The sequence below is a fragment of the Ptychodera flava genome, chromosome 17 (assembly GCF_041260155.1).
Source record: "Ptychodera flava strain L36383 chromosome 17, AS_Pfla_20210202, whole genome shotgun sequence".
Taxonomy (NCBI): Eukaryota; Metazoa; Hemichordata; class Enteropneusta; family Ptychoderidae; genus Ptychodera; species Ptychodera flava.
This window is the reverse complement of record NC_091944.1, coordinates 8,998,111-9,064,092: the sequence shown is the minus strand read 5'-3', so window position 1 is coordinate 9,064,092 and position 65,982 is coordinate 8,998,111. Positions and strand designations below refer to the sequence as shown.

The 65,982-nt window shown below is 39.5% G+C and overlaps 4 protein-coding genes and 1 pseudogene across 5 annotated transcripts; all 5 read left to right on the top strand.

Moving 5' to 3' along the window:
* Positions 1-7,637: 7,637 nt before the first annotated feature.
* On the top strand, positions 7,638-12,357 carry LOC139115333 (alpha-tocopherol transfer protein-like; annotated as a pseudogene).
* Positions 12,358-14,839: 2,482 nt separating this feature from the next.
* Positions 14,840-28,209, top strand: LOC139115332 (alpha-tocopherol transfer protein-like). Of its 2 annotated transcripts, XR_011548100.1 has the most exons (5): positions 14,845-15,331; positions 16,395-16,588; positions 17,085-17,195; positions 19,117-19,800; positions 27,580-28,209. XR_011548100.1 is itself a non-coding variant. In XM_070677359.1 (4 exons), exons 1-4 carry the CDS (start codon positions 14,962-14,964, stop codon positions 19,369-19,371), a joined length of 930 nt encoding a protein of 309 aa, XP_070533460.1. In that variant the 5' UTR covers positions 14,840-14,961; the 3' UTR covers positions 19,372-20,508. The 2 variants fall into 2 exon arrangements, 1 of the variants encoding a protein (XP_070533460.1); XM_070677359.1 differs by lacking the exon at positions 27,580-28,209 and having other exon boundaries at positions 14,840-15,331; positions 19,117-20,508.
* On the top strand, positions 23,261-28,209 carry LOC139115331 (alpha-tocopherol transfer protein-like). Its single transcript, XM_070677357.1, has 4 exons — positions 23,261-23,974; positions 25,643-25,836; positions 26,312-26,422; positions 26,892-28,209. The coding sequence occupies exons 1-4, from the start codon at positions 23,605-23,607 to the stop codon at positions 27,144-27,146; spliced, it is 930 nt and encodes a 309-aa protein (XP_070533458.1). The 5' UTR covers positions 23,261-23,604; the 3' UTR covers positions 27,147-28,209.
* Positions 28,210-29,594: 1,385 nt separating this feature from the next.
* LOC139115330 (ubiquinol-cytochrome c reductase complex assembly factor 2-like) lies at positions 29,595-38,323 on the top strand. Its single transcript, XM_070677356.1, has 4 exons — positions 29,595-29,759; positions 33,323-33,397; positions 35,346-35,415; positions 36,233-38,323. The coding sequence occupies exons 1-4, from the start codon at positions 29,619-29,621 to the stop codon at positions 36,316-36,318; spliced, it is 372 nt and encodes a 123-aa protein (XP_070533457.1). The 5' UTR covers positions 29,595-29,618; the 3' UTR covers positions 36,319-38,323.
* Positions 38,324-64,171: 25,848 nt separating this feature from the next.
* On the top strand, positions 64,172-64,516 carry LOC139116609 (uncharacterized). Its single transcript, XM_070679206.1, has one exon. The coding sequence runs from the start codon at positions 64,172-64,174 to the stop codon at positions 64,514-64,516; it is 345 nt and encodes a 114-aa protein (XP_070535307.1).
* Positions 64,517-65,982: the final 1,466 nt, after the last annotated feature.

Here is a 65,982-nt window from a genome sequence, read left to right as displayed (position 1 = left end):
TTATGATGAAATTGCAATGATGAAAGAGGAATAAGTTATAAGCGATATAATTTTATTAAGGAAAATGATAAAAATTGTCTGATTATATTTAAGACTAAATTTGTGAGCAGAAACCAAAACTGAAGGAGACAATAAAACAACTGTCGTGTTGACATTATGACATAAATGAAAAGGTAAGCCCCTCCCCAATGTTAAATAAGCAAATTTCGTGATGATTTGAACCAGTAAGAATGAAATCATCACCAAAAACAAGAAAAACCCAAAAAACCAACTTACAAGTGAAATTTGAAAGCTATCGGATAGGCGGATGGATTTTAATTTGTGGTGAACACGATTGGAACTAATTTTGGATATTTGGGTGGTGAAGTGATGTCGATTTAATAAGCAAATGTAATCTCATCTGTTTTTCTTTTTACGTTACACACTTGCTTTTATGAGTAATTTGTAAATTGCAACATTCAGCTATAGGTCACCTAACATTTTTGAGAAATTTGATAAACATGAAGATCCAATTATCACAAATTAGTTCCAATCGTGTCGGCGCCGAATGTTAAATGCCAGTTTTATTTACCATACCACTGACGTGACAATTCACTGAGGCAAATCATATTTCTTGGTACTCGTAAATATCTAAAACCAGAACTAGTTCCGTGTCGCTGATCATGTTCTGCCAGTGTCTGTCGCTAAATGTATGTATGTATGTATGTATGTATGTATGTATGTATGTATGTATGTATGTATGTATGTATGTATGTATGTATGTATGTATGTATGTATGTATGTATGTATGTCTGTCTGTCTGTCTGTCTGTCTGTCTGTCTGTCTGTTCTGTCTGTCTGCCTGTCTGTCTGTCTGTCTGTCTGTCTGTTGTATGTATGTATGTATGTATGTATGTATGTATGTATGTATGTATGTATGTATGTATGTATGTATGTATGTATGTATGTATGTATGTATGTATGTATGTATGTATGTATGTATGTATGTATGATTATCCAGATACAGTACAATACGAGTGTCACACCTTGATACATACATACACACATCCTTGCGTATATGAGTACATTGTACATACAGCCATAAACCTTATGACCGACCGACCGACCGACCGACAGACAGACAGACAGACAAATTTACATATGTAGACGGTTAAAATAAAGAAATGAATTATAAGAGAACACGACAAGTGGATATTGGATAAGAATGCTTCACTGAAAGAGTCTGACCACCGTACTGCTGTGCTCACAATCTCTACGGCAAAATAACAGTTCAAAAGATCGTCTTCACAGCTGTTATTTGCCAAATATTGCAATGGAGACTTTGCTCCTTCGAAAAAATCAACATAATTGGATTTTTGTTTCAATGAAACTACTAATGAACAAATACTAGGTGCTTAAATGCTGAGTTCTCGAATGAAAAGAAAATTCCACTTTTTTGAGATCAAAGCTGCGGCGCTTCCGTTTTAACGCATGTGCGGGTTTGTATTGAGATAAAAAAAAGATTGTTCTGTGCACGAAATGAGGCAGCGTAAACACGGCAGCTGTGGTTCTCGTCCACAAACAACAAAATGTGAAACGTCCATATTAGCGTTTGATTTGTTGCCTTCAGAGTTCGTTCACTTTGCACTATGCCACTTTAAGTACCCTCATATGATGGAGGGACTCAACAACCTACACGAGTATCAGTTCCGTGTCGTTTATCATGAACAACCTCATCTGAGCTCGCTACCATGCAGTCCTCGCTTATTTCAATGGATTCTCATTTCAACGGGGCAAGTTTCGTCTAGTAATTATTAACATTTTATGACTCATATCTTATATTTGCTCAAAAAATTACACACAGTTACATTTTAATCGAAATCAAATACGTTGTACATGTCAGGTACTCTGAAATTTTTGTTTCGAATTTGATATGCTTGTTTGTTGTCACGGTCAAAGTCTTACCTCGACTGACATTTAGCCTCTCACAAATTTAAGATATCTCGAAATCTGGCGTACAGCAGTTGGGGAGAATTCAAGGTTTACTGCATTTGAGGAGGCCACATTTTGTATGATGCATAATCTAAAAGAAGGGGGCACTCTGTCGGATATGATATATCATGAAACGTGAGAGTAGCATGAGAAAAGAATAACGGTGGTTTATATTCTGCCATATAAACGGAACAATGTATGTCGTGCCAGCGCAATATACAGCTTGACATTTCAACATTCATTGCGGTTTACAGCTTGACAACACACATTTCATCCGACCCGGTCCGGGTAATCTGACGACAGAAATAGGTGACACATGGCGAGGGCGTTCAGGATTAATTGCAATATCGTAGGAAACGCTGTGAATGTATCAGATCAGGCTGCAGTAAATATGAAATTCCATATCTGATAAGGATATAATTTATGAATAGCTTTGATACTACGGACTTTTCACTCCCTGCCGCATTGACCCAGATCACTGTTTGTCCGTGCATCTAGTTGTCAAGACAACGACAACATGCCGTACAACTTTGGAAAAATATCAATGTTGTAGGCAATATCGAGCTTATGTTAGAGTGGGCCATTTAATCCAACGGAAGCGCTATAAGAATGATAGTAATGCAATTTTCGTTGAATATAAAGATTCTGCATACTTTTTAAAGAGTTGACAGAGAATTCAAACTTTTTTTCAATTTCAATTTTTTTTTCAATAAATCTATACTTTTCTCTTTCCAATTGTTTCAAGCATCGACCAGTAGATATTGACTCTCATAGGGAAGTTATCAAATACAGGGGAAGGGCCGTAAAAATTGCAGACTACAACAATTTTTACAACATGCCAGACACTTGTCTGTGACTGACAGCATTGGAATTCTATGACGCAATATTCATACATTGCTAACTCCTGTAAAATATGTCAAATCCTATAGAGTGCATAAAATTTCTGTCCTCATTCACACCATCCTACCAAAACTGTAATGGTCCATCCCTGAGTGTGGATGAAAACCTCAACCTCCAAAATTCTATCGGCCCATCCCTGAGCGAAGGCGAAAAACTGAAAGTCCAAAAATCTAACGAGACCTCTCTGACAGAAAGCGAAAGTTTGACCTGATTACGAATGAAAATATGACGGTGCAACCTTGAATCAAAAGCTGTGATTTGCCCGTTTTTCTGTGTAGACACCCCCAAGAGTTGAGAACAGCAGATAACGTTGATAACGTTCATATAAAGTCAACAGAAAGGACAATGATTGAAATAAGCTGGCTTGAAAAGTCTAACCACTTGTCGTGACGTAAGAGCAGATGTTGCAATTCTCCGGTCTCAGTGTGTGCGTGTGTGATGTAGGCAGTCCAGTGGGGAAGTGCCATCGAAGCAATTATATTAAGCCTCTGTTTGAAATTTATGATTCCGTCCTCCAAAAATAGTTTGTATGTTTACATTGTAACCGCCTGTGCTTCTTTCAATGTATGTCTACAACTAGTGGAATAAATTTATAATGTTTCAAATGAAGTGAATATTCTTTGGGTTTTACATTTTAACAGCTTTTAAATTTGGTGAACAGCTTGCCGTTATTTAATACATGAACCTAGGAACTCTGCCATATTGGGAAAAAAAACGTTACAGTCGGAAACTAGGTTAATGTGTACCGGGGTAGTGCTGATAATCAACACACTTATTAAATTGACACATTGTCTGTTTCTGATGTTTTGCGATCATCTATATCTGTCCTGATCAACGACGCTCTTTACTGACCTTATCAACGCTGTACCTTAGCCGAAACTTGCGTAAATATGCAAGCCCATAAAGTGGATTATTGCAAGAAATGCAATAAAAACATAGTTTCGTAAACCCCCATCTTCCGTATTGTTTGTTTACACTGCGCCGCCTGACAACCGAAACAACATCCAGCACGTGCAGTCATTGTGAAATGTACCAAAGTGCACGCCAGACAACATCAATATGCAGTGACACATCGTGAAATATGACAAAATGCGCGGACATGATTGTAAAATTCTCCCCGCAAACTTTCGAAGAGAGAAATTCTCTGAACGTTATACTGAACACGGATTTTTGTATATCTACGCCAAACAAATTACAGCTATATCACAGGGAAGTGTAAAACGAGTAAAACCCCAGTATAGGGTGTCAATGTCTGCAATCACATGACTTAAACGTTATTAGCGATGGACAATAACGACATGCAAATTTTTTTCCGCGTCCAAAGTTTGTCAATTTTACGGATTTTATTCGCCATCTTACACTTCTGCTTCCCTCCATACTTTTCACAGTTTTGTGATACTGACCTTTGAACCCTGCACCATATTATTGCTGGGGGCGAACGTTTACAGCACAAATAGAGATTTTAGACTTGCTATAACATGCAGTCTGTAGATATCTATCATATAAAGCAATGCCCTTTGACACGTTTGTATATAAGCTTAAACAGGTGATAAATGATTACAAACCTTGTGTCGAAAGCGCCTCGGGGACAGATATTCTGACTCTCACACTTTTACAATAATCTTTTGGCCTACAACCTGTTGGGGCTCATTTTGAAAGCTTATGGAGTAAGTAGAGTTTTCATAGTCTTAGTTTCAAGAAAATCTGAAATTTTATTACCCCTCCCCCATAGCGGTAACACAGAGATGGCGGCCATTTTGAACTGCAAATATCGCAAACTATTGGATAGTTTGTTTCACTAGCTATAGTATCAAATTTGCATGCGACCCCCGATTTTTATTCTTCATTTTGAAAGAGAATGGTTGGAAGTTTGTTTGAAGAAAGATTAAGCAAAAGTTTGGGTCTTTCATTTATCGAGGCGCGATCTACCTTAAATTATGAGGAACCGCTGAGCAGCTGTTTTAGGTACTCCGTGTGTGCTGATGGGTTGACGTTATCGGCCAAGTCAGACACGGATGGAGGCCTGTCATAAAACTGGAGAAGCAAACATGGATATCAAACTCCATTATCTTTGATGTAGTACAATAAAATTCAACGAATCGTCTGTCCAACTGAAATAGAACGGAAGGCATTGCATATATAACGACGCTAACCCCTATCAAAACATGTTTGGTGAACCTTCAAAATTTCAATTTGTAAAGTGAATTCTTCAAAATGCCTGACCGTGACGATAGGGAACTTGGTAATCTGGTTGTTGCTGTTTGTGTCGTCATTTGCTGATAAAACTGAACAACACTAATTTTTCTTGCTATTGTCAATATTTATCCTTCCCTGGGCGTAAAGTACCATCGGGATATGAAGTCGTATTTTCCAATATACTTGCGGCAACTTCCAAGTGATTAAAACAAGCAAGAAAACAACGAATTAGTGCCCCTGAATTTTATTGGCAATTAAGAACATATCATAAACAATAATATATATCATATATAATAGTAGACTCCCTGTGTTGTGATAGGTACTGTAAGATTTGTTACAAAAAAGTTGTCCGATGTTGCTAGGCTGCTGACGTCTTGTTTCGGAACTGAGCGACAGTACTACCACATATGTTTTATTTTATTGAAGAGTTAATAAGTTTTTTATTGCTGGTCAGAGCCTAATGATGGTGCTTACTGACCTCGGCTTGGTACGTTTATGGCGGCGTGGAAAGTATACACGACCCCGTCGTTATGGAAACGTCTAAACAATGGTTAAATATTTTTATCGTTACCATGGGCTGGCCTAATTTTTTGTTTAGTTAGTCGAGTGAACACTGCTTCCGCAAGAACAATGCCCTCATTTGAATCTTTTCTGTCTGTCTCTGTCTCTCGTGGTCGGTCAGTACGTGGACTCATGGAGCTCTCTTTCTAGCCATATGGCCTCTTTCTAGCCATATTGCCAGTATGCCTATATGTCCGTCCGTCTGTCTGTCTGTCTGTCTGTCTGTCTGTCTGTCTGTTTGTTTGATCGTTTGTCTCTGTATATATATGTCTGTGACGTCTGCCCATCACCCTACCTCTCTCCTTTTTCGACATAGATATGATTCACTTCGGGTAGCTTTGACATTGATGAAATGAGTACAGACGTAGCAATCGCAATTGTCTGCAAGCATATTATGGGATTTAATGAAAATGTAGTGGGTTTGTTAGATTCAGTAAGCTGGCCAATGCGATATAGAATTTTCTCTCGAATTGACAAGTTCATACAGTCTAGTTCACTAGTCGCACTCACGTTCTTTTGCCTCTCAGCTGAAACCATGATAGGCCTATATAAAGTAGTTCTGCTATTTATAAACAGTTTCCCTTCTTTAAAAGAGCCATGTCTTATTTGTAATATGTCTCTCTGAGACGTACAATACTTATATATGTGTGACTGACGGTTCGGGCCTGTGGCTGCTGTGGGCCCGTTCACTGAGGGAGATTACTAACTCATTCTGTTTAGATAATATTTAGATTGAAGCTGAAGTTCATTTTTCTCGATCAATAACTCCCATCCTCCGCCAGGTTGGTATAATTGCGCAGTCGACGTGACTAGCTATCATGCATCGTGACTAGCAATCATGCAAGCGCACGAGGTCAGCAAAGGACAACGTCCCTTTCTCTTATCACCGGGGTCAAAGGTCAGACGGTAGCCATTTTGTTAACACGTAGTGGTCAGCCGCAGGCGGCAGAAGTTGCAACTGAAAAATGACCTTAGGGCAGCGCTGCCCTTAGGGCAGTTCAGAGCGGAGTAAACATGTGCACAACATCCAATGACGTCACTGAGGAACTGTATGTCTGCCCTGAGGGCAGCTCAGATATTGCTGCCCTCAGGGCAGATTGGTAGATAGGATAGGAAATGTATTTCTGCCCTAAGGGCAGCTCTAATAAATTGCTGCCCTCAGGGCAGATCGGTAGATATACACTATGTTATACTTTAAGGACAGAAAGTGTATGTCTGCCCTAAGGGCAGCTCTAATATATTGCTGCCCTCAGGGCAGATAGGTAGATATACACTATGCAAAACTTATTGCTGCTGTAAGTCCAGATTGGTAGATTACACTATGCAATACTTTAAGGATAGGATATATAAATATGTCTGCCCTGAGGGCAGCAATATGTCTGAGCTGCCCTCAGGGCAGACATACATTTCCTATCCCGAAAGTATTGCATAGGGTATATCTACCAATCTGCCCTGAGGGCAGCAATATATCTGAGCTGCCCTCAGGGCAGACATACATTTCCTATGCTCACACATCATTGCATAATTGTATATCTATCAATCTGCCCTGAGGGCAGACATACATTTCCTATACTATCTACCAATCTGCCCCGAGGGCAGCAATATATCTGAGCTGCCCTCAGGGCAGACACACATTTGTTATGCTCACACATCATTGCATAATTGTATATCTATTAATCTGCCCTGAGGGCAGCAATATATCTGAGCTGCCCTCAGGGCAGACACACATTTCCTATGCTCACACATCATTGCATAATTGTATATCTATTAATCTGCCCTGAGGGCAGCAACATATCTGAGCTGTCCTCAGGGCAGACATACATTTCCTATCCTATCTGCCAATCTGCCCTGAGGGCAGCAATATATCTGAGCTGCCTCAGGGCAGATATACAGTTCATCAGTGACGTCATTGAATGTTGTGCACATGTTTCCTCCACTCTGCTGAGTTGCCCTTAGGGCAGCGCTGCCCTCAGGTCATTTTCAGTTGCAACTTCTGCCGCCTGCGTGGTCAGCCTCGCCACTGGTTTTACGCGATACCATCGCGAGCTGGGGTATGTCCAATGTGAAAATTAGAACGCCGCAAATTATAAACTGCAATGAGCGACCCTAAGGGATACCAAAGTTCTCTTAGCCCCGAGCTGCTAGAGAAGGCTAAAAAAGAGCTAAATGAAGACCCAAGCAAAAACGGAACAAAAACTGCACGAGTTGCGGCAAATGTTCAAAAAGCGACCAGACATAAAGTTTCGCACGGACGACGCCTTTCTCTTGCGGTACCTCCGAGTTCGTAAATTCAACGTAGAGAGGGCCTACAAGACACTGGTACACTACTACGAAGTGAGGGACCAATTCAAGGAGCTTTACGCTGACTACACTCCGTCCAAAGTTGTTCAGCAACTGAAAGATCAGATTCACTGGATACTTCCGAGCAGGGACAAGGATGGGAGGCGGGTCTTTATTGTCAGGCCAGGTAAGTGAGTGTACAAGTCACCGGGGATGAAAATACATATCCCTTGACCCATTGGCGGAACCTGGGACGGGTTGTTTTGCACTCGAACGCTTCATGCCCTGCCCAAAACCGCAGAAAAATACCGTTTCAGTCGATTCTTATATGAAATCTGGTTGATGAATCAGTTTTGCAGGCTATAGCTGGCTATTAGAGTTACAGCTGTTGCGCTTGAAAGCGCAAACACCATGCGCTCACCAGAATATATTTCTGTAGGTCGTATCAGATGCCATGGCGGTGGTGGGAAAAGCATGAAGCCTTCGAGTTAAATCAGTCCGCCACACGTTCCCCAATAGGGACAGAGGTATAAAGAAGGTATGATCTCTCAGAACCTACTTGACTGTAGGCCTTCATTTGAAACGCTAAGGAAGGCCTCGGGGCGGGGATTACGACTTTGGAGTGTCACTTGCACGGGGCTGTCAGTTCAGTGACTCAAAAAATCAGCCATTAGGCTGAACAATTGGAAAGAGTTCTTCTGCCGTTAATAGGTGCATGCTCTAAGGCATGTTTTGCCAACCCTGGGATATTGGGCTTGTCTAGGTGTAGATATCGTTTTTTTCTATTGAAATATGGGATAAGTGTATGAAGTTGCCCATATATATATATATATATATATATATATATATATATATATATATATATATATATATATATATATATATATATATTATATATATATATATATATATATATAAATCCAATGAAGACTTGCTGACAAGAGCAACACCAGCAGTATTCTAATGATCGTGTAACAGCGTGAAACTCTGAGTAACAACTGAACGAGTTCATCATTATTACTTGACTACAACTTCTCTCTCTCTCTCTCTCTCTCTCTCTCTCTCTCTCTCTCTCTCTCTCTCTCTCTCTCTCTCTCTCTCTCTCTCTCTCTCTCTCTCTCTCTCTCTCTCCATCCAATACCATACCATATCATCCGTACAAAACAATACAATACAATACAATACAATACAATACAATACAATACATACAATACAATACAATACAAAACAATACAATACAATACAATACAAACAATACAATACAATACAATAAAATACAATACAATACAATACAATACATACAATACAATACAATACAATACAATACAATACAATACAATACGGATAAAAAAATACAAAACGAAAGCGTCACCCCAAAATCATACCTGCAAAAAATAGCGAATGACAGTGTACGAATTTAATACTATATTCCTTTACTTAACGTTAGCTCTTTATACATACGTTTCGGGTAGAATGCGCCTCGAGGACAGATATTCAGACTCTCAAACTTTTACCATTCTTCTCTGATCTACCACTTGTAGTGGCTCATTTTGAAGGCATTTGAATAAGAAAAACTTTCACCGTCTTAGTTTTATTAAAATCGAAAATTTTATTTTTCCCCAAAGAGTTAACACAGGGATGAAGGCCATTTTGAATTTCAAATATCTGCAAATCTAGGGTATTTTGTTTTACTAGGACCAAAATTTGCACGGTGACCCCGATTTTTTTCTAGATTTTGAAAGTGAACGGTTGCAAGATTACTTGAGGAAATATTGAGCAAAAGTTTGCCTTTCACGTTCGAGGCGCGTACTAACTTAACTAAGCTCTGTTTACATGTAAGATTGTTGACGATCAATCATTTGTTTGCCGTGTCCCGTAATAAGGTTGGTATTCTTTATTTTGACTGGAAGGAGAGTGTCCATGACACTCGTTATCCTATTCTGATAAGTGCGGTTTTTTTTGGTTTCTTCAGGAAATTGGGATCCGGAGAAGTATTCTCTCATCCCGTGTTTGAAAACAACTGTGATGTTGATAGAACTCATGTGTGAGGAAGAAGAGACACAGATAAACGGAGTTGTGGTTATAGCCGACTACTCGGGAATGAATATGAAACACGTCAAACAGATTAATCCGATCGTCATCAGAAGAATGGCTGATACTATCCAGGTAAGATATTTGTAAGACTGGAGAACACCAAGCCAACAGTGCGATGCGATTTAGCATTAGTTAAGGGGTCTGTTTGTATTCAGTGAGTATAAATGGCATCCTCAGGCAAGCACGGAATTAGACCATCAGGATATTAGTGCTTAATATTCATCAAGTAAGTCGATGATGATGATGATGATGATGATGATGATGATGATAATGATGATGGTGGTGGTGATGATGATGATGATGATGATGATGATGATGATGATGATGATGATGATGATGATGATGATGATGATGATGATGATGATGATGATGGCGACGACGATGACGAGAGTGACACACAAGATGACGATCATTCCGATGGTGACGGAGTAATAGTGAGTACCAGTGGGAGTCGTGATGAAGGCGGTGAGGGCGCAATCACAAAAATGTTCAAAAGATTTATTGGAAAGAAGTGTCACTGAAAGCATAGACTGTCTATGCATAAAGTGGATATTTAAGATCACTAAAGTGAACATTTAAAATCATAAACGAATTCTTGTGGAAAAGTTCCCTTTCGTACGTTGAACAACAATAGTGACATTTCTTGGCATTCTGACCTTTATTCTTTATTCCGCAGAACGCTCTACCACTACGCCTAAAAGCTGTCCACTACGTCAATCAGCCGAAGATATTTGACATACTGTTTGGTCTTTTTAAACCATTTTTCAGTGAAAAAATGCTCAAAAGGGTAAGTCACGAAGTTACATGAGTTAATTTTAGGTTTGTGTTCACGACTACTTCAAAGTCTTTAGAGTAAAACAACACTAAGTAATCATATGTGTAGACTAAATATGCATATGCATAATGTCTTTTTCGACTTCATTTTGGCCTGTATTTTGGTCCCTATTAAAAACTATCTAATTTTTTCCTGCTCTGTAATATTCTGAGGCCACTCAGCCCCTAATTGAGAGTCCATATGCGCAGTTTTAACCCTATAATCATCTTTAAATGGGGTGTCACTCACGCATGGTCCTATAGAGAGGGGCAACTTATGCCTCATTCATCAAATTTAGTTTAGGCGCTTACAATCAACGACATCAAAGCAGACTAGTGACAGGCAATTTCCGAGAGAAGTCAAAGTTTATTGATAACATATTTTTATCAATGGTTGTACCCTCAGAACACAAACCATCGTGCGGGTGGGGGCTAACTCCAATGAGAAACTCGATTCCGAACCAATATCATATCCGTACTGTACTAATATGATACTTGCGTTCAATCTCATACACGATTTATTGCTGTTGTTATCTGCCAACTTCACATGCGCTGATGGAGCTTGAGGTAACATGTTGCTATCTTTTTATGTCTATATCTGAAAAGTAGTCAAGCAAAGCAATGCTGAAAGTGATCGGACATTTTGCACAAAACATGTACATTAAATTCAAAGTGACAAAATTGTGGTGTGTCAGGTGTCTTTAAGTTGCGATTTGAAACTATAGATTTCTCAAAATCTCAGTGGAAACACACGATTCTATGGACAGGTTGAGGTAATTGTTGAATAGGTGACGTATTCTGACCGTACGGTTTCCAAAGTGTCCTTCCCGGGTGGTTTCAAAATGCAACTGTTCGGCCGACTGTATAAATGCAACCGAGGGGTTGTACTTTGTCAGAGAAGCACGAGTCTCAAGGACTCGATAAGCTGCATTAAATCATGCTAACCGTATCTTAGTGTAGCTTATATCATAGTCCCTACACCACATCCAGGGACTGTACTTACGTGCAATTACACCCCACCCCACTCCCAGTTCGCTAGTTTCGATTGTTCAAACATGCGCTATATTATTCATTCGATTACCGGCTGGCTTCATGTAAAATAAGTACCGAACATGTCTTGCCGACCAAGTCGGGTACATGTATTTGTTCAAAACGTAGCAAAACGTAATGTTTTATGACTACGTTTCGTCTCCTCTTTTCTTGCAGCTTCATTTCCATGGTGACGAGTACGGGACACTCCACGAACACATAGCATCGTCCCTCTTGCCCGCGGAGTATGGTGGCGCACTTCTGAACGTGACCAACCAAGAGTGGGCGGACAAGCTGGTTCCCAGGAAGACGCCATCATTGAAAACAACAAATACAGGCCTAGGTAAGAAATATTAGCAAAGCGTACGGTCCATATCGTCAGGATGGAATTCTAGATAGCTAAGCTACGAAGTCCCACCTATGAGATGTAAAACACAGATAGTTGATGACAAAATCTAGGTTGTCAAGACGCAATTTTGACGATTTTTCCCGTCATACATGCCGTTTCAACATGGCGGCCTAGATAACGTCGATGCGAAGGCAGCAGTCGTGGTAAGTTTTTACCGTTATTTTTATGTTTTGAAGTGAGAAATCGTGAAAAAATGTATCGCCTTCCGGGTCAAATATCATGGAAATGCCCTCGTGAAGTATTTTGTCGAACGTTTGGTATTTTTAGAGAAGATAGATGTTAATTGCGGACTGCTGTGGGTCTACCAGCAGATCTGTGCGATTTTGCAAATACTAATAGGAAATAGAGCAAACTTTGCATGAGTACCATTTAATAAGCTAGACCCTGCACATACGGTAATCTCAAAGATCAGATGGTAGAAGTCGCATGTTGTATACGACCAAGTCAACGAGTTGAGATCTTAAATTGCACTGCACTGCACCATAACCGTGTACCATACTTGTACTGATACGCACGTGGTTTTCTATGGATATCGCACAGATCTGCTTAGCAGACCCACAGCAGTCCGCAATTAACATCTATCTTATCTAAAAATACCAAACGTTCGACAAAAATACTTCACGAGGGCATTTTCCATGATATTTGACCCGGAAGGCGATACATTTTTTCACGATTTCTCACTTCAAAACTAAAAATAACGGTAAAAACTTACCACGACTGCTGCCTTCGCATCGACGTTATCTTAGGCCGCCATGTTGAAACGGCATGTATGACGGGAAAATCGTCAAAATTGCGTCTTGACAACCTAGATTTTGTCATCAACTATCTGTGTTTTACATCTCATAGGTGGGACTTCGTAGCTTAGCTATCTAGAATTCCATCCTGACGATATGGACCGTACGCTTTGCTAATATTTCTTACCTAGGCCTGAAATACGGCTTTCCGAAGTCGAGCGAAGTACTTGGGGCACAGAAACAAGGCAAAGACGCCGCTGGGGGCCTTGTTGGCTCGTTCAAGAAATTGGATATTTAGCCTTGGAAAATCGTAGACATTTTACTTCAAGTTTGATTGAAGAGGGTGTTTTCTGAAAGTACTATAGGAGCAATTTAATACTAACATTACTGGACAATTCAGACATAGAGAAGGTATAAGGTGTACTAAATACAACACAAAGAGGCTTCATAGGGTTCTATGCAGATTTTTCTAGCATTTTTTGTTTAAGGACTACAATTATCAGGTCCCTTAACTGGCCGGATTGTTCGGGGGGCAAGTTTCGCTGAGAAACGAGGTTGACAAGTAATGGTGCTTCGGATATACAAACAGGCGTGACTGCAAGTGCCCCGGTTATGATTCTCCAGATTCTGATTCTCGAAATTTTCCAGAGGGAACTCGCAATGTCACCCTGCTCATGATAACAATACTGAGAGCTTGGGATCTGTCCATGTACAGGCCTGTCCTACGCATTTTTAGGTGTTCTCAACTGAAGTTGAATTTATCAAAACTTTGCAATATTTATTTGAGTCTTTTATTATCATTTATTTTTCTACATATCCCTTATATTTTCGTGAAAAGTCGTTGTTCTTACTATTTATTGGGATTTTATAGATTGTTGTGAAAATTTATTTATAACTGTAAGGGGTAAAGCTAATAAGGAACATGTATGTAAGAAAATTTTGGCATGGGCATTTATTTGTCAGTTTGGACTAAAATGGTTACGTCATGTATGCAAATTTTGTGAAATTTAATTTTTAAACTTCAGAGTGATCACAAGTCAGCATAGTTTGGTAAACATAACAGCAGTTATCTTTGTGATGTGTTTCATCGTTCTGTATCTTGATCAAGATAAAATAACACATTTTTCTGTGCGGAAAACGATGTACGGTCAAAATCTGCCTGGTTTTGACCTTTAACAATTAAAAATTCCGTTGATATTCATATTTTTGTCTGTGGTATGCAGTGTTAGACTAGTACATTCGTGGACGTGTTCAACCACAGGGACTGGGAGTTTCCTCCTCGGGGGACTGGTCAAAATTGTCTTGTTAAATTGGTCAAGGACAACGTTAGCTTTCCAGTAAACACAGAGATTTTTCCGATAACCTGGTGTACCTTTTAATAGGCCTTCCAATTCCGTTAACCAAAACTTCCAACTGTAATGTTTCCATTTTCAGCAGATTTGTGCGAAAGTTTGCAGTTTGTTCAAGGCTGACACACTCAGAATAATGTCCGATTGTAAGCTATTTCCGGAAAAACGCACATTTTAAAAAAACTCACTCACAAATTTACAGCTGCCTGGTTTTTTATGTAATGTGCCTCGTTCGGACATACACATGTTAATATTTGTGACTCGCCGCGAATCGAATCTGTGATCCAACGCGAAAACTCAATGAGGTAGATATACTCATTCTGTTTGAATAACATTTAGATATACCAGGTAAGCTTAAGTACATTTTTCTCGATGATTACTCTCCACCCTCCGCGAGTTAGATATAATGGCGGAGTGGACATGAATTGCGATGATCGACATCCGTCCCAGCGCACGAGGTCAGCGAAGGACAACGTCCCTTTCTCTTTTCATCGGGGCCAAAGGTCAGCCGGCGGCCATTTTGTTGACACGTATAGTGCTCTGACTCGCTACTGGTTTTACGCGATACGAGCTGGGATGTGTATGTTTGAGTGTGAAAATTAGAACGCCGCGAGTTACAAACTGCAATGAGCGACCCTAAGGGATACCAAAGTTCTCTTAGCCACGAGCTGCTAGAGAAGGCTAAAAAAGAGCTAAATGAAGACCCAAGCAAAACGGAACAAAAACTGCACGACTTGCGGCAAATGTTCAAAAAGCGACCAGACATAAAGTTTCGCACGGACGACACCTTTCTCTTGCGGTACCTCCGAGTTCGTAAATTCAACGTAGAGAGGGCCTACAAGACACTGGTGCACTACTACGAAGTGAGGGACCAATTCAAGGAGCTTTACGCTGACTACACTCCGTCCGACGTTGTTCAGCAACTGAAAGACCAGATTCACTGGATACTTCGGAGCAGGGACAAGGATGGGAGGCGGGTCTTTATTGTCAGGCCAGGTAAGTGTTGCAGTCTACCGCTGCATGCCATCGGATGTGAAAATATCAATCGGTGGAACGTGGGCCGGGCCGTTTTTACACTCGGACCCTTCATGTCCTGCAAGACGCTGCCGTAAATACCCTTTTCACTCGATTGTTATTTGTAATCGGTGATGCGCCAGTTTTGCAGGTTTTAGCTGATTTGCAGCTGGTGCGCGCACCAGTATTTTTGCAGGTCGTGCCAGATGCCATGGTCGTGGTTGGGAGAGCATGAAACGTTCGAGTGTAAAAACAACTCGCCCCACGTTCCGCTGATTGGGGCCAGTACATAAAAGAAGGTATAATCTTTCAAAGCCTGCTTGACTGTAGGCCTTAATTTGAAAACGCTAAGGAAGGCCTCGGGCGGAGATTAAGGTTTTTGGGTGTCACTTGCAAGGGGGTGTCAGTTCAGTGACTCAAAAAAATCAGCAATTATATTGATACAAAGACAAACACTTGGAGAGAATTCCGCTACCGTTTAATATGCAGGTGCCTGAACTAAGTCATGGTTTGCAATTAACACGATTTGAACTAATGATTCTGGAGAATAGGATCTTTAAATTTTCCAAATTTATCAAAAGTGTTAGGTACCTCATGGCTGAGAGTTGTAATACTACAACCTACCCAATAAAACCAAGTTAATTGCAAAAAAAAAAGAAAAGTACGTGAGCTTAAATTTGCTGTTTGAACCAACATTACAACGCTAACAATTTCAAAACCAGTTCAAACCGTGTTAATTCCTGGGATTGATTTTGTCTTGCATGGTGTAGATGTCGTTTAAACAGAACAGAACAGAGCAAAAAACACAAAACAGGAGCAAAAACCAGATGTCATGCCTGCAAGAATAGTGAATAGCGATGTATGAATTCAATACTGCATTCCTTTGTTTCATATATTCATAAATTGAACTAGGTTCTTTTAAGATTGTGTTTGCTGTATCCCGTAATAATTGTTTGTATTATCTATTTTGACTGGAATGTGAGTGTTCATGGCACTTTCTGTTATCCTATATTCTGATATCAAGTACTTTTTTATGTTTCTTCAGGGAACTGGGATCTCGAGAAGTACTCCATCACCCCGTGTTTGAAAACTGCTATGATGTTGATGGAACTCATTTGCGAGGAAGAAGAGACACAGATAAATGGAGTTGTGGTTATAGCCGACTACTCGGGAATGAGTATGAAACACGTCAAACAATTAAATCCCATCGTCGTCAGAAAATTGGCTGATACTATCCAGGTAAGATATTTGTAAGACTGGAGAACACTTGGCCATCGCTAAGCTGCGATGCAATTGAGCATTAGCTAAGGGGTATGTTTGTATCTATTGAATATAAAAGGCATCCTCAGGCAAACACAGAATTATAGCATGGGGAGCTTAGTGCTTAGTATCCATTAAGTGTGTAAATGATGATGATGATGATGACGACGATGATGAAGACGACGATAGTGACAAACAAGATGACGATCATTCTGATGGTGATGGCGTAACAGTTATTGCCAGTGAGAGTAGTGATGGCGGCGATGAGGGCGCAATCACAGAAATGTTAAAAAGGTTTATATGAAAGATGTTCTAAAACATAGACTGTCTATGCATAAAGCGAACCACTAAAATCACGAAAGTGAACATTTAAAATTACAAAAGAAATCTTGGGGATAAAAAAAGTTCCCATTCGCACGTTGAATCACAATACTGACATGTCATGGCATTCTGAACTTTATTCTTTATTCCGCAGAACGCTCTACCACTACGCCTAAAAGCTATCCACTACGTCAATCAGCCGAAGATATTTGACATAATATTCGGTCTTTTTAAACCATTTTTCAGTGAAAAAATGCTCAAAAGGGTAAGTCACGAAACCGTATGAGTTTATTGTAGGCTTGTGTCCGCGACTACCTCCAAGTCCTTGAGTAAAGCAACACTAAGCAATCAGATATGTAGATTATATGTCTCTTTCGATACCAATTTTGTATGCCTTGTGCTTTCAAAGCAAGACAATGTATGGGATCGTTTGTGAAGCAGGAACTATTGACTTCAAGTGATGGAGGTAGAGACGGCGGCTCAATTTTTTCAAACTTTATTGCTACAGCTGCGTTGTACTACTGCCACAATAACATAATGTATCAGTGGGTGAATGATTAACGACCAGTTCCAGCGGTGAGCTACGCGCTCTGATTGTATACGCATACACTATACATGTACATATATAAATCATTATATACCAATATGTAATGTGGCGTGGTCGAGTGGTAGTTAGGTCATGATCGTTCGGTGCCCATATTGTTGGTAGTGCTTGGTGTCATTCGGGTTGCTCGCATAATACGCGCATACAGGCATGTGGTACACCATGATTCGATACTTCTACATGGTTACAATATCTATAATTCGGCTGTCTATAAAGAGTGGTCCACCACAGTCAGACAGACTTGGCTTCTTACTGAAGTCAGTACGCCAAAGTGTCAGAGCGTCTACATCTAAGTATCTAGTCAAATAATATATATTGCTGTTCTGCTCGTAATATTCCCAGGTCACTCAGTCCCCAAATGACAGTTCATATGGAAAATACAGACTCTATAATCTATTTTAATGGGAGTTGTCGATCATGCATGGTCCTATAGAAAGGGTAACTTGTACCCCATTCATCAATTAATTTAGTTTAGGCGCGTACAACGGCAAATACGTTCCCAAAGCAGAGTGACTGACGATTTCTGGGAGAAGTCAAAGTTTATTGATAACATAATTTTATCAATGGATGTACCCTCAGACCATAAAACAATCGTGCGGCTGGGGGCTAACTCCAATGAGAAACTCAACTCCGAACCAATAACATATCCATACTGGAATACATGTACTAAAGCTGCATTCTCAAATATTGGTGAGGGGGTGGGGGATTTGAAAATTCTTGGACTACTAGAGGGAGGTAGACCTCGTTAAAAGGATAGAAGCTGCAACTGTTGATAACATTTTCAATATTTTATGCAATGTATTAAATATACTTTCTTGCTTTCTCCCTACAGCATCTAGGCTGTCCCCAGCTCCACTCCCCCAGTCACTTCACTTTTCTCGACATCAGTTAAGGGCTGGCCAAGCCAACGCGATGATCACGATCTACGCAACATCCTATCACTGACCCGACAGTCTGCAGAAGTTTTTCCCTTCTATTTATTCTGCTTTGATATTTATATGCCTACAGACTTGCAGAAAGTATATACAGAGTGCTCAAACACATAATATCCAGGTTGTCAGCAAAGCTTGTACGACAAAACACTATTGTTGATAATCGAATTAGAGTAGAGACTGAAAGTCATTTGTGAATGGTGTAAATGCACGGTACACATACACAGGTTGTGTGGGCAAGTTGAATACTGTACATTTCAACATGCTTTATGAGTAGAACAAGAACACAGTAAGCTGTTGATAATCTGAACAAAAATATTGTCAAAATTAACAAAGTCAATACATGTACTGTGCCTTTACTTTTAATCTTTAGCTGCAACTGTTGATAATGTTTTCAATATCTTTATCATTGGATATCAAATACGGTTTCTTGCTGTCTCCCTTTTCTACTCTCCACCACATGTAGGGACTGTACTTACACGCAGTCACACTCCCTTCAATTGTGACCTTTCACGAGTTTCAACTGGGTCGATGTAAAATATGTACTGAACAATCTCACCGAGCAAGTTGGGCATTTGTTCAAAAAGGACATTTAAACCTAGCAAAACGCAACGTTTTATAAGTACATATCATCTCCTCTTTTCTTGCAGCTTCATTTCCATGGTGACGAGTACGGGACACTCCACGAACACATACCATCATCCATCTTACCGGCGGAGTATGGTGGCGCACTTCAAAACATGACCAACCAAGAGTGGGCAGACAAGCTGTTCTCCCAGGAAGACGCGATCATTGAAAACAACAAATACGGCTTTCCGAAGTCGAGCGAAGTACTTGGGGCACAGAAACAAGGCGAAGACGCCGCCGGGGGCCTTGTTGGCTCGTTCAAGAAATTGGATATTTAGTCAGGGAAAATCATCGATATTTTTACTTCACAGATTCATTGTACAGGGTGTTTTTGAAAGTTTGATAAGAGCATTTACTACCTTACGGGACCATCCAGACGCTAAAGAAGGTACAGGGTTTACTAGATACAACACAAAGAGGCTTTCACGCGGTTCTATTCAAATTTATCCTAGCTTTCTTTGTTTATGTACGACAATATCGTGATCCATGAACTGTCCGGATTGTTTGGGAGGCTGAGTTTCGATGAGAAACGAGGTTGACAAGCAAAGGTGCTACGGGTATATGAATAACGTGTGTAACTGCAAGTGCCCAATTTATGAAGTCGAAAATTCTAAGTTTTAGACGGCACCCGTAATGTCAATCTGTCCGTTATAACAGTACTGAGCTCTGAATCTGTCCATGTATAAGCCTGTCCTACGCATTTTTAGGTGCTCTCAACTGAAGTTGAATTTATCAACACTTTGCAACGTTTATTTGCGTCTTGTGTTATTATTAGTCCCCACGGACACCGTCCGGGGGGACTTTGGTCATGTCCGTGCGTGCGTCTGTGCGTGCGTCCGTGCGTCTGTGTGTCCGTCCGTTCACGCAGATATCTCAGACATGCCCTGGTCAATTTCTTTCAAACTTTGCACAAGGATAGTACCCTACCCCATACAGATGCACGTCGATTTGTTTCACAATGCGATCAAATTTGGCCGTGTTAGAGGACTTTTTAGTTTACACCTCCATAGACTCCCATGTATAAATCACTTCTCCATAGACTCCCATGTATAAGGCCAAGAAAAATAAAAATTTAGTTTCTCATCGTATTCATATTGCAAAAAGGATGCAGTGACACAGTTTTTAGTCCCCACGGATGAAGTCCAGGGGGCTTATAGATAGGGTCATGTCCGTCCGTTCGTCCATCCGTTCGTCCATCAGTTCACGCAGATATCTCAGATATTTTGACATGTCACGTGACCTTGGTGACCTTTGACCTCAAATATACATATTTGTCCATAACTCAGTAACCACAAGTGCTACACCCTTCATATATGGTATGATGGGACACCTTATGACGCCACATATTGTACCTCATTAATTATGCGCATATCTAATTTTGAGCGAGCCAATAGAGCTAGAGGTCTGATTTTTGGTATATAGGGACAACTTAGCAATACAATTTTTTTGACAAAATGTCACGTGACCTTGGTGACCTTTGACCTCAAATATAAATATTTGTCCATTACTCAGTAACCACAAGTGTATGGTATGATGGGACACCTTATGAAGCCACATATTGCACCTCATTAATTATGCGCATATCTAATTTTGAGCGAGCCAATAGAGCTAGAGGTCTGATTTTTGGTATATAGGGATAACTTAGCAATACAATTTTTTTTACAAAATGTCACGTGACCTTGGTGACCTTTGACCTGAAATATACATATTTGTCCATAACTCAGTAACCACAAGTGGTACACCCTTCATATTTGGTATGATGGGAGACCTTATGACGCCACATACTGTACCTCATTAATTATGCGCATATCTAATTCTGAGCAAGCCAATAGAGCTGGATGTCTGATTTTTGGTATATAGGGATAACTATAGGAGAATTTTTTGACAAAATGTCATGTGACCTCGATGACCTTTTACCTTAAATATACGTTTATGTCAATAAATAAGTAACCACAAGTGCTATGTCCTTTATATTTAGTAGGATGGGAGACCTTATGACAACACACGCTTTACCTCATTAATTATGCACATATCTAATTCTGGGCAAGCGAATAGAGCTAGAGGTCTGATTTTTGGCATATATGGATTAATTAGCAATACACTTTGTTTTTTCAAAATGTCATGTGACCTCGATGACCTTTGACCTTGATTATACATATATATATGCATAACTCAGTAACCACAAGTTCTATACCCTCCAATTTTGATAGGATATTAGACCTTAAGATGTCACATCTTGTACCTCATTTATTATGCGCAAATGTATTTCATGTGAGTTTGTTTTTAGAACTGGTGTCAGTCCAACTACAGTAGCAGGTACTAGGTGGCAATGAAACTTGGTCTTGAGAGTAGTATTGAGCGGATGAAAAACAAGACTCTGTCGTATTTCATGGCTGGCCAATACAGCTAGAGGTCTGATCTTTTTTCCCGATTTAGAACCATAACTTAGACATGCCTCATGTGTTTCAAATTGGGAACAACGACATAGACCTATGTGCCCATAGATCTCAACATATACACTCCAGTGATACTTCTTAATGACCACATTTCCCTGCCCCATCAAGACTAATACTCCTATTACAAGTGGGGACTATGTCATTGTCAATGACTTGTTCATTATACTACATATCCTTTATATTTTCGTTAAAGTCGTTCTAACTATTTATCGGAATTTTATTTTCGTTAGGCTTTATTTATAACGGGTAAAGGTAAGGTATATATGTATATAAGAAAACCTTTGCATGGGCATTCATTTGACAGCTGGGCCTATTAAAGATAGCTTGCGTCGTGTTAGCAGCTTTAAAGTGTGAAATTTTAACTTTCGAACTTCAGAGTGATCACAAGTCAGCATATGTGGTAAACATAGCAACAAATATCTTTGTCATGTGTTTCATATTTTTGTCTGTGGTGTGCCAAGTGAGAAAAAGTACATTCAGGGGGTGTTGAAACACAAGGACTTTCGTTTCCTCCTCAGGGAATTCGTCATAAGTATGGGCGACGTTAACTTCCCAGTAAACACATCGAAACTGTTTCCTTTAACCTGGCGTACCTTAAGCATTTCGTCAACCAAAACTTCCAACTGTAATGTTTCCACTTTCAGCAGATTTGTGCCAAATTTTGCAGTTTGCTCAAAGTTGAGACCCTCAGAATAAAGTAAAAAAGGTGTTGAAGACTTATTATTTATGCCCGATTAGAAACTATTTCAGGAGAAAAGCACATTTTTAAAAATTGTGACTGACAAATTTATCAAAAAGTTGTCCGTGATATAAGAAAAGGACAAATAGAGGAATAAAACTGTATTTTTTTCTCATACTCTCTTAGTATAACCTTGAATTCAAATCATGCATTCACAAAGTTGTCTGATACGACGGCTGTGACCGCGACGTTTCAGGAGATCTTTTATAACGATCAAGTCCAGAACTGACGATAGAATTGGAGAGAACGTCTTTCCAAGTCAAGCTAAAAATGAGAGTTTAATGGGTCACAAGACGGCATGGTGAAATATGAGATACGTTCAATGTTAACGTTGGTACATATTCCTTTTGTTTTCGTAAAGATTCGTTGTTCTTACTATTTATTGGGATTTCATATGGCATTTATTTGACAGTTTGGACTAAAGTGGTTCACGTCACGTATGCAAATTTTGTGAAATTTAATTTTCGAACTTCAGAGTGATCACAAGTCAGCATAGTTTGGTAAACATAATAATAACTATCTTTGTGATTGATTTAAAAAATTCTGTTCATATTCATATTTTTGTCTGTGGTATGATGCAATATTAGACTAGTACATTCGTGGGCCTGTTCAACCACAGGGACTGGGAGTTTCCTCCTCGGGGGACTGGTCACAAGTGTCTTGTTAAATTGGTCAAGGACAACGTTAGCTTTCCAGTAAACACGGATATTTTTCCGATAACTTGGTGTACAATATCCGTCAAACCCACAAGACTTCCAACTGTAATGTTTCCATTTTCAGCAGATTTGTGCGAAATTTTGCAGTTTGTTCAAGGCTGACACCCTCAGAATAATGTCCGATTATAAGCTATTTCAGGAGAAAAACACATTTAAAAAAGATTGACTCAGAAATTTAAACCTGCCTGGTATTTTTATATAATGTGCCTCGTTCGGACATACACGTGTTAATGTTTGTGATTCGCCGAGAATCGAACCTGTGGGCCAACGCGAAAGCTCAATAGGGTAGATATACTCATTCTGTTTGAATAACATTTAGATATACCAGGTAAGCTGGAGTATATTTTTCTTGATGATTACCCTCCATCCTCCGCGAGTTAGATATAATGGCGGAGTCGAGGTGACTTGCAATGATCGACAACTGTCCCCGTGCACGAGGTCAGCGAAGGACAACGTCCCTTTGTCTCATCACCGGGGTCAAAGGTGAGCCGGCGGCCATTTTGTTAACACGTAGTGCTCTGACTTGCCACTGGTTTTACGCGATAAGAGCTAAGGTATGTTGGCGTGTGAAAATTAGAAGCCCGCGAATTACAAACTGCAATGAGCAACCCTAAGGGATATCAAAGTTCTCTTAGCCCCGAGCTGCTAGAGAAGGCTAAAAAAGAGCTAAATGAAGACCCAAGCAAAACGGAACAAAAACTGCACGAGTTGCGGCAAATGTTCAAAAAGCGACCAGACATAAAGTTTCGCACGGACGACGCCTTTCTCTTGAGGTACCTCCGAGTTCGTAAATTCAACGTAGAGAGGGCCTACAAGACACTGGTGCACTACTACGAAATGAGGGACCAATTCAAGGAGCTTTACGCTGACTACACTCCGTCCGACGTTGTTCAGCAACTGAAAGACCAGATTCACTGGATACTTCCGAGCAGGGACAAGGATGGGAGGCGTGTTTTAATTCTCAGGCCAGGTAAGTGTTGCAGTTTACATGCCATTGGGCATGAAAATATCAATCGGCGGAACCGGGGGGGGGGGGGGGGAGCTGTTTTTACACTCGAACCCTTCATGCCCTACCATTAATATTCTTATTTGTAATCATTGATGCATCAGTTTTAAAGGTTTTAGCTGCAGCTGGCGCGGGCACCAGTATTTTCGTAGGTCGTGCCAGACGCCATGGTCGTGGTTAGGAGAGCGTGAAGCGTTCGAGTGTAAAAACAACAGTCCCACGTTCCGCTAATGGGGCCAGTGTTAGAAAGAAGGTATTTCTCTCAAAACCTGCTTGACTTTAGGCCTTCATTTGAAAACGATAAGGAAGGCCTCGGGGCGGGGATTACGGCTTTTGAGTGTAACTTGCAAGGGGGTGTCAGTTCAGTGACTCAAAAAATCAGCCAATATATCAACACAAAGACAAACAATTGGAGAGAATTCCTCTACCGTTATACAGGTCTGACAGGTGCATGTTCTGAGGCATGGTTTGCAATTCACAGGATTGGAACTAATGATTCAGGTGAATAGGGTCTGTAAATTTTCCAAATTTATCAAAAGTGTTAAGTGCCTTATGGCTGAAAGTTGCAATATTCCCCGGTGGTGGCAGTCCCCGGGTTGGTGGTACCCATGCGTTACCAAATTCACGGAAAAGGGGGTGTTTTTCTTCAGTCATCTCGGAGATTCTAGGTCCGTGAAATCGAGAAAAAGGGGTACTTTTTCAGAGTAACCTCCGAGATTAGGGGTAGTCCTTTCATAATCTCCCTAGGACACTAAATCTGGTCTAGTCTCACTCACAAAGAAAATGAAAAACAGTACCGTACGTTTGTATGTACATATGACGTATACATGCCCATCACTTAGGGTCCATCCCCCCTAAATCAAATTTAGTGTGCACGGATAAGGAAGATGATTGTGTATGAATGTGACTAAAATCAGGTGAGGACAAACATTTGTGATGTATGTACATGTATACAAAGTCAACCTCCAGGGTCAACCCTGGAAGTCAACATACTAACCTCCTAGATTTTCGAAAATAAATACATGTTTTTTACAGCTAATTTCTCCCAGATTTGCCGCAAATGGGGGTGTTTTTCTCAGAAATATTCTAGGAAAGGGGGTACTTTTCAAACTTGGGTAACAAGCATGGGTACCCACCAACCTGGGGACAGCCACCGCCGGAATATTTCAAACTACTCCCCGAAAACAAAAACCAAAACAAAACAAGTGAATTGAAAAAAAAGAAAAAAAAGAAAAGAAAAGAAAAGAAAAGTACGTGAGCTTAAATATGCTGGTTAAACCAACATTACAACGTTAACGATGTCCTATTCTCCAAAATCAGTTGAAATCGTGTTAATTCTGGGGATTGAGTTTCTCTTGCATAGTGTAGATGTGAACAACTCTGTACAAAAAAACACAAAACAGGAGCAAAAACCTGATGTCAAGCCTGCAAGAATAGCGAATAGCGATGTATGAATTCAATACTGCATTCCTTTGTTTCATTTCATATATTCATAAATTTGACTAGGTTCTTTTCAGATTTGTTTTTGCTGTATCCCGTAATAATTGTTTGTATTATCTATTTTGACTGGAATATGAGTGTCCATGGCACTTTCTATTATCCTCTTCTGATATCAAGTACTTGTTTCTTCAGGAAATTGGGATCCCGAGAAGTACTCCATCATCCCGTGTTTGAAAACTTCTGTAATGTTGTTGGAACTCATTTGCGAGGAAGAGGAGACACAGATAAACGGAGTTGTGGCAATTGCCGACTACTCGGGAATGAATATGAAACACGTCAAACAATTGAATCCCATCGTCGTTAGAAGAATGACCGATACTATCCAGGTAAGATATTTGTAAGATTGGAAAAAACTTGGCCACCACTGAGCTGCGATGCAATTTAGCATTAGCTAAGGGGTCTGTTTGTATCTATTGAATATAAAAGGCATCCTCAGGCAAGCAGGGGAGTCTAATGCTCAGTATCAATCAAGTTTGTCATGATGATGATGGTGATGATGTTGATGATGATGATGACGACGACGACGACGATAGTGACAAACAAAATGACGACCATTTCGACGGGTGATGGAGTAACAGTTAGTGCCAGTGAGAGTAGTAATGGCGGCGATGAGGACGCAATCACAGAAATGTTCAAAAGGTTTATATGAAAGATGTTCTAAAACGTAGACTGCCTATGCATAAAGCGAACATTGAAAATCACAAAAGAAATCTTGGGGATAAAAATAAAAGTTCCCATTTGCACGGTGAATCTCAATACTGACATGTCATGGCATTCTGAACTTTATTCTTTATTCCGCAGAACGCTCTACCACTACGCCTAAAAGCTGTCCACTACGTCAATCAGCCGAAGATATTTGACATACTATTCGGTCTTTTTAAACCATTTTTAAGTGAAAAATTGCTGAAAAGGGTAAGTCATGAAACCATATGAGTTTATTGTGGGCTTGTGTCCGCAACTACCTCCAGTTGAGTAAAGCAACACTAAGCAATCATATACGTAGATTTATATGTCTCTTTTGATACCTATTTTGTGTGCCTTGTCAAAATTATCAAAGCTAATACAAATACTGCCCCTTTACTCGAGATCTATAGCTGCAACTGTTGATGATTAATGTTTTCAATATTCTTATGCATTGGATATCAAATACAGTTTCTTGCTGTCTCCCTTTTCTTCTCTCCACCACATGTAGGGACTGTACTTACACGCAATCACACTCCCTTCAATCTCACTGTCAAACATGCTGTTTTACATCTGGTTCGATGTAAAATATGTACTGAACAATCTCACCAAGCCAGTTGGGCATTTGTTCAAAAAGGACATTTAAACCTAGCAAAACGTAATATTTTATTACTACGTTTCATCTCCTCTTTTCTTGCAGCTTCGTTTCCATGGTGACGAGTACGGAACACTCCACGAACACATAGCATCGTCCATCTTACCGGCGGAGTATGGTGGCGCACTTCTAAACATGACCAACCAAGAGTGGGCGGACAAGCTGTTCTCCCAGGAAGACGCGATCATTGAAAACAACAAATACGGCTTTCCGAAGTCGAGCGAAGTACTAGGGGCACAGAAACAAGGCGAAGACGCCGCTGGGGGACTTGTTGGCTCGTTCAAGAAATTGGATATTTAGTCAGGGAAAATCATCGATATTTTTACTTCACAGTTTGATTGTACAGGGTGTTTTTGAAAGTTTTGAAAATAGCATTTACTAGCTTTACGGGACCATTGAGACTTTAAAGAAGGTGTAGGGTATACTAGATACAAAACAAAGTTGCTTTCACAGGGTTTTGTCCAAACACGGTCACTCTACAAAACTTTTTGGAGTGACCGTGATTCAAAGTTATCCTGGCTGATTTTGTTTAAGCACGGGCCACGGTGGCCGTAGTTTTAGTACTGCAGTTACTAGATCCATAAACTGTCCGGATTGTTCAGGAAGCATGCTTTGCTGCAACATGAGGTTGACAAGCACTGGCGCTACGGGTATACGAACAAGCGTAACAGTTGCAAGTGCCCGATTTATGAAGTCAAAAATTTTCACAAGCATGTCCTACGCATTTTTATAGGTGCTCTCAACTGAAGTTGAATTTATCAAAACTTTACAACGTTTATTTGCGTCTTTTATTACCATTTATTATTCTACATTTCCCTTATATTTTCGTAAAAAGTCGTTGTTCTAACTATTTATTGGGATTTTATAGATTGTTATGAGACTTTATTTATAACGGTGAGGGGGAAAAGCTAAGGTATATGTATATAAGAAAACTTTGGCATGGGCATTTATTTGACAGCTGGGACTATTAAAGATGGTTTACGTCGTGTTTGCATCTTTCGTGAAATTTTAATTTTCGAACTTCAGAGTGATCACAAGTCAGCATATTTTAGTAATCATAGCAACAAATATCTTTGTGATGCGTTTCATAGTTTTGTCTGTGGTGTGCAAAGTGAGAAAAGTACATTCAGGGGGTGTTCAAAGACGAGGACTTGGGTTTTCTCCTCGGGGAATTCGTCATAAGTATCTAATTAAATGGGCAACGTTAACTTCCCTTTAACCTGGCGTACCTTAGGGCCTTCCGTCAACAAAAAACTTCAAACTGTAATGTTTCCACTTTCAGCAGATTTGTGCGAATTTTATTTTGCAGTTTGTTCAAAGCTGAGACCCTCAGAATAAAGTAAATAAGGTGTTGAAAAACTTATCATTTAAGCCCGAAGCTGTTTCAGGAGAAAAGCATATTTTTAAAATTTTGACTCACAAATTTATCAGAAAGCTGCCCGTGATATAAGGAAAGTACAAATTGGACTAAAGGAATACAACTAGTTTTTTTGATACGACGGTTGTGACCGTGACGTTTGAGCAGATCACTTAAAACGATCAAGCTCAGAACAGATGATAGAATAAGAGAGGACGTCTTTCCAAGTCATGCTAAAAATGAAAGTTTGATGGGTCACAAGACCGGGCATGATGAAATATGATATCCGTTCAATGTTACTCAATCGCCCGATCATGCTGGTCTCTCTCTGAACTGCGATCACTTTTTCAATTGTATTCGTATTTCTTCATTCTTTGTTTTCCTAAATCATTGTTTCACAATCTCTGGAATGTCATCCGTTACTCAACGTCGTCATCATCTCGTCAAATTCTGTCCCACAAGGGGTACTCCCATTGAAAAGTACATGTGCCACCCGAATGGGTCGCTGTTGCATGAAAAAAACATGGATCGACTTTTCATTCAAAAACCCCTAAACATTGGTCAGTAACAAAGCAAACGCGCATGCCTAGAAAAACCTTCACTTGTACTAGAATGGTGTAGATGGCCTATATATAAATCCTCAAATTTCGACTAGAAATCCCCCAAGTGAGTCATGTTTTGGAATATACATTCGCAGGTGTTTTCAAGTTGGATTGCACACCCCGCATGGAAATATTACCCCCTCCCCGCACTTTCGGGTGCTATGCCTGAAAAAAGCTGCAGGCATTTTCTTCAACCAACAGCTGCTGCAGGTGTATCGAGAAAACTCGAAGAATCTTGGAATAACCAAAGATGATTAATATTTTTGATATCGTAAAAGGTATTACTGACTCAAACTTTTCACAATTGGAGACATATATTTGTATGAACTTCTCGAGGAAACTGTTAACGTTGCCCAAACCTTATGCAGCAAATGTTTTGGGAACAAATTTTCCACTTTTGTTTTACGTTTTTTTGCGATTCACCGATGAGAAGTACGTGCACACCATAGAAGTATCATCGCAACAAGTGACGTCAGGTTGAACCCATACGACCTCTGAACTCGCGAACTTCAAAGAAATATGACTGTGAACGTGAACAAGACCAACGGTTTTATCTGAAATACCAACAACAACTAATCAATCATGTATGCATTGACTTCGAAATAATAATGTGCGTATTTTTTTTGTCTACGTCATAAAACTCGAGCTCTTCATCCCTTCTGCGGCCTCTTCTGCAAGTTGGTTCTATAGACCACGGTCCCTCCACAAAAGGACCGTGGGTAGACAGGACTCCCTAGCATCATAGCCAGGAAACGGAACGAAGGGCGAGACTTAGCGCCCTCTAGCGAATCATTTCCGATTAAGTAATCAAACATGGCAGCAGCGAGTAGGTATCGTAAGTTCCTCCGTCTATGTCAAAAGTGGCCGCTTGACGATACTAAACACGGCCGGGACCTAGCAGCTCATATACGAGAGAGAGTTGCCATGGCTTTCAAACATGGTGACAATACTCAGGTAAGTAGTGGCTCTGAATGTTGTAATTTCAGGTAGTCATCGTATGTAGGTCAATCGACCGCGACCTGGCCTTACATGTGAACTCATAATATCGTTCATTACGTATGCGTACATTACCTGCTATACATAACCAGCGAAGTAGCGTGGTATCATAGTATTGGAGTCTCCAGGAAAACTCAGGGCTAGGAATTTAGATGTTCCACACCTCCATGACAACACCGTGCGTAGAGCCTGACATCCAGTGAGAGGTTCATGTGTGGCGATACATTTATAATTTTCAAATTCGAGGAGGGAAAGATCCACAGATAGTGGAGCGGAATCCCAAAGAGTCAGTCACAGTCCCTCTAGAGTCAGTGTATATAGACGGATGCTATGATAGATCAAACCATGATTATGATAAATACTAGTTGTTGAAAGTATTATCCTAGTCGAAAGGGGCCGTTATTCTTACCCATATTCCCTTAGAGTTCAGCTCTTGGCTGTTGTCCTTGACAGCGTCTGAACTTGACCGTGGACGACCATGGCCGGTCATTTATGACCGGTCATGGTCACACACCGTCACAGCTGCGTTGTTAGACTCAGGGTCGCTGATAGTTCTGTGCGCAGATCTGTGTGTGGCTACTTGGTATACCTCCAACTAGCTGGGAACAACAGACCTACCAAGGTTTAATAAAGGGTGTACAGACACGTTTAAAAGTGAATGTCACTCAAGGTCACCAAAAGTTAATACACGTACATTGACAGTATACATGTATATCTGATTACTGTCTTTGACCCTAAGCATAGTTTCTCTACTGTCTGTGCCCTAGGCAAGCCAATTACACACCTTTCTCTTTTGAATTTCTCAATCTATCCTTCACGAATCATCAGTGTTCATGAGTGACAATGTTGGTTTTATGAAACCGAATTTACATTTGTCAATAGAGAGATATGTAGACTCTGTTTTACATTAATGTCTGGAATGCCTTGAAATTATAAAAACCTCAAAAGATTATTCACCGCAATTGACTGACCAATTTTGCCTGATAATGTCGATGTCCAGTTTTCCTCTCTCATCGGCAATAAAATATATACATGCAGCGTCATTATGTGCTTTCTGTACAAATGCATTTAACCTAGCAAAACTGAGTTCATGTAGTATGATCTTGCAATGTGGATAGTAGCAGGTGCTTTATAGGTAATTTGACAGCTTGTGAAGTGGGTGAGCAACTAATGAGTGGCAAAGTAAGTGTGACGTATGTACAGAATAAATTATATATAGTATAGAGTGCAGAAAAAATTTTCTGAGATATTTTCATTCCATTGAAATAGTGCAAAAAGCTGAAATAGACTGGAGATCTAATGGTCACAATGGCAGTTGTGTAGATGAAAAGTCCATAGGTGATGTTATCTTGTAAGCAACACTATAATGATCATGAGTACACTCAGTGTAATATCCCTTTAAAATTCACAAAATTTTTGTCCACAGTTCAGCCTAAAGTAGTATGCTGAAAATCCCTCTTGAAAACCCACAAATATCTCTTGCCAGCATACTGAACAAGTAACTGTTAGACATCTCACACTCACCAGGGGCAGTAAGTTCAGTGATGCATAGAATTTCAACATTTGAAAAATTTCTTGATGTGCTAGAGGGCGCTTCATACAGAAAATGAACTTTAAGGTTGCGGATGCCATTATCATAGTTAAATTACATTATTTTTTTCCCTTTCACACAGTTGCAGATCCCTTCATTGTTTGTTTGCTTAACCTAATTACAGTAATAGTTGTTTAGACATAATGTTTGACACATTTCCTGTACAAGTTTCCAACAAAAGAGTGCTAGCCTAGCTGGTGAGCCTTCCTTGAAGTTCCATGATAAATGTCATTGTGTTTTCTATGTAACATTGTTTGTTCAAATTCTGAAATACAGTTACTTATCTAAGCCGCCCATTACGCTAGAAACCCAAGTGTTCATCTTGTCAACAAAACCTTGACGTGTATGTCCAGTGTTATCGTTGACAAGTTAATTTCAGTATAGACAAGAATTCATGTGTCAACAAGTAAATTGCAGTTTGTATACAGCATGTTGTATTTGCAAGGCTCATACTTGGCATTTCTACCAACAAGAGGGAGAGGAATGAGAAAATAATGAAAATATTAAGTACCATATCATTCCTTGAAGGCAATATTGCATGTACTACATGTAAGGTATGTGGTCACTGCCACAAGTCTCTTTTTAGTCAAGGTCAGTCTACACTAGTGGGTTGCGTATTGTTTTATTAAGTCAGAAGTCACTGCCGAAGGGTCAATAAATAAAACTACTCAGATTTTGTCAGTATGTTTGTTCACGGTCACTGTGGTTTATTGTTGTTATCAACAAAGTGATCTTTCATTGATTTAACACCGAAAAGCAGTCAGTTTACTTCACCTCTTTCCAGGGGTCTATTGATTTTACAAAGCCACAAGGTAAAGTCATTTGACAAAATGCTGATATGAAAGTTGACCTGTTTTGGTCTGGACCAAGGGTCACAACCTGCGATCTATGTCATCGTCATGTATTGGCCATCAGTGGCTTAAGCACTTTGAATGTTTTTGAAGAGAATAAGTCAGAACCTGTTCAAATAATGATATACCACAGTGTCATGAAAATGCTCATAGTGCAGGTAAAATGGAACTTGAGAATGTGCGAGATCTTGCTCAAATTTTCTGGTGAGTGCACTGCAAAATTTAAAGCAGCTCATCATGGCAACTGGCTGCAGATATTTACAATGTATAATTTAACGACGAGGATATTTAAAGCATGTGCATGGCTAACTATACTCAGCAGGTTTGACATCACATCCCAATGCTGATGCAGTCAAAATCACATACGTGATGTGAACTGGGTAGTTTTAATAGTGTAGAGTTTACGAATGCTGTGAATTTATGCTACATTCCGACGTTCTCGTACGTAGAATCTACATGTCAGAATGTAGGAACGTAGCATAGGCCTAAACTCTACACTGTAAGCTACATGTACCCGGTCCACATCACGCCTGTGGTCAAAATTTATGACCTTTGCTTTGATTTTACAAAGCCACAAGGTAAAGTCAGGCTACAGGCAGTCATTTTGCACTGTCATGTCATCTCCCCACGCATGCTTTAGTGAAAAAAGACGTGGGGAAAAATCACTTATGACCTTTGCGTGTATTGAACTACAAGCGACTGCATTTTCAATGCTACGGACCAGGCTACAGGCAGTCAATTTGCACTATCATGTGCTCTCCCCACGCATGCTTTAGTGAAAAAAGACGTGGGGAAAAATCACTTTTTCTGGCGCACACGGTGAGGAATTTGCCTCACATGGCAAAAAACTATCAAACACATTGGATATTTTGCTCAACTGCTCGCAAGGACAAAAACTCATGAAAAATCGCCCGCACACCAGAGAAAAAATAGGTGAGCAAACAGCCTTGTAGGAAAATTTGCTCAGCTAATTTCTCTCATATGCAGCAGGCTTTATTGATGGGACAAGACAAGGTAATGTTTGAAAAGTGTGCCAATCATACAACTGAGATCTCACCCATTTTGTCTTTTACATTCAGATAGCAGATGAGAAAGAGTGTGACAGAATATACGACAATTTGCAGAAGATTAATACAGATTACTTTAAAAACAAGGTAAGGTGTTGAAGTTTTTAAATGTGGGAAGAAATATTGAATCTTGGGCAAAGTTCAATGTATGATCATGACTAATGAGCATAACTTACAACATGAACTGTAACGCAAGCCACTCTTAAAGTGCCAGTAGATTCAACCTATTGATCTTTTTTTTCACAATTTCTGTTTTGCATGTCAATAGCAAGTTCTTGTTCTATTAACAAAGTACATAACATGATTACCTACTGTGTAGCTTGTCAACAATGTGTCTATTCATGTAAAATGCACCGTTAATTGTTTACATTTGAATTCTAGTACGGACCAGAATTCACTTGTCAATAATTACAGGGCATTCTCCACATGAATTAACTACGTATGTCGGACATGGAAATCATTGCATTCAAACAGCATCATTTGATTTTATGATAAGCTTTTCCAGTAACTTTTCACTATTACATTCTAAGTTCCTCGGGGAAAACTTCCTGTAATGTGCTTTAACACAAATTTGTTCTGAACCTGCAGGGTGTTACTGTAGTTTCATTTGCATATGAACACATACACCAGACTCAAAGGTATATATGTAGGTTTCTGATTCAGGGTATTTTCAAGGAGAAAGTGTAGATTCTTTGAAATAGTAAAAACTTTAAATTATTTTCATCAATTGTATTAATCGTAGATGTGCATAGGAGATTGTAGTTTATTTGTCTTTGTAGTGTTAAATATTTGTGAATACTTGTGTAACTAACATTCAGTCAGAGATGTCATAAAAAGTATGATTGATATATGTCTATGATATATACACACGTATTAAAAACGATGACCCCAAAGTATGCGCAGTGTTTTAATTTATTCCTCATGATATTGAAAAATCACTACTCAGTCTGCTTAGCTTGCAATTGATTGCTGTCACTGTCAGCGACTAAATTATTTATATAAGTCAAAATAATTCAGATACGAAGGTTGAGAATACTGGCATATTTTTGTCAAACAATGCTAATACCAGTCTCCATAGATGTGTCCATCCTGGTTACACCTGACATGGTGCGCGTGTGTAAATAAATAAATGTTGTACAATCTACAACCATTTTTTTAAAGTAATTTAAATTTTGAAGAACGACTTTCTGTCCATTGCATCTCAACAATACATAACGCATTCAGTTTTAAACAATTGACAATTATATGTATAATGTTAATACATTAAAAATAAAAACATTTAGAGTCAGAGTATCGATGGGCACTGAAAAGTCGTCTCTTTTAAAAACACTGAACTTACTAGTGGTAGTCTAAACCTGCACATGTGTACACTCTATTGTTATTGTTTACAAGTGAATTCTGGCCCTTTACATGTGTAAACATTAGTTTCAAAAAGCAATATTTAAACCTCAATCACACTATTTATCACATGTGACTGCACAACAAACTGCATCAAGTAATCCTGGTTTCAAAGGTTTTACTATTACCATCCTGAATTTTATCAAAAGCATGTTCAATTATCCATGAACAGACAGATCAGAGTATTTTCCACAAGTTCTATGGGATCCAGATTCATATGTAATTGCTCAACACTACCCTTACTTTCATAGTTGCCACATGCACTTAATTGTCTCAAATATTTTTGCTATGTCATAGGTATAAAAAGAATCATGCAAATGAAAGTCATTCAAATTGGTGAAATAAATTCAAATTCAGTCAAAAAAGATTAAAATGTATATCATAACACAGGTAGTACAACGCGATGACAAGGTAACCATTGACATGTAATAAAAATCAAAAGGTCAAAGGTCAGATACAAAACTGGCGTATCACATTCTGCCTCATTCCTGTATCCCCATGTGACCCTTCATCTGGTACTCGTACTATTGATCTGGACATCCAGACATTTTATAAGATGAAATTCTTTCTAGTGGGCTTCTGTTCATATTTTGTCCACAATGATCAGTTGATGACATCTGTTATTATCTTTTCACAGTATCCAAGACTTTACGACTCCACAGCAACAGAAAGAACTTTAGAAGAATGCAGACTAATGGTAGCAACAGGTATGTGCTGTGTTTTGGTCACTACTGCTATGTGCTGTGTTTTGGTCACTACCAGTATGTGCTGTGTTTTGGTCACTACCGGTATGTGCTGTGTTTTGGTCACTACCGGTATGTGCTGTGTTTTGGTTACTACCCGGTATGTGCTGGTTTTTGGTCACTACAGTATGTGCTGTGTTTGAGTCACTACTGGTATGTGCTGTGTTTGAGTCACTACCGGTATGTGCTGTGTTTTGGTCACTACCGGTATGTGCTGTGTTTTGGTCACTACCGGTATGTGCTGTGTTTTGGTCACTACTGGTATGTGCTGTGTTTTGGTCACTACCGGTATGTGCTGTGTTTTGGTCACTACCGGTATGTGCGTGTTTTGAGTCACTACCGGTATGTGCTGTGTTTTGGTCACTACCAGTATGTGCTGTGTTTTGGTCACTACTGCTATGTGCTGTGTTTTGGTCACTACCAGTATGTGCTGTGTTTGGTCACTACATGTATGGCTGACCTGTGGTCAGTGTTCTCTCTTGTGATATGCCACTAAATACAGAGTTGTTCTATCTGACTTCAGAAAATTTTATGTTTAGTACTCAAGTTGTCAGAAATTTTGTAATTGACTTTTTAGTAGGAAATACATGTACATTGTTGATAATTACATCTTGCTCTTGAAATGATGTACCCAACTCTTCTTATTAGTGTGAATGTTTAATTTTGAGTGATGAAATAAAGAGTTACATGTAGTTGAAATGTAAGGAGACAGAGTTTGATAAATTTCAGGTATGTCGGTATACCGGTTGCACTGACTGTAATATTTTTGATTCCATTTCAGATAGTATTCAAGAATTGGAAGATTTAAGCCAAGGAACGTTCAGCAAGATGAAAAGTGCTGTCTTCAGTAACGATGATAAAAGTTAACATTGGATTCACAAATGCTCATGGAACAGACATCACCCACTTGTACATTGCACACTTTGGCACAGAGGATGGATAGAGGAATCACAGAACGTTGTCACTTTTCACATTAATTTTCTGTGGGAAAAGCTTTTGATAGTCTTTATCAGTTTGTCTTGCCATGATAGCACCATTATTCAGCCAGTTGTAATGCTTGTTCTCACTGTATTACATTTGTGAAGCTGTATGAAGCCAGAGCCACGCATGTAGGTTTTCTTTCAGGAAAAAAGTTTTCTTGCAGAACTTTCCCCCAGCAGTTATATTACAAACATTGAACCAAGTGTTGTGGTATAATTGTGATCTGCAGAAGCACATACTTACAGGAATGAGGTCATGTGAGAAAACTGTCAAATAATGGCATACTGATTTTGAGTTGATTTTGTTTGTTTTTAAGCACTCACCAAATTACCTTTAGGAATTTTCAGTGGATACAAAACAAAGAATTTTTACTTACTCTGGCTTAATACAGTTTTAGTGGGGGTGAGTGAGTCTGTGTTTCGGCTCCCACAACCACTATAAAGTTTGATGCAACTTGCTACTTGATAACCAGGTTATGCATCTTCCATATACAGTTGAGTTGTCCTATTGTTCCCATGTCATCTACCCTACCTGAACTGCACAGCAGGCAGTCTTCATATGATTTGGCTTAAGTGTGACACACAAAGATTAATGCCTAAGTTGATGTACTTTAGTTGCATCTGTGACAAAAATGGTTGCATCTTCAAGGCCTGCATTCATACTGTTCAGATTCCGAGTCCCAGGTACTTTTGTGACATTGCAAGTTTTACAGAAATAATCAACTGAGAAGATTTCAATTATCCTAACCATTCTTGCTCACCCTGCACACCACACAAAGCTTCCAGGTGTATCTTTGCCTTGGATGTATTCACAACAGAAAAGTTGAAAAAGTGATAAAATATCACACCATAGACCCGTTGATATTTTGAACAGAGTGAGCCTCAGAAATGAAAATTTGATCTTTTAATACCCTCTATCACTCCCCTGCATCTGAATTGATCGATGTCATGTACTGTGTTTTGTATTGAATGGGCGCAGAGTGAGGAATTGTTTCTTGTCAGACTGAGAGACGATTGAAATATAACACACATGCATGGCAAGCAAACCCCATTGCACTTAGTGTGGGAAGGGTTTATCAACATTTCAGTGAAGGTGTGCAAATTTCTACTAGAATATGCAACATTTCACTGTAGACATCATGTATGTGCATGATGCTTAGTCAGAATTTAACTCTGTTTTTAAATATATTTGTTGTTGAGGTAGTTTGCATCTCGGAATTGAAAGACTTGAAATGTTCAATCACCCTTTCCTGAAGAACTTCCATGTACTCAATGTTTCCCGACACTTGAAATTCAAAATGGCTGCCATCCCTGTGTTAACTGAAAGGTACCTGTCAGCTTTCTATTTCAGAAATTTATTATGTTAGCGAAAGTTAAAATATGTATTTCTGAATTGGATTTGTCCACTTCCAAACTTTGAGAAGAGGAGGGGTATGTTCAGTCAAATGCAGTGAGATTCCTTTGCCGTGTGCATGTTTCAATTTGATCTGTAAGTTCAAAGGGAGGGGATCGTCCCGCCTGTGGCTGCGCAACTTTCTTGTTGATAATATTGCCTCTTCCATAACCATAGAGATGAATACCAAGCAAATTTGAAGCAAATTCAGCATTTGGTGCATGTTTTATAGTTCACCAGATTTGTAGTTTTCCAATCACTGAAAGAGTGTCAAACTAATTTGGCTGCTTCCCTTCATATATATGTAGATGCTTTGACCGCAGTCACCAGTTTCAGTACAGCCACCATTTTAATAATTTGGATATCGACAAAGGATGTTTGGATATGTTTTGCATAGCTTCAAACCCGTTGTACTAGTGGCATATGCATAGCTGCAGACAGGATGACCCTGTCCCTCTAATTCAGTCACTTTCCCAAAATAGATTTGGGAGTTGAATATATGTCAAGATATCAGATATATCAAGATATATCAAGATATATATATCAAAGATATATCAAGATATATAATATCAAGAATATCAAGATATAAATATCAAGATGGCAATCTGAATATTTAAGTGGTGATGAATATTCATTAAGTGTTGTACATTAAATGCTGCAGCTGAAGTCTATTCTTAGGAGAAGTTGTAATTAACCATCAGATATTATTTGCTTTATTTATTAAAATAATTCATGTTTTTCATCTCCAAATCCTTGAAGTGTGTGTCACATTCATTTTCATGTACACTCATGCTGTGCAATCAAAGCAAAGCTAACAATCTCAAGATTTCAATGAAAGATTACATTAAACGGCCTGTTATTCCCATTTATTATTGCAAAAATTGACGCTTTGATTGACGCCTTTTTTACGTCCCTTCACGTGGATTTTTTTTCAACTTCTTTCCTTTCATTGTTAAATGACTATCAGATTGGTAACTGATACCATATACCGGTACTGTTTAGTGGGTGTGACACAAACATTCAGCTGTCAGCAGATGTAACTCAAAGAAGTTCGAAGATCGTTCATCACCATGGAAACCAATTTTGTTTTCCCTATAACCTCAGAAAAGGGCAAGAAATATATCTGCATGAATTTTCTTAATCGAAGTGAAAAGTGGCGCTCTAATTTTACAACGTATGGCTGCACAAGGAATTTGTATAAATCTTGTGAGATGTATGTCTTCAATCGGTTTGGAGGGCCACAAGGGGTGAATCCGACGCTGATTTGTGTTTCGCACAGAAATGATCGAGATATGTGAAAGCTAGTTAAGCCGGAGAAAGAACTGTCGACAGCCCAGCTAGGTATTGACCGTATTTCGATAAAGGAGAAACTCTATTATCACAGATAGTCTTTTTTGTACAATGTATCTTCATTCAACTTGTTTAAATGAGGAAGTTGTCCCCTTTCAAAAGATATGGAAATCATGACAACTGAGTAGAAGGGAAGTCATTAATTACACGGTTAAGCTCTAGAAACTGCAATATAGAAAAACGTTTCATTTGATATAATGTGTAGCTATTTGAAAGTCGAATGAGATGTGTGTGTAACCTTTCCACTGTTTGATGCACTTTTCAAAACATGTTAAAATTCAGTCATTTTGAACTTTTATCATATTTTCGCCCTCAAACCTGTCTAAGAAAACCAAAAACACGAGAAAAATCTATTCTTTATAAGGTGAAATTCGAGGCGGACGAAAGTTTTGTCATTCTGGTCACTGGTATTATAAATTTCACACGATGGACTGCTTTTAATATATATCAAAACAATTCCACTGCGTCACTAAACCGAAATATACATGTAATATGAAAGCGATACCTTTGTCGTTAAGAGATAGTCTCGAGTTGCTAATGTTCACAACTTTACCAAGGATAGACATCAGATGAATAGGAAAAACATCTCAAAGAATCATGATAAAACTGCAGAGACCGGGATAATTTATGCTGTGTTGCACTTCAAATGTTTTTAATATTTTTGTGGTATATCAGTCCATTCATGAAGTATACCCCGACTTGTTGGAGTGTGTTTGCTCACAGAAAGGTATGTGTCGGCTGTCAGGTCAGGGACCCTTGAACGAGGGTCTTCGGTAACAACAGCCATTGACTTACGCTTGTGCTTGTTAGATTATCGGCCACATCAATAAATCATGTTCAAAGCATGTTCAAACTTATTTATAGGTGCACGAGCCTGACAGTTATTCACATTTGGTTCCTTTTTATCGGTGTATCGAGATTTTTGTTTCACCGCATTCAGTTGCCTTTATTGTCCGAGGTGTAGGCTAACCACTGTCGGTGTCCGAGGTGTAGGCTAACCACTGTCGGTGTCCGAGGTGTAGGCTAACCACTGTCGGTGTCCGAGGTGTAGGCTAACTTGAACCACTGTCGGTGTCCGAGGTGTAGGCTAACCACTGTCGGTAATAAATTAAAGAACAAGGCAGTGTGCAAGCCTGAAGGAATAGTTTCATCACAACTTGAAAAACTCAAATAGAGAGAAACTTACGCGCATGTCACATCAAGTGTTAACCTTGAAAGTCCACACTAAGAGAGTGACAAACTGTCAAACTTCATGTCAGAAACGTGCAAACCCGGAGTTGTCGCTGCCTCTCCCTCCTTCCGCCTCTCTCTCTCTCTCTCTCTCTCTCTCTCTCTCTCTCTCTCTCTCTCTCTCTCTCTCTCTCTCTCTCTCTCTCTCTCTCTCTCTCTCCCCCGAAATTCGGCACCGGCGTGTTACACCATGCAATTAAAAATGGGTAGCATGTGTTATTCGTCGATCTTGCTGTTCTGCAGCGATAACAACACATTTTGCCATCAATTTCCTGAATGTAGTCAAACAATTGTAATCATTTTTTTCATTGGTACACCACAAATACAGGATTGTAGATACCAGTCTGTTCTGTGTACCGAATATATTTACTATTGAATGAGCATCAATTCAAAATTGGAACATTTGAGCGCGAACTTTTCTTTACACTGTCCCAAAATCTCACACGAAACCCTGTCTAATTTGTTCACAATTTGACAGCTAACAATACCGTTACCGTTTTGACAAAGTAAGCAATTAAAACTAGATCAATTTTATGATGTTTCCCAACTAAGCTCAGTAAACAGTGTGAATTTACAGGGTTCGTTGTTTTACAAGATATGTTTCCACACTTCCAGTCCAGCTTTGCCGCTCATCTGATTTAGTGTGTTGTCAAAACTGAACACTTCCCATTCGCTAGATAAAATGACAAGGTCCTTGTGTACACGCCACAATTTTGTCGTCATGGGAACAGCCAATCCTTTTAAAGGAAAACCAATAAATTTATCCAAAATGTTAACTATTAACCAATGCGGTATTTAAGAATTGCAAAAACGAAAGGGAAGTAACAATTCGATAAAGACGTTCATATAGCAAACAGGCACTTTGTGAGAGAAAAGTACCCGTAAAACAAGAAAGATGTCCGGTGAATGGAAAGTTGGTCTGTGTGGATGTTTCGAGGATATGAGCGTTTGTATCCTGACGTACTTTCTACCGTGTGTCACTGCGGGCAAGAACGCCGAAGCTGTGGGACGATCCTGCGTTGGTCACGGCATCCTGTATTTCTGCGCCCCGGCAAACTGGATCTGCCAAGGCATCGTGCGAGGAGAAATACGCGAAAAACAGGGCATCGAAGGATCTACTATAAGTGATTTCTGTTTGCACTATTGGTGTTGCTTTTGCGCGTTGGCTCAGGAGGCCATAGAGATAAAACACATGCCGGGACACATGGCCGTGGCTCGGCAATGAAAGGCGAAATCTGACTGTCCGTCGTATACTCCGGCAGGTAAATCCACTTGCGTCTTACAATATGTGTGCAGTGTGATTATTCATTGCTTTGACGAATTGAACATGATCTATAAAACATATTATATTCAGAAGGGTTTCTTAACGCGTCTGAACAGTAAATTACGGTTACAGTCAACTTTGCACTACTTCGAAGAATTTCCATGAGCAGCTTCGACGAACTTGCCCAAGAGTGACAATTTGAACATGTCTTTACACGATGCATATATCGCCAAGATTCGTGGTTTGGAACGTCCATGATGGCGCGGCACAGCGGTGAGATAAGAACCGATTGCGGGGGCCAACCAAAGCTTGTTTCTTCACAAGAATGCTAACGAAAGTGTCTCTGCCGTTAAACATCATGCTCACGACCACAGCAGGAACGCAAACTATGAATGGACAAAAAACACACCATAGGAACGAAGAGGAAATTATATGATGGGTGTTGACTTGCACTTCACCGGAAAATGGCAACGGGCCAAATACTTCCCCAGGAACCTCCCATCGCGGAACTTTCCAGTAAAAAATATTCCAACAAAAGCATGGACGTTTTAGGAGGACAGTGGATTCAGATGCGATAAACATCTAGACGCTCAAATTCACCATTAATAATTTGAATGAAAATGCAATCTGTCGATATTGTATGTGAATTTAAAATGTACGTAAGAATGCAATTTATTTTTATACCGATGAAGTATATATCGGTAATTCAGATGCCATTAGTGCTTGTTTTTTAAATCTCCTGAAAATGACATGTAAGCACTTTTGACAGTGAAGGACAACACGCTTGGATGTTCTATTTCACCAGGATTTTAAAGATTTGATTGTAATTGCTAATTTACTCATGTGTGCGATCTGAACTTTTATTAAATTACAGAAGTCATCTTTTTCATCATGTCCCTCTTTGCGTCCCTCTTTGCCATCTCGTAACGTTCAGACGACTCGACTTCGACTGCACTCGAATAAAAGACTGTTTATGGCTTCGTTTTAATTATAGTATACCCTTATTGATTTTGAAAAGGACCCTTATAGTGAAATTCTTTGCCCATCATAAAACGCGTCAATCGCTGTGCGTGTCAGTATATGACTCGTGACAGCGTTTGAGCCTACTGGGTGCCTGGGACGCGAGAAAATAATTTTTAATCGTTTGTGAACTCTTCACAGTGTCACCTGTTGTCACTAGGAGAATTTTCCAACCTGATTCATTTGTTTGTATTTGTTACTTGTTGCTAGGGGAAACACATTTCTTATTAAACGGTGTCATAAACGCGATAGCACACTCAACCAAAAGTAAACACAAAAGTGAAATATCTTTTTTTTCGTGATTTACTTCCAGAATTTGGATGATTCTTTCGATAAAAATGAGTCGCCTCACAGAATTTTATCGATGGTATTATAATTGCAAAAATCCGCGAAAAATATGAAAAATAGGGATTTCTGACCATGAGCAATCTCTAACCTCGACATCATCCCATAATAAATCATAACTGTGCATTCATCAAGTCCCATGGTAATGCCCTCACCCCAATATATGTTTGTTTCTCGTACTATATTGTGCGTCGGTAACAGTGACACTGTTATGTATTTTTGCAGCTAACACGCAAGATAAAAATTACCTCCCCCAAGAAAAACCACAGCAACGAACACGATGTTCACATGCAATGGTAACTGTGTAAGCGTTTGAGCCTACTGGGTGCCTGGGACGCGAGAAAATATTTTTTAATCGTTTGTGAACTCTTCACAGTGTCACCTGTTGTCACTAGGAGAATTTTCCAACCTGATTCATGTGTTTGTATTTGTTACTTGTTGCTAGGGCAAACACTTGTTATTTCTTATTAAACGGTGCCATAAACGCGTCAGCACACTCAAACAAGAGTAAACACAAAAGTGAAAGATTCTTTTTTCGTGATTTACTTCCAGAATTGTGATGGTTCTTTCGATAGAATGAGTCGCCTCACAGAATTTTATGGATGGTATCGCAAAAATCGGCGAAAAAAATGAAAAGCAGGGATTTCTTACCATGAGCAATCTCTAACCTCGACATCACCCCATAATAAATAATAACTGTGCATTCATCAAATCCCATGGAAATGCCCCCGCCCCAATATATGTTTTTTTTCTCGTACTATATTGTGCGTCGGTAACAGTGACACTGTTATGTGTTTTTGCAGCTTACATGCAACAAAAAAATTAAAAAAAACCCCAAAAGAACACGAAGATTCTCATGCAACGGTAATTCTGACAGCCAGGAACGTGACAAAGAAGAGGTCACTGTTCAGAACATTACGGTGATGTGTTCATATAGATATTTTCAGTTTCTGCCCCGTATCATGGTAATTTTTTATACTTATTTACGCGGCTACTCTAGTACGTTCAATGAGGATGAGAAACGATTGTTTCATCAGTGCACGTGTCTGCACTTTGAAATTATCTTCATGCTGCCGGAGATTTTGTGCATACTTGCATACTTGCTCTACAGATCTATCTAACATCATATCTGAGCTCACATGAGACGCATACAGTTTATCTGATCCATACGTTCCGACATGACAAAGAACAAGTACTACAAATCGATCGTCGGTTAGAGGTCATAGTAATGTCACGTCTCGTGCATGATGCCATAACAAAAGTTATGGCCGCATAATGTCAACAGCGGCATAAGGAGGTTGTAATCCATGAAGGGTTGGGTCCAATCGGGTTTTAGGCCGTTTGCGTTTAAAGTTTAATGAATGTCTGTGTTTTCACCCACGTGGTCAGATTTGAAGTCAGAGAGAGAGAGAGAGAGAGAGAGAGAGAGAGAGAGAGAGAGAGAGAGAGAGAGAGAGAGAGAGAGAGAGAGAGAGAGAGAGAGAGAGAGAGAGAGAGAGAGAGTAGATCAAATGATTTTCAGTTTAGAAGCACTTAATTTGATTTGAGTCAGATTGGGAAGTTGGTTTCAGCAGTCTCAGTCTGGGAGTAAACTTTGAACATGCGATCTCAAGGAAATATAGTACGACTTCGAAATTTGCAGCATATGCGTCCCTCTATCTTTGAACATAATTATTACTATCGTTTTTACGCACAACCAAAGTCTCTCAATCTTAACCATAGTGACCTGACAAGACGAAAACCATAGGTGTAGGTTATAGGACACACATAGTCGAAAGTTGAACAGAAACAATCACGTCTCTTATATCTAGTTTCGGAAAATGGATTTTGACGGCTGTGTCTGCCCAGAAAGAGGAAGTTTAAAGTTTGAAAGCCTTTTATTTTGCCCAGGAAAATATAAAATGTTCTCGTTCACACTAAAAAATATATCTCAGGGGTCACCATGCGAACTTTAGGATTAATAAAACGAATTACTTCAAACTTACCAACATATGAAATGCAAAATGACTGCCAACCACTTGTTACCTCTCTAAGAAATAAAGTATGTTTTCAAAGTTTACAAGAGCCAGAAGGTAAAAAGCTATTTACTCCAAAGACTTCAAAATGAGTTGACACAGGTTGTAGGTCAGAAATGTACTGAACAGATTTGAGAGTTCGAATATCTGTCCTTGAGGCGCACTTTTCCTCAAGCGAAAGTATTTTAAGCGGGAAGCATTCAACATCCTTTAGCATTGTTTGCCCAACTCAAAATACATCGAAGTAAAACTGAAAACGTCTGCCGTGGTTTTTGCACAGGGAATATCTAATTATGAGAAGAAATCTGCACCGTTGTGCTCTATATATATATATTCCGATTCCTACAATGTAATAAGTTATTAATTGAAACAGCATTCGGTGTCGAATAGTCGCCCGGATTCTCCCCCATAAGGTCAATTGTGAAATACTTACGGAATTACAAATGAGTGACAGTGAGTGACTGCCAATGAAATGCCTTTATAAAACACTACAGAGGCCAGTGGAGAATCTATGTTTTTATTTGATTCATGACGGCGTGTCTTGTATCCGGCCTGATGTTTCATACCTCTGAAGCCGTAGTATCCTTCACAACATAAACTAATCTGATTTACAGTTGATCGGTCGAAGAGACCGCGGACAATAAAAAAACTTGGCATAGCAATCGCAACTGATTGGGTTCAAACTTAACCTTTTTCTTTAAACGAAATGTTGGACTCAGTCTTGTGAAAGTCCGACGCCGAAAATGTAGGTTTTGAACTTCCCCTTTCCTCGATAAGTTCCTGACATAGGTTGTTCGAAGCATGACTTAAGTGCGAACTAACACATGACCACGAAACGCGTCACTGTGACATTCCGTGTAACCAGCCACTCCTATCTCTGACGCCTGGGATATGTGGCGATGCACTTGTTGAAGATAGCAAAACAAGAAGTGCCCGACCAGAATTACACTAAATTAATACACAAATCAACATGTTTTTAATAGGGACAATGATGTACGTTAATTAATTTCCCTTTGGATCAATTTTGTAGGACATTTTACGTATCATTGAGAGGGCGATCACTCCCTTTCATCAATCAGTGTGTAACCAATTTACCCTGCTCGGTCTGTCTCTTCGGCTTGCCATTACTGTGTTAATCCAGTAAATTCGAACTCACAACGTACGACACCCAGTGACCTCAAGAAGACATCACAGTCAAAATCGCTCGGTTAAATTCTCACCCTTTAAAAAGAGTGGTTCGAAGATTAATAGTGTATAAAATCTTACAGAAAGTTTATTGATGGCTATCGAAAGCGATCGACACTTCAAAAAGTAATAATTTTGAATCTCTGAAAAGTGCTAGGAAGTCGAGAAGCATCGGTTTTATAACGAATTTTATCTTTCGTCAGAACATGGTCCGTCAAATAAACCGGATGTAAGATTTATTTCATCTTTGAATACATTCTTTTTTCGGATATACTAATCTTGCCGACAAACATGTCAGATTTGATCCGTGAAAGTTTTGTTCAATTTTTAAATGAACTCTGTTAACTTCATTTACTCTATATGGACGGTCGTTTGACAAAAATCCGAGACTGCCTCGAAAGTCAATAGCCACCAAATCTGGAGTAAACTGCACCAGTCTGCTTCTGTAGAGGGCGTCTTTTATTCGTGGTAAAATCCCGGGGTTGCCATGTACTTTCTTGACATCGACCAATCATTAGCATAGTATACTACCTTGTAAACAAAATTCCACTGTACGCATGGCGCATGCAATGACTGATATTGAGGTGTGTCTGTCTCTGACCTTTGGAAGCTAGGATCCTCGCTGTGGTTGTATCGCTACTGGCGTGATCACCCTAAGGTCAGTTGTTGTCCTGTTCAGGCTGCATTCACAAACAGCTCTGGCTCGAGGGTCAATAAGAATAGGGTATTTGAAAATACAGGTGTGAACAACAAATGTGATATTGGAATTTTACCAAAAAATATTAATTCACTTCCTATGGTTGTCCATGGGTAAACTATTGAATGGTTTTCCTGACAAAACTTGCTATGTCTGTGCATTTACATGTAAATGTTTTTGAACATTGATTTTTAGACTGTAATAAGTTTCTTGATAACAATAATAGCGCTCTCTACACAATTACAAGCCAACCGTGGCAGTTTTTTCTTTGTCTAGGGCTAAAATAACAAACATTCTCTTTGGTAAATACTCTGTATAAATACCGTAATCATTGTTATTGATGACAAATGAATTCTAGTCCGGACTTGAATTCAATTTTAAATAATAACAATGCTGACTCTACACATATGGCTGTGTTAATAAGTTAAAAGCTGGATTTTCATCACGCTTCAATCAGGGAGTAGAAGAAGAAACTGCAGTGGACACAAAACAAAACCACCCAAAATTTAGCCTAACGTTACAGCTATAAATTGACAACCAACACATATTTCATATTAGAGTCAGTTTTATGTCGATTCCCATTACTTTAAGTCCCTAAATCCCTTCAAATGCCGCCCAACATACCCTTGATATTTCAAATCCCCCGTCAATTCTCCCGCCCCCCTCCAGAGGTATTTGTGAATGCAGCCTTAATGCAGTCGTGAGCAAAACCATATAAAGCTTAATGCATGAATTAAAACGACAGAATCTCATTCTTTTATGACCTTAAGGTGTCATGTGACCAGTATCATGGATGTTGGATTTCTGTGAGCTTGTCACTGAAGAACTTTCCCAGTTATCCCATATTGCATTGCCTCGGCTGTATCAAACATCTTATACACACCCAAACAACAAAAACATACTGATTATGTGTTGTACAACAGGGTGATATACGAGAATGACACAAATTTGCAATGCCAAAAATGCCCCGTGTATTTTGTATCCATCGGCGTAAGAGTGTAGCCTACCATACTGTTCATAAGTAACATACCCTGTGTATACCTAGGTCTAGGAATAATGTATGCTTTGTATACCCTACCGTGCAATGCATCATGGAACGGTAAAAACTACGAGAAAGGAACTCGATCATTCATAATTTGTTGTCTATGCTGTTAGTATCTGTGTAAACAAATATTCAGGCGTTGGCGGTCTGTCAGTGAGTAGGTTAGGGTACACGTAATCAAGTTTAAAGTGGAATCAATGACGTCAACGGGTCAACTCAAGGTTCCGATAGTACACCCAGTTTATTGTGTTTCTCAAAATACCCCCGCCTCAGAAGTGTATCATTGATTACTACACGAATAGTACCGTTGTATGACAAACTAATTTAACACTAATGGACATATTTGAAAACTTAGATGTAAAATTGAAGTTTGTTGTCAGCTTTAGTCTCTGCGTGCTAAAATATAGGTCTAATAGATCGTCAACTGCTTTGATCACACAAAGCAAGCGCTACATGTCGATAGACATTTTGTCACATCCTTGTTTTTTATCCAATACTAGCACGATGCCACTTCGAGGATTATCGTCACGATACTTTCCCCTGAAATACTGAACAGCATCATTTTCAAGCTTAACATTATTTGTCAGAATTATATCAAATCAACAAGCCTGCAACGAGGGCTGGCATTGGTCCATTGTTTTCATGATGCAGGTGCAAATCAACTAAACTTCATCGTCGGCACGGCAATGCCAGTCATTGAATTTTTAAGGGTTTATTTACTTATGCAGACAACTCTAAATTTCGTTCAGCTTTTAGCCCGTATGACCTCTTCATCCCATGTCACTAGTAAGGGGTTAAACCATATGTAGTATGTTTGGTGTGATTGAACATGGACTATGTTTGATGTGATTGATATACACAGGGCTGAATTACACCATTGCTGAGCAAATAGCGAAAAAGATTTGAAAATACTAGACTACACAGATACCTAAAGTCATATGCAATACTTAGTATTTCAGCGTTTGGAAAAGTTTGTGTCACGTCGTCTAAATGTACTCGAACAATAGACTGGTTTGATATAACGGCAGGCAGTAAAGAGTATGATATCTACCTCATTTAAATGTTAAAATGTAGCTTTTTTGGTGTCAATTATTGATTTTAGACAAGCGGGACCCCTTTGCGCACAATCACCACATGAAAAAATCGCGTGAGACATTAGAAACTGTACAGGAATCGGAGAAATCAGTGATATTGTTATTCTGAGTCAATCATAATGCCTAAATACTGGAGTAATGGTCTGTGTGGTTGCTGTGGCGCTTGTGGTATCTGCATCTTTACGATCTTCTGTCCCTGTGTGACGGCAGGACGGAACGCTCAGGCCGTGGGCAAGTCGTGCGTGATTCACGGTCTGTGCACCTTCGTGCCAATCCTGAGCATGGTATGCCAGGCCGGTGTCCGAAGAGCTATACGTCAGGAAAGAGATATCATTGGTACTACGTGCGGGGATTGCTGCGTCCACTGTTTCTGCCCTTGTTGTGCATTGATTCAGGAAGCCCAGGAGCTAAGAACACATCCACCGTCGCTGGGAATGGTCCGCGAATAAAATGAAGTGAAATTCTACCTGACGTTGAGGAGCTTTACGACAGAGAACTGTTAGAGCTTATTTTTCGCAACTTCATTTTCGTAGTCACATCGTATCTAAGAAAGATCATTTTTGAAATAGACTTTTTCCGTATCTCAAACATGTGTGGAATTCGGAAGAGCTGTAGTACTAGTGTAAATGGATTTAGTGTTTATCAGTCGGGAGACTTAGCTTCCGTTTTTACTTGCAAAGGTATTTTGTAGTGTCATGCTCTTCAGAACTTAATAAGAAATATCAATTATCACACTTTTGAATGAGTTTTATGTAAACTTTTTTCTAAGAAATTGTTTTGGCGTAAATGACCGAACCCCAGGTGTAACGATGCGATGCACATGTCAAACACGCATACACTGTCTGTGGATTTGTCAATGTAATGAAAGAACAGTATAAAGTGGAATCGAAACAGTGTGCTGATCACGTGGGATTGTGACTGAAAAGCAACAGACAGTGAAAAGTAGATCATTGGTAAATATTGGATGATGAAGACAGCTGCCGTTGCGAATGTGTTAAATTGTAACTTGCAGATTTTCTTGTTAACCATTTATTGGTGACAGGAGGTGTTAGTGATTTCTGCCACACCAAAGATCGTGAGACAACAAGAACATCGTTATCCCATCGGATCCGTAAGCACTCTGATACACCGTCGTTTTGGATCGCCATCATGCCTAAGTATTGGAGTCATGGCCTCTTCGGTTGCTGCAACGATTGCGGTCTCTGCATCTGCACATTCTGCTGTCCATGTGTGACGGCGGGACGGAACGCCCGGGCCGTCGGGAAGTCGTGTTGCCTCCACGCGATTTGCACATTCTTCCCCATTCTGAGCATGGTCTGCCAGGCGGGTGTCCGAGGTGCCATTCGTCGTGACAGGGATATCATGGGCACTCCTTGCGGTGACTGCGTCGTCCACTGTTTCTGTCCCTGCTGTGCTTTGATCCAGGAAGGCCAGGAGTTGAGAACCAACGTGCCGTCGAGATCCATGGTCCGCAGTTAGTATCGGGAGTCTGGCTTTTGCTGGGGCAATGGAGATTTTCGTGATCCTGCTACTGTTTGGGACAATTTAGCCATAGTTCAACGCCAAACTAATTTCAGACATTGCAGAGTCATAGTGCGCATTTACATTTGTAGAAAAAATGAACTCCGCTTTCGAAGTCTGAAGATATTGATTTACCCACCAAAAAGTAACTCGAAGCATTGGACAGTGAAAAGAATTGAGAATCTGGAATTAGATTAATCGACTATCATTAACTGAATCATAGACTTCATGCTCGAACCGATGAACACATGAATGCTATAATTCGGAAGAATTTAGTGCGAAAAATGTACATGCAGCTTTCCCTTTTTTAAGGTTACATTTTCATACACTTTAGACCAGTAATAATGGTTAGAGAAAAAAGTTTCCTAGCTCATTCTATATCTTCGAAGTCAATTATTCCAAAGGGTGTGCCATAAGGTGAATGGAATGTGTATGTTAGATTGGCTAGGGTACATTTAGAAAAGCATTGATTATACTACAAAATCTGATAATACGCTGTAGTAAATTTGGCATTCGGCGCACCCAGGTTAAAAACGATGACGTCAGTGATTTATTCAAGCGACTGTGTCCTAACACATGACAGCTCAGAACACATCTGCCCGGCTGTAATTAATCCGCGAATTGGGGTGGCGAGACCTACTTGCGGTCTGTCTTGAACTGAAAAAGCCTCACACAGGTGGTGTTTCGAGAACTTTTGGAACGGAAATTTTGGGCTTTTCACATAATTGATAGGATATAAGGAGCACCATTTCTTAACATAGAGACTATAGTTTCTGTTGTTGTATACACATTGGAGCTTTTTTATACCGCTGTGAGTGTACGAATGTTTGTCTAGTGGTTCAATATCTCAATAATGGCTGATTGTAAAGGTATCACACGTACGCTGGCATGGCATTTCATGATTGTCAGAACTATTTAGATTTTGATGTAATGGCTTGGTTGATTATGAAGTCCTCGAAGCTATATTTTTCCCAATTTTTTACCATTATTTCCATCTTAATAGATATCCGAAACAATCATCTAGACGTACCAGAAGGGATTTCATTCAAGGTTGACACGAGGGTGGTGTATTATCGCATACATATGGACGTCACTTTGTTTTGCGAAACGATCCAACATAGCCACTGTGTGGCCATTTGTTACAAAGTTATGGTGTCTAGAGTTATTATTCTCTTTCAGTTTCTTTCAAAAGTATACAACGATTTGGATGTGCATGGCAGTTTTTTGAGGTGCAGTCCTATGTGTATGCTAATTATCAATCACTAGTCAATTGTAATCTGTATTTTCAGTGATTTGTTTATGCTTTGCGGTACATTTTTTTTCACCGTAGGACTGCTCATGTGATGCGTTTTATCCCTGACACTTGCATAAAATATTTGTAAATTTGCATATTCTTTTGTCTGTTCTGTACAGCACACTCTGAAGTATGTGTAGTGCGTTTTTAAAGAAATTTTAATAATAATAATAATTATGATGAAAGTGCCAAATGATTGCACCTATGGTTTTCAAACCGAGCTCCTGAACCCGACAGAGAATATAATTTTTCTAGAGTGAGTTTTGACTTCTTCCAGCCAATTTGATACCAACTGTGTGCATGATGTATGTATGATGGGAATTACTCTCAATGCCTAGCGTTGTCGTGTTGGTGGTTTTCTACAACCAATTTCTTGGAAAATGGTAGATTTACCGTCCGAATACAACTCGCTCACCAAGTGGTCACGAGCAATGGTATTCAGCTATCGATTAGCATGCACGCTAATAATAGCCACGACCGTTCTGCTTTTCGGCTCAGCTCTCTCTGACGGTATGGTACAAAACTTTTGAAACTTTTCGGTGTATTTACCCTGTACTGGCTATACAGACGCGGAATGAAACGAATGGCAATAACGAACTATTGTTTGACTTCAGTCTAATAACTTCGAAGATTCAGTTCTGACTGTTTTTTTTCTAAAGAATACAGAATTACAAAGTTGTGCTTGATATCATAGAAATTATTGTTTATCACATTTTAGATCATTTTTATTGCAATATCAGACGTTGTTTATTTCTAAACGGGAACTCAAATTGAATTAAGGAGGACTAGTGCGCTACATATATCAGACATGTGGGTAGACTTGTCAAAATATAGATCCCAGAGAAAACAAAGTATTATACTAACCATTCAAACTCAGAGTAAAGTTTTTCACGAGTGCTGACATACCCGCAATGACTCATTGATAAAGTAATAAATGAAAGAAAAGATTCAGTCATAAATGTTAAAATGTAACTTGTGAGTCGCCAATTTTCGTTAACCATTTATCGACGAGGTGATTTCTGCGACCCGGATGACCAGGGGACAGAAAAGATAATTATCGTTAACTCTTTGACGTAATAGTTTTGGATCACCATCATGCCTAAGTATTGGAATCATGGCCTCTTCGGTTGCTGCAACGATTGCGGTCTCTGCGTCTGCACGTGTTGCTGCCCATGTGTGACGGCGGGACGGAACGCCCAGGCCGTTGGGAAGTCGTGTTGCCTCCATGCGTTCTTGGCGTTCTTCCCAATCCTGAGTATGATCTGCCAGGGAGGTGTCCGGAGTACCATCCGCCGCGAGAGGGACATTATGGGTACTGAGTGTGGCGACTTCGCTGTTCATTGCTTCTGTCCGTGTTGTGCTTTGATCCAGGAGGGCCAGGAGTTGAAAACCAACGCCCCGTCGATGGTTCGCAAATAGCAGTGCAAAGGTGACGGGGGGTTACGATACTGCTACAGGCTAGACTCTGTTTAGACTCTTAGCAATTGAAGGTACCAAGTAGCTTCTGTCGCGTAACCTTTCATCGTGCGTTTTAGATGCCAAAGGGGAACTCTGTTTTCTCGGCCTGAAGATTCCGATGGTATTAGGATTAATCAGAGATGGATCAAGACACCACTTCTTCATCATCATAGCGACTCGAGGCAAGGATTACAGACCAATAAGTGTATCACGGACATCATACTCAAAAGGAAGAATGCATCGAATACTGCAGTCGCTAGTATTCAGTTATGAATGTGTGAAGATCATGACTTACCTTTTTTTTCAAACATGCACTTTCCATTCTCTGTATACAGAAGGCGAACCGTTTAGGTCGAACAAAAGATAGCTTTCTCGCTGAATCCTATGGTTTCGGAGCATATTATACTGCAAGAGACTTCTTTGATTGTGAAATTTTAATTTCTAGAAATATACGCGGTATGTGTGTTAGACTGTCGATGTAAATTAAGCAGGGAAGAAATTACACCACAAAAATGAAACCAAATAACAAGCCTAAACTGTATTAGGTACACGGCGTTTCCTGAATATAATGATAGGACACACGTATGCTAATGTCAAGTATTTCAATTTTGATACACATCGTGACCATGACAGCAACTTTTTACAAATATGTGAGTCAAGTCAACTGCATGTTTTTTATCGTTATGTGTCCTTCATAACTACATGTAGATATCTGTACTATTCGAAGCGAGTTCAGAACTTTTACAAAGTTATGTTTAATAATCATCTGTTGTTTTCAACTCACAAAGGCTATGTACTTGAATAACCTCTCTTTTTATTCAATGTGAAATGTTGAGTATTTTAATCAGCAAATACGGCCGCTTTTTTCCACATCCTTCCTTGCAGTGTCGATTTTGCATAGTTCATATACACCGTTAATTAAAGCGTTTTTATACACCTACGACCACACCTTGTGTAGTGTTTACACGAACGATACGTGCGTCTGTGTTGTCACCCTAAGATGACCTGTACACTGTTTACCTAACACAGATAGCACAGTACAAGCCTAAGTGCAATTCTAGCAACACATGTATGCAGCTCATCAATACAACCATTTATCTTACAAGCAGATGTTGCTACCCGCATTTAAGGTAAACCACCCACCTGCTGTCCAGCTCTCTTGATATCCAGCCAAATTTATCTACCTTAAACAAATACGATATCTCACCATGGTGTACATATATGGCGTCTGTTTTCATTCTACTGAACAACGGGGTTTACCGCACAGCTTTGTTACAAACGATGGACGTTAATGGTTTGTCCCAAGGAGTATGAGAAAGCTGAAATTAAACTTCTTTAGAATTAGACTAGGAAACGGCATTCGTGAAAGTGTGAAATTGGTGCCTGATGAGTTTAGTAAATGGTATATTTTTTTACTACAGGTTGACCCTGGGCCAATATGGGTATTCATAGTACGATTCACGAGCTGAGCAAGCCAACTTTAACGTTATTTCTATGACCTATTACCTTCGTGGCCCATAAACCAAGCAGTATATATCAAGCATTTGCCCGCGTAAATCTTTAATACAGGTTATCTTCTGTTTTCAGATGTCATCTTTTCGTTACTGGCAATGTAATCTGTGCAAGATAAACCCAAGTCTGGTTTCCTGTGACATCTGCCGCTGGCTGCGCTGTAATCTCGAAATGCACAGCGCAGCCAGCGACAGAAATGGATAAGAAAGCAGATTAGAAAAACTAAAGGAACGGTTTTGTCATTATTGCTTGGGTACGCCAGCAAAATTCGAGGGAGGGTTGGATGCTCATCTTCAAGTTTGATCGAACGACCAAAAGCATTGTATAGTTTTTAACAGAGAGTGGGTAACATGACTTTAAATGTCCACCTAATCTTAAAGCTTGTTCAGGCCTTGTTTAAATGTACAAAATAAAGAAATGCTGGATATTTCTCCACACATTTACTGTACTGCAGTTGTCCCAGGGTCGACCCGTAGCCATGAAATATACATTATACATGTACATACAATTGCATAGAAGTGTGAACAAATGAATGACTCAACGAACGAACAACCAAGTGAGTGACCGTGTAAGTCAATCAGAGATCGACTAACTGAGTGACTGAGTGACTGACTGACTGACTCAATCAATCCTCTGGCCCTCACACAAAGCATGGCCCTTCCAGTTAAACGATGTTTTGAGACGACTTTATGAACATGTTTACATTGCAATAATTTCTTTTCTTTTTGCCTAAAGCATTAGGAACATATTTAAGCACGAATTACAAAATAACTTAGTCTGTTTATTTTGTGAGGGTCTAAAGAACTCAAGAATTGCGATTCAGAAATAGGTTACAAGACTTTTTCTAGTCTAAGCTTCCCATAGAATAGAAAAATAAAGAAAGTGATTGTCATTTTTCGTTTCTCCTCAAATAAGCAACAATACGCGTCCTTTCTGTGGTATCAATGTAGCGATTTCGCCCTACTAGGATCGCTTGTGTTATTTTAGCGTAATGACTTGAAACGTGAGTTCGTATAGCTAACGTTAGAGTTGGATAGAATCGGCCAAATTAGATGCACAATTCTGACATAAAATGGTTTCCTTGTCAGTTTCCTGAAATAACCCATAACGTTCAAAACAGCGGGTCAATAAAACCTACTTCACTTACGTTGCCAAATTATATTTTTTCCTGAATCAGCTGACTTATTGAGCATCAAAAGCGCTTGTTCCGACATCAGTTTCCTTGGTTTTCCTACAGGTAGCTTTAACCAGTAATTTATTCATCGCTTTAACTTAACACTTGCATTGGCGAGCGCTTATTTTATTTTCATTCCATTTTCAATCCCTTCAGTAGAAAACCATATCCATGTTGCACAACTTTATACGGAATATATGAAGGAGGGGTGTCTGAAAGTAGGTCCAGGTAAACTTGAATTTGCTATCTGCCGGAAGTCTGACATGCTCGGTTTTTTTCGTATTCCAAGATTTGAGTTCCCTCTCCTGGTTTTCCATGCATACATGGATGCATATTCTTGTCCCCGAATTATTGTTCCACACTCTTTCAGCCGACACTCATGCAAATATTATTTCTAATCATTTTTGAGTGGTGATAACCCCTTCCTAGGGTCTTATGGTCGATCCTTAAACGGTTGTTGTTTTAGCCAGTCAATATCAAGTATTAGGCTTTCCATTTGGCCCCAAGCTGTTACATTTCATGACTAATTTTAATAGGTTTGCCGTGTGAACAAAATTCATCTCTAACGTGACCGGTACCACCTAGAACTCACGTCATAAAACAAACAAAGAACGTACAACATATACGATGCGCAGTTTTGTGACAACTTTATAAATGCGTGACTGGACTGAAACTACTAAGCCTCTAATTGAGTGTGCCTCTGGGAGAAAAATCTCTCGTTACATGTTTCTTTTTTTCTGAATAAATCTAAATGAAAAAGTAATACACTGTCATTTATAAGCATTGCGCGTTTTATGCCAAAATACATACACTTTCAATGACATAATCACTACTTAAGGCATCACTGTGTCCAATTTTGAATGTTTACATACAGCATTAATTCTAGACCCAGCAAGGTAACGACGCTGGGTTCACTGTTCAGAACTGTGCAATTAGTACATAAGACCCTTCCTATGTTATGCCATAGGCAGTGTACTCTCAATTTATGTTATTTTCAAGATAAAGTGAAATTGGTAAGGCTAACGCAGCAAATATAGATTAGCGCGCGCGAAGATGAGAAACAAAACCTGCATGTATGAAGCAATGATTGACCTAAGAAGAAATATTGGGACAGATATTCGGACTCTCTAACAATTACAATTCTTTCTGATATAACACATGTTGGGGTTCATTTTAAAGCTCTAGGTGTAAGAAAACCTTTCATCGGCTTAGTTTTTTCGAAAATCGAAAATTTTATTTTTCTCCATAGAGTTAACACAGGGAAGGCTGCCATTTTGAAATTTAAATATGATAATTTGCATGGTGACCAGCGATTTTATTCTTAATTAATTTTGAAAGAGAATCATGGTTGAAAGATTCCTTAAAGAAAGTTTAAGCAAAAGTTTAAATCTTCACTTTCGAGGCGCATACTACCTAAAGTCATTCATTGAGTAGAACTTAAAAATCTGAAGGGGAAATTCAGGTTTTAGCAATACTTTTGTTTTATTCAATGGACAAATACGTACCTTTTATTTCCTTAAATCAGTGCCTCATATACCGACTTCCTCTGTACCATTCTGTACACATTTCCTCGACCTCACCCTGTGATAAAATGGCCATACTCCATCAATAGGCAAATTTGAAGCGCTTTGGTCACATAACTGTATTTAATATACACGTGCAAATCTGCTTAAAATTCACTTTTCCCAGAAGTCACAATTGTTATATTGGAAAATTGCTGTTCAGCTAACTTTATCGAAGATTTTCTGACACAACATAATTTACCCCGGCAAAAGTAACCAAAGTGTAGCTTTGCCATAATTCCGACTCACTACACGAACTACATAATCTCATTACCACTGAGTCAATGACTCATTGAACATCCCCAAACTTTGGTTTACACACAGTCCCTCTATCAGGGACTGTGGTTTACACATGGAGGTAGTGAGACTCGATGGTTTTACAGTACAGCAAGGTTGGAGTGGACACGACCCATAACATCATACAGCAACGTTGCTCTGCTTCACAGATACTGCGAAGAGAATATTCCTTCTGTTCTAACAGTTCTTGATATAGAGAAAATGCAACTAAATCATATAGTTCAGCAAACTAACAAAATAAAAAACAAAAACTTAGGCTTTGTCCCTTTAAAAGTGTCACGATACCATTCCCCACAGATTTAATTGTAATGGCCCTCATCACGTGACATCAAACCTGTATTGGGAAGTCATAACCCACGACAAACAGATACCAAGTGTATCCGAATGTATTCGGAAGTATTTTGCGATGTGAATAGACTATCACATCACGCCCAAAGATAGCTTTCTATCCGCCGCTTTGATACTGGCAGTCCTTGATACGATGTACACAGCAAGTAATCATTAATATCAACGAAAACCAACGTTAAAATTTTACTAAATGTTTCATTGACAAAGTCTACACTCAACCCTACTCTCGACACACCCGTTTGTATGAATACTGCTTATCAGATATCATCTCATTTAATTCGACGGAGTCCACCCTTTTGATCATTCCAACCTTCAACAGCTCCTACAAACGCTAGCAGGAATATCAGTCAAAATGCCAAAATTGTGGAGTACTGGTCTTTTTGGATGCTTTGGAGACATCGGTCTGTGTTGTATGACGTACTTCTTGCCATGTGTGACGGCAGGACGGAACGCCAGAGCCGTTGGCAAGCCCTTCCCGCTCCACTGCCTCATCTTCTTCGTGCCGATATTGTACATGATCTGCCAGGGTAAAGTTCGTACCATGATTCGAGACGAGCGAGACATCGTGGGGACTCCCTGCGGCGACATGGTGGTGCATTGCTTCTGCCCGTGTTGTGCTCTGATACAGGAAGGGCAGGAGTTGAGACAATACCCTGGACCCCCACGACAGTCTATGGGGAGAAATTAAAGTGGACGATTTACACAGATGTCACAGCTGCTCTCTCAATTGGATGCGTGGGGCTACTTGATGATTTTATTGATTCTAACGGATATTATCAAGATACAAAACCAGTTCGCGAGGTCTCCAGCTTCATCACTTTCAGGGTCGCTTTGCTTTTCGGGAAAGTTCTAGGATGTATACTGTCCAAAAGAACGTTTTCGTTGAATGAACGTTGGATGAATATAATCGTCGACTATTTTGGAAATTTATGCTAGGAGCCAAAGTCTAACTTTACTTCAAATGAACGAGGTTACTACAGAGGTAACTTGCCCACTATCCGGAATGTAAACAGAAATTTTCCCTTCCTTTGAGAAGATAGATGCTTTTCAATCACTTGACTTAATGTGCTTTCTCCGATTCCTCATAACTGTGGAGTGAAATTACCCAGGGATAGAGGTCAGTAGACCGCTCAACCTGATCCAGACAAATACGCGCCAACGCCGAAATTGAAGTATGATTTTGTTGCTCATTCAAGTTTGATGGATAACCACTAGCACTGTGCTTCCACCGGGCTTCCTCTTTCTATAGGTCACGGCTTCACAGATCACTGAAACATCAGAAATTGACAGGAAGGAAATAATGTATAACCAACAACGATGGCGCAAAATGCCTTGACTATTTTCAACGTTGCAACAATCTTTCACCCCTTGCTACCCGTACATTTGCATAACGACTAATTGATACGAAATGCCGCCATATGAACGTTTTTTATACTAACGATAAATATTGTATGCCGCCTTTTTTCAAGTAAATGAATGTAGAATAATTTCAGAATCACCAGCGTATGACAATGGAGTTCTGCGTAAAATAAAAAAAAATACGTATATCTACATTGATTCTGGTTGCAAATTTTCACAAACCTTTCAACCTAGTCATTAGTCAACAGCTAGATCAGATGACCTTAACGGACCAATAACATATTTGCTCTAGTTATCATACTTGTATGTACGTTGGTGTGGACTTACAATCTTTGACCTTAATAATTTATAAATAAATATCACGTGAAGTTTCGGTGCCATCACCCGCTGTCTTTACAATATTGACACAAACCTCTTCCGTGGATGGAAGATCCTGAAAAACAGAGACAGCATCAGGATTTACAACTCTGAAAAAGACGATATACATACGTCTGTTCCTAGGGATCCTTTAATTAAAGCGGAATGCGCCTCGGGTAGAAATTGCCGGCCACTTAAAATTAATACAATATTTTTTCTGGTGAACAGATTGTATGGACTCATTCCGAAACATGTGCAAAAAATTATTTTTATCGTCTCTTGTATGTAAAATTCGAAGTCGTTTTCTTACAGAGTTAATTCAAACAAATAACGCCCACTTTGAACGTCACAATATTGGTAGTTATGAGGCAAAATCATTTTCTTATAAAGCAATCTATACATGAACAGGTGATAATAATATGCTAATCTAGAATCTCGAGCTCGAGTGCAAACTTGCTAAGATTTTTAGGATTCTGTCTGTCTATATTATGGCTGGTTTTCTCGCTTCATGTCCATAGTTGTAATGTGAATTTTTATTGTTTAGCACAGATAAAAAAAATCTACTGAGAATAACTGTAAGCACAACATGGTGTCTGAATTACGGTTTTGTCGCATGGTAAACGCTCAAGGTCAAGTTTAATACGTCCACTAAAATTAACTAAATGTAAAATCTAGTGCATTTTTACAGAATATCTTTAACTTTCTTCCAGTTCCATAAATTTGTGGACGTATTAAAATTGACCTTGGGCAGTTACCATGCGACCTACGACCCATAGTTCAGACGCCAGGTACCAGGTCAAGTTTGATACGTACACTAAAATTACTAGTAATTAGAAATAAAATGTAGGAGCGTTTACACAAATCCCTATCTTCTTCAAATTTTAATAGTTTTATACACTGAAAACTTTCCTTGATATTTAGCCTTGAACAAGGAAAAGGTAATTAGTTGTATTTCCGATATGAACATGAAGGCTGGCTGTCATAAGTGACTTCTGAAGTCTGTGAGTTAATTATACTGTCGAGAATTGCCGTCTGAGGGCGTCACTCTGAACCTCTCGCAGCCGAGCACCAGTCCCATATCACTATGTCAACGGTTTGGCTGGCCTCACTGGCAAGAGGAGCAGAAATTTATTTGAAACTCTCTTTTTTCCTACTGAGCAAGGACACCAAATTCTATAAAGATGTCCTGCCATGCCATATTGAAAATTATGACAACCACGGCAACTTTTAATGTAACATTACCGGATCATACCATATTTTACTGTGCTTTTTTCCAAACACCCTGGCTGTCGGCTAGCGCTATTTTATATTATTTATTCGCAAGTGGGTCTGAAAACTGCCCTATTGGTCCTTCCGTATTAGTACGGTTATTTGATTTCGAAGACAACTTGGCAAATTATGTTTAAAAATGACATTGCTAAATTAGTTATTTTTCAGGAGTAGTCTAAGTTGGACAGCAGCTAAAAAAGTGTGAAAGTTTCCAACGGAGAAAATAATTAACAAACTTTTGATTGTAATACATTCTAGTGAATTATTTGATGGTGAGGAAGTTGCAATTTCCCTGGGTAGTGTTGGAAAGATGCAACATTCATTTCACAGGTGTATAAGTCAGTTTAATTACACATCATGCAATACTACAGTAACAAATGAACTTGACGTCCGGCACCCTTGCATAAACCTTCTATGATTCCGTATCATATCATTGTGAAATGCCAGAAGAATATGGTGGTAGTCTCCGCTGAAAAGATTGAGAATCATTCATTCAGTGATACTTACGTCATTGTATGAAAGGTCGCTTGGAGTGCACACCATCGCGGAACGCATGTCATTGCACACGAATGAAACCAGATGCGTTTAGCGCCACCCGTGTTGTATTTTAGTTCCGCACGTCTTTCCAAGACATGAACCAAAGTGATCTGACAGAAATGATACCAGTACAAAGATTCTTCTCAGCTATTCGATCAAAGTGCGGTTAGCTCAGGGACAATATATTACGACATACACATGTATATCAACTCGCTTTACGCTCAGATCCAATATAGGTACAGTGAGTTACCATTTTGACATGAAGTTATAATGTCTGAAGCCAAGACTTAAATATGTTCGACAGATTTCTTTCAAATGTAGGCGCAAGGACAATATGCTCCGATGTCTCTATGCATTGTAGTTTGTTTTGTGATACAATACGATGTGTTTTTCACTTGGCCATGGCAGTAAACAAAATTTAGAAATCAGAAATACTATATCAATTGTGAAATTATGTGAAAAAGGTCATCTCCTCCTTTATAATGCCTTCTTTTGCCGGCCGTTATTTTCAAGAAATCAATCGATCGACCTATTAATCCATCCATCCATTCATCCATCCATCCATGCACCCACCAACCCAACCACCGATCTATCTATCTATCTATCTATCTATCTATCTATCTATCTATCTATCTATCTATCTATCTATCTATCTATCTATCTATCTATCTATCTATCTATCTATCTATCTATCTATCTATCTATCTATCTATCTATCTATCTATCTATCTATCTATCTATCTATCTGTCTGTCTGTCTGTCTGTCTGTCTCTCTATCTATCTATCTATCTATCTATCTATCTATCTATCTATCGATCTATCTATCTATCTATCTATCTATCTATCTATCTATCTATCTATCTATCTATCTATCTATCTGTCTGTCTGTCTGTCTGTCTGTCTGTCTGTCTGTCTGCCTATCTATCTGTCTGCCTCTGTCAGTCAGTCTGCCTGTCTGTGTGTCTTGTAATTATTTTACAGCACGTGATGTATGCAATGTTTTGAAGCACGAACCCAATATACTCTTGGATATCTGAGGCCCTCGCTGCACGGGTGGTTTAAAGATTTTGTCTTATGCTTGTAACTTGTATACATTTCACTAAAAAGCCCACTTCCCAATTAAGTAAGTTTGCTCCTGAGCAATGCCCATCTCATCAATTACCGTGACTAGTGCTCCCCGGGAAACATGTACGTGACTACTCATACAAAACAACATTCAGTGCCCGGGCACTATGATCTGCCATAGGAACGATGTACACTAGTTCTATGTGCCAGGGTTTTGACCCCTTTTCGCGTCACGTAGACCTTTGACCAAGAAAATCTTGATAAAATGTAGACTTTGACCATTGTACGTGCACTTTGGATCAATCTTTTATTTACTCCATACGGTTCAAAATGAACCCCAAAAAGTTGTAGGCTAAATGTCGTAAAATGTTTAGAGTTTGAATATCTGTCCCCTAGGAGCATTCTACCTTAACTAGACCCCTCTGACAAAACTGCTATGCTTGGTCTACAGGACAACCATGGAGGGAGGAGGCAGAGGGGAGGGGTAAGAACCATATATAGTCCACATATTTTTGGAGGGTTTATAGTGCCATGCATCAGTACCACTTGACTTTGTGGTTGACCTCAAAAGAGTACTACTGTTTTATTGACGCAGAAATATCACAAAACAGCGACAAAACATGTCGCTGGAACATTTAACATACATGGAGTTGAAATGTCTTTGGTTTGCCCACAGTCCCCTCCCCCAATCACGGTGACGGAGGGACTAGTACACTGAGGCATACTTGTCCCTTTAAATGTGCCATCCCCGGGGTGCCATCGGAGACTTTGCTATATAAAAAGGTCGAAATGTCCGCTGTTTCACCTCTAAACGTCCCCGCCGTCGACTTCAAAGGTTTGATCACAGTTAACATTGTTAAAATTTGTTGGATGAGACCAAAATGAGACGAGGTCCTGAAATGCAAGTGTAAATCTCAAATTCTGCCCAACAAGCTGATTTTCTCTTAATGACAGTGAACGGCTGTATCGCATAAACTGACCCCATCACGTTACATTACACGTTACGGTATTAGTTGCTTGGTTTTGAAGCAACTGGACGTTTGGAAGTGATGTGAATAAATTGCAATATCACGTCCGATGATTGCTTTCGATCGGCAGTTTTTATATTGGCAAGTAATCCTTGATGGATGATAACTAGGCGGAATATTAAATGATACATTATTGCAAAAATGTTAAAATTTTACTAACTGTCCCATGGGCAAGTTAAAATTTTGTAACGCTATTCTAGTCACACGTTCGCCTATAAATACCGCCCTTTGGCAGGGTTGCATCAAAGTCAGTGAAGTCAGTCAACTTATTGATCATTTCAATCTCTGACAGTTTTTACTTAAACGAGCGGTAAAATAGTCAAAATGTCGGCGAAAGATTGGAGTTTCGGTCTTTTTGGATGCTTTGGAGACATCGGTCTGTGTTGTATGACGTACTTCTTGCCATGTGTCACGGCGGGACGGAACGCCAAAGCCGTTGGCAAGCCCTTCCCGCTCCACTGCCTCATCTTCTTCGTGCCGATATTGAACATGATCTGCCAGGGAAAAGTGCGTACCATGATTCGAGACGAGCGAAACATCGCCGGGGGTCCCTGCGGCGACATCATAGTGCATTGGCTGTGTTTCCTGTGCGCTCTGGTCCAGGAGGCCCGCGAATTACAGACCACGGCCCCGGCATTACCTCAAGGACAATCCATGGCGAGAAATTAACAGGAACGATTTACGATGTATATGTCGAAACTGCTTTTGTGATGGATGCGAGGCCACTCAGTTATTTTATCGCTCGATGCTAACGGATCCCTTGGTACAAAATCATTTCGTCGTATCCTGAATCACATTAAGATCATTCTTATTTTTTGGAAACCTCCATTGTATGCCAACGATTTATACTGTTCTTGCAGAATACTTGGAGGACCTGCGCAAACACATCATGATCGAGAATAGTGTCTGATAGCTGCTGTGCGCTCGGAAACCAAATTGAAGTGACATGTTTGTTATAATGAACGACATCACACCAAATGCAACTTATGGCCATCGCGCATGCAACGAGCAAACGAGAAAATGTTTCCAGTATTTAAGAAGACAGACAACTTGAACTCGCTTTACTCACACGCTATACATGCTTCCTTTGCAACCGCGGAGTGTAACACCAAGACACATTTTAAGAGACTGCGCTGAACTCGATATCGACAGATTCGACGAAAGTGAAATCGGAGAAGACCATGTCTGCCTCTACTGTGTATTGAAAGTGAAGGGTTAGAAACGACCAACGCTATATAGCCTGCCGATTTCGTCTTTGAAATTCATGAACATTAGTACAATCAACACCTTCGGGAATCATGAAAAACGATATTCAATCCTTGTCTTGATTGTACGTTCTTTGACCGATCAGCCCGGACACTTACTCAATTTAAACTACTAAACGGAACTGATTTTGTCGGAATATTGTTTAAATGTTTTTATAAATGTTATACAATTGATTTCAGTTGAATGGCAAATAGCTTCAGCATGTATTTATCACATTAAGTTCTGCGTTAAATAAATCAATCGATGCCATAACATACACTGTGTTTACCTGTTAATATTCTTATATAAATTTCTTTAAGGCCAATATTTTGATCGGGTGATATAAAAACCCACTGACAAATCACACGTATTGTCGAAACTGCGTTGCCAAGGAGTTCGTGTCTACGGTATTGATATCATTTGGCGCGAGATTAGTTATCGTTTACCAGGCAAATTTGATCGAGATATTTCCCGTGGACGGGCACTTCGAAAGTGCAATACTCAAAGACGGCAAATGTTGTCCACTTCGCCAATAGACATAAATCTTTTCCGCGGGATCCTTTAACTACTGTATGTTAAAGAGAATGAAACATCGATCGGTGCAAACTTTTTAGTCACTCATAATCTTACCAGTACTTTATTAGTATTCTGTGCGCGTGAACTCATTTTGAAAACATTAACTTTCCCTTGTCCCCTTTCAACGGAAATCGAAATCTGGTTCCCAAATCATTGTCAATGAAATTGACAGCCATTTTAATTTTAAAGCTGTTGTTATTCCCTCTTCGGGTAAAATTTTTTGAAAGGGGCAAGTGATAGTACATAGTGACGTAATTTCAATTAGCTACAGTGGCTCACAGATCAAATCGCTGGTCTTTATTCTGCTGCTCGCT

What these genes read in the sequence shown, in the direction of transcription:
- LOC139115331 (XM_070677357.1), top strand. Translation starts at nt 23,605, where the DNA reads ATGAGCAACCCTAAGGGATATCAAAGTTCTCTTAGCCCCGAGCTGCTA. An exon ending in GAATGACCGATACTATCCAG is followed by an intron (nt 25,837 to 26,311) that starts GTAAGATATTTG and finishes TTTATTCCGCAG; the next exon opens with AACGCTCTACCACTACGCCT. An exon ending in GTGAAAAATTGCTGAAAAGG is followed by an intron (nt 26,423 to 26,891) that starts GTAAGTCATGAA and finishes CTTTTCTTGCAG; the next exon opens with CTTCGTTTCCATGGTGACGA.
- LOC139115330 (XM_070677356.1), top strand. Translation starts at nt 29,619, where the DNA reads ATGGCAGCAGCGAGTAGGTATCGTAAGTTCCTCCGTCTATGTCAAAAG. An exon ending in AACATGGTGACAATACTCAG is followed by an intron (nt 29,760 to 33,322) that starts GTAAGTAGTGGC and finishes TTTTACATTCAG; the next exon opens with ATAGCAGATGAGAAAGAGTG. An exon ending in CAGATTACTTTAAAAACAAG is followed by an intron (nt 33,398 to 35,345) that starts GTAAGGTGTTGA and finishes ATCTTTTCACAG; the next exon opens with TATCCAAGACTTTACGACTC.
- LOC139115332 (XM_070677359.1), top strand. Translation starts at nt 14,962, where the DNA reads ATGAGCGACCCTAAGGGATACCAAAGTTCTCTTAGCCACGAGCTGCTA. An exon ending in GGTCTTTATTGTCAGGCCAG is followed by an intron (nt 15,332 to 16,394) that starts GTAAGTGTTGCA and finishes ATGTTTCTTCAG; the next exon opens with GGAACTGGGATCTCGAGAAG. An exon ending in GTGAAAAAATGCTCAAAAGG is followed by an intron (nt 17,196 to 19,116) that starts GTAAGTCACGAA and finishes CTTTTCTTGCAG; the next exon opens with CTTCATTTCCATGGTGACGA.
- LOC139116609 (XM_070679206.1), top strand. Translation starts at nt 64,172, where the DNA reads ATGTCGGCGAAAGATTGGAGTTTCGGTCTTTTTGGATGCTTTGGAGAC.